Source organism: Thamnophis sirtalis, unplaced genomic scaffold (genome assembly GCF_051295495.1).
Source record: "Thamnophis sirtalis isolate CommonGarterSnake01/CBP01778 unplaced genomic scaffold, rThaSir2_p1.2 scaffold_4, whole genome shotgun sequence".
In the NCBI taxonomy this organism is placed as follows: domain Eukaryota; kingdom Metazoa; phylum Chordata; class Lepidosauria; order Squamata; family Natricidae; genus Thamnophis; species Thamnophis sirtalis.
In genome coordinates, this window is record NW_028261384.1 from 137,687,189 (window position 1) to 137,758,759 (window position 71,571).

Here is a 71,571-nt window from a genome sequence, read left to right on the forward strand (position 1 = left end):
AGCCATCGCCCCAGCTCAGCTCCTGCCAGCCAGCCGGGGCCTCCCACCAGCCAGGTGATTTTTTTTGTCTCTGCCACGCATGCTATGCATTCCTCTAAAAAATTGCCCTATACAGGAGGAGGCGGGAGAACTACGTGCCTCATTGAGTCTGACTTTATGATCCCTCGAGCAGAGTTAAGCAAGGGTTAAAAGCAGAAAAATTCCCTATGTAGATGAGGCACATCGTTCTCCCGCCTCCTCTTGTAGAGGGCGTTTTTTTAAGAGGCTTTTTTAAACAGTTAAGCAGAGTCATCTACTGGGGACTCTGGCAGCAGCTAACCCAGCCTGACCTCAGCAGCTCTTGCCTTTTTCCTTTTACATTTTTACATTTTTACATTTTCATCATGGCAGGCAAGAGCAGAGTTGAAAGCCTCTCTGAAATAGCTGGAAAAGGTATGTGTGGGTCGGAGGGAGGGGAAGGAATTCAAAATTAATGTAAATTGTAAGTAATTGTATTATTGTAAGTAATTTGTGGGTGGGTGGGTGGGTGGGTGGGTGTGTATGTGTGTGTGTGTGTGTTTTACCCGCCTCTGCTGGCGCGCAGACTGGCACTTTTTTTATGTCGGACATGGCGGCAGGGCTTTTGGACGCCCGGCGCTGTGTGTCAGCCTCTGCTTTGCTGCTGCTTCGGCTGCCCTTGAAACGGGGAGGGAGGGCATGGTATTTGGGAGGGGTTACTAATTGTGCTGGAGGAAGATTCTGGAGGTCTGCTGCCTGTCGAACTACGCATGCGGAGGAGGTTCCCGCCAAGGCTAACGGCACCGACATTCCATCTTGGTGATGCCTTTCGAAGTTACCTCACACCTGACACTTGGGAGACACTTGGACTGTAACTGGGATGCCAAGGGGTGGGGAATGGGTTATTTTATATATCAATCGCTTTCGCGCCTAAATAATCAGTCTTCGCTTTGCTACGCTTCTGATCATTTATAATTAGTAAAAGTACACTTGATTTCTACCTATGGAGTCTCCTGGTCTTCTTTCCTAATTACTCAATGAAGAGGTGCTGACACTGTGTCTGCCATAGAGGCGGGATGCTTCTATGTCAGCCATAGTGCCGGGGAGGGGCAGGGCGGCTTTTGCCCCTTGAAAGCGGGCTTTTGCAAAAGCCCGCTTTCATTTCGTTCGTTTCGTTTCGTTTCGTTTATTGGTTTTGTATGCTGCCCACTCCCGAAGGACTCACAATGAAATGGGGGAGGGGAATAAATAAGACAATACAAACAATATTAAAAATACACAACAGTCACAAATGAAGCGGGGCTGGATACTTCAACAGCCCCCAGCCTGCCGGAACAGCCAGGACTTGGTAGCTTTATGGAAGGCCGGGAGGGTAGTAAGGGTCCGGATCTCCACGGGGAGTTCGTTCCAGAGGGCAGCAGAGAAGGCTCTCCCCCGGGGGGTCGCCAGCCAACATTGGCTGGCAGATGGAACCCGGAGAAGGCCGAGCCTGTGTGATCGAATCGGTCTTTGGGAGGCAAAAGCCACACTGCCACCCTGGCGCTATGTCAATTCTTAGCCGTGTGCTCTTAATTACTTAATTACAGAAGAGCCGCCAAGGCGGGCAAAGAAGAGGACGTTCACACGTGCTGCGGCTGCAGGTTCCCGTTGCTGCTGGCTGTGCTGCAGCTGGCGCTGGCCTTCCTGATGGCCGAGTTCAGCCCTTCGCTGCTGCTCTGGGAGACCCCCTATTGGGCTGGAGCGCTGGTAAGCCTTGAAGGCGAGGCAAGGGTCTTACGCTTGCTCTCTGCTCCCACCCCCCAAGCATCTGAAGGCGCTGCTCTTGGCTCCGGGCTCCGCGGGAAAGGGGCGGTGGGCTGATTGGCTGGAGGGAGAAGTGCTTTCTCATTCTCTCCTCTCCCCCGGCATCCCACTGACTAAAGCGCTTTCTTTCACCTGTCAGAGCTCAGGCAGGCGAAAGAAAATGCTTTAGTCAGTGGGGTGTAGGGGGAGAGTACTGCCTCACCAGCCATAAACCTCACCGCACGTCACGGACGCTGACATATAGATGATGACTTCTCAACCATGCTTTTTTTTTGTCCTATTCAGCTGAGGCTTCCAGCCTTTCTCCAGTTTCTCCAGGAATCTCAATATTATCAGTGCCCCGTTTTACAAAGCAAAAAGTAAAACAAAACACCTAGAGGAAATAAAATAGAATAACAGAGTTGGAAGGGACCTTGGAGGTCTTCTAGTTGAACCCCCTGCTTAGGCAGGAAACCCTACACCACTTCAGTCAAATGGTTAAGCAACATCTTCTTAAAAACATTCAGTGTTGGAGCATTCACAAATTCTGGAGGCAAGTCGTTCCACTAATTAATTGTTCTAACTGTTAGGAAATTTCTCCTAAATTCTAAGTTGCTTCTCTCCTTGATTAGTTTCCACCCATTGCTTCTTGTCCTGCCCTTTGGAGAATAGCTTGACTCCCTGTTCCTTGTGGCAACCTCTGAGTTATTGGAAGACTGCTATCATGTCTCCCATAGTCCTTCTTTTCATTAAACTAGACATACCCAGTTCCTGCAACTGTTCTTCCTATGTTTTAGCCTCCGGTCCATATGTTTTAGCTTCCATACTCTAGATAGATCGGCAGATAAAAAGATAAAAAGATAGAAAGATAGAAGGATAGAAAGATAGAAAGATAGAAAGATAGAAAGATAGAAAGATAGAAAGATAGAAAGATAGAAAGATAGAAAGATAGAAAGATAGAAAGATAGAAAGATAGAAAGATAGAAAGATAGAAAGATAGAAAGATAGAAAGATAGAAAGATAGAAAGATAGAAAGATAGAAAGATAGAAAGATAGAAAGATAGAAAGATAGAAAGATAGAAAGATAGAAAGATAGATAGATAGATAGATAGATAGATAGATATTGATAGATTGATTGAGAGAAAGAGAGAGAGAGAGAGAGAAAGAGAGAGCAATAGCAATAGCAGTAGACTTATATACCGCTTCATAGGCCTTTCAGGCCTCTCTAAGCGGTTTTACAGAGAGTCAGCATATTGCCCCCAACAATCTGGGTCCTCATTTTACCCACCTCGGAAGGATGGAAGGCTGAGTCAACCCTGAGCTGGTGAGATTTGAACCGCTGACCTGCTGATCTAGCAGTAGCCTGCAGTGCTGCATTTAACCACTGCGCCACCTTGGCTCTTGGAAACCCTATACCACTTCAGTCAAATGGATAAGCAACATCTTCTTAAAAACATCCAGTGTTGGAGCATTCACAAATTCTGGAGGCAAGTCGTTCCACTAATTAATTGTTCTAACTGTTAGGAAATTTCTCCTAAATTCTAAGTTGCTTCTCTCTTGATTAGTTTCCACCCATTGCTTCTTGTCCTGCCCTTTGGAGAATAGCTTGACTCCCTGTTCCTTGTGGCAACCTCTGAGTTATTGGAAGACTGCTATCATGTCTCCCATAGTCCTTCTTTTCATTAAACTAGACCTACTCAGTTCCTGCAACTGTTCTTCCTATGTTTTAGCCTCCGGTCCATATGTTTTAGCTTCCATACTCTAGATAGATCGGCAGATAAAAAGATAGAAAGATAGAAAGATAGAAGGATAGAAGGATAGAAGGATAGAAGGATAGAAGGATAGAAGGATAGAAGGATAGAAAGATAGAAAGATAGAAAGATAGAAAGATAGAAAGATAGATAGATAGATAGATAGATGATAGATAGATAGATAGATAGAAAGATAGAAAGATAGAAAGATAGAAAGATAGAAAGATAGAAAGATAGAAAGATAGAAAGATAGAAAGATAGATAGATGATAGATAGATAGATAGATAGATAGATAGATAGATAGATAGATAGATAGATATTGATAGATTGATTGAGAGAAAGAGAGAGAGAGATAAAGAGAGAGAGAGAGATGAATGGATGAATGGATGGATGGATGGATGGATGGATGGATGGATGGATGGATGGATGGATAGATAGCTAGTTGGATGGATGGATGGATGGATGGATGGATGGATGGATGGATGGATGGATGTATTTTGAATTATTATGTTATGACTTCTTAGTCATTCAATTTATTTCCGTTCTTCCTTGCACGCCAGGGTAGGAAGAATCAAGAATCTCCATCAATTTATGTAACTTGATATTGGGTGATGAAATCAGGCCTGGGAAAGTTGGCTAGGACTTACGACCTGTGGGTTAGCCACCATTCAAAGTTAGAATGGACCTTCTAAAAGGTACTTATAACCCAATTTAGAAGTTCTCGTAGCTGGTCCTGGTTCTGTTCATCACATGAACAGATTTTGGGGCGAATGGCAAACAGCCCGCATGTACGACCATTTGCAACGTTCCATGATTGTATGATCATGATTTTCAGCAATTTTGGGGGGAGGGGGGAGTCAGAATCTAGGGTTTGCTTCTGGTTTACAGCAAAAAAGGGCCCACTGGGGAAAATTGATTTGTTTAATGACTGCTGCTTTCACTTAATGAATATTGTAAAAAAAAATCATAAAATTGGCTGGCTTAACGATCGCCATGATTTACCACCGTAACTCTATGCTCAATTGCACTTGTAACTCGAGGCGTACATGTTCAGGAAGTCCTTGACCTACGACCACAATTGAGCCCAATGTTTCAGACGCTAAGCGAGAGAGATGTTAAGCAAGTTTTGCAACCATTTTACGACCTTTCCTGCCACAGTTGCTAAGTGAAACACTGCGGGTGTTAAGTTCGCAACACGGTTGTTAAGTGAATCTGGATTCCTCATGGACTTTGCTTGTCCAAAGGTCACCAAAGGGGATGACGTCATCCCAGGACACTGCAGCTGTCGTAAGTATGAACCAGTTGCCAAGCATCCAAATTTTGATCATGTGACCATGGGAATGCTGCAACAGTTGTGTGAAAAACAGTCATACGTCACTTTTTTTCCCAGTGCTGTGATAACTGCGTATGTTACCAAATGGATGGTTGTAAGTTGAGGACTATCTGGACTAGAAGCCTCTTCACCAAAGTCAAACTCCGAAGGCCAAATTTTTTAAAAAAATGTTTGGCAGATGTATCGTAAAGTCTCCACCGTATGTCATTCTTCTTTTTTCTTCTGTGTTTCTCCTTAGCTACCGGTGAGCAGATTGTTAGAAAGATTGGGGAGTGTGATTATTTTACAGAGCTTGACAAAGGTAGATGTTTTTAAATTAATTTGTGATATCTGAGGAGTCTTAATTGTGGGGGCCCGCAAGCAGCCGGCGGAGCTGGTGGCAAACTCGGACAGTGAGGAGGTTGGGGAGGAACATGGGCCAGTCCTGGAGTCTGGGGAAGGCTCTGATGAGGGCTCAGCACCAGAGGCAGAGAGGGGGCTGTCTGACTGTTATCAGCTGCCTTTGGAGTCAGATATCAGTGGAGCAGAAGAACAGCTGGAGCCTGTTCTCGAAGTCCGCATGCACAGAGGTTCTAGGAGAAGGGAACAGCTAAGGAACAAGGGCTTTGGGCGTAAAGGCATAGGTGGATGGTGAATGGCCACTCACCTAGGGAATAAAGAGGGGTGAAAGAGGAGTGGAGTTTGCAGGAGACAATTAGTTCTCTTAATTGGTTTGGGATGCTCAAAGACTCCTTGCCAAGTATAGCTATTGCGTTTTGCAGATCTCGGCCTGGCAGCTCTCCAAGCCAGATAAGGTCTGTGACTATAAATTCACCCTTGAAAGACTTTGCTGGATGTGAATGAGAGGAAACCACAGTAACTGAATAAAAAGGGGTTTTTGTCGGGATGAGGAGTCTGCTTCGTGGTTTGGGGAAGCCTGGCTCAGAACATTAATGTTCGTTTTCCAAAATCACGGGCGTTGGTTATAATGTGCTTAGAAATCAGTTTTGTGGTTTCTTGATTGTGAAGAATAACAATTGAAATGTCAGAAATGTTTGGAGTATTTTTTGATGTTGGTGTAAATAAAGCTTACGGAACTCTTTGAGTCAATTGGTCTTATGGATTTTATTTTATTTTTATTTTGGTTTTTTGGTTTTTTTCCCCTTATGGACTCATGTGAGTTTGGTATTGTTATTATTATGTGGTTAATCTTGGTGAGATTCACAGCCTTTGGGGCTGGTTGGTAGCTCAACAGCTCGAGTCCTAACCAAGGACCTAGGAACTGTTAAGGTAACGTCGGAGGATATAAGCTGTTCCAAGTAGGGTGGTTTTTTGTAGAATCAGAATGTTGAAGTCTAATAAATTTAAAATTTCCAAATAGCAAGGTAGCCCTTTAGGTATTGCTCCAAGGGCTCCAATTACAATCAGGACAACACACGATTTCTTTTTCCACAGTCGCTCAACTTCAATTTGCAAGTCCCGGTACTTTGTGATTTTTGCTTACTGTTTATCTTCAATTCGTACATCTCCAGGTATTGCAATGTCAATGAACCATACTTTTTTCATTATTATTATTGTTGTTGTTGTTGTACAATTGTATCACAGCGGCCAGTTGTTTCGCCGGATTTGGCATTGGTTACTAGTCGGGCCCCACCCAGGGGCCTAGGACGTCGTAACGTATTTTCGTAATATGCGTGCAGATCCAAGCAGTGCGGCTTTTTGCATTTGACTGATGGTGATTTTGTCAATTTTTAACTGTTTTAAATATAATTCCAGTGCTTTTGGAATAGCACCCAGTGTGCCAATTACCACTGGAATTACCACTGCTGGTTTGTGCCATAGTCGTTGAATTTCGATTTTTAAGTCCTGGTATCTTTATTATTATTGTTGTTGTTGTTGTTGTTGTTGTTGTCTTGAGGTCATGGTTAGAATAGGATTCTCAAGCATTTTCCCCCCTCCATCCAATTTATATTATGAAAATAAAGATTTTGATGAGGACAAATGTTTGTGTATTGTGTATGTTATTTTTTCTTGTGGAGGTGTGGAGGTTGGAGGATTTTGATGGGCACAAATCTCCAGAACAAGTATGAAGTTGTGCAGCAACTTTGTGAAGATGTCGTCTGAGTACATGGACCTGAGACTTTGGCTCTCAAATTGATACATATAAGGGGGAGTGAAACCCCCTTTTCTCCCAGATAGAAAGATAGAAAGATAGAAAGATAGAAAGATAGAAAGATAGAAAGATAGAAAGATAGAAAGATAGAAAGATAGAAAGATAGAAAGATAGAAAGATAGAAAGATAGAAAGATAGAAAGATAGAAAGATAGAAAGATAGAAAGATAGAAAGATAGAAAGATAGAAAGATAGAAAGATAGAAAGATAGAAAGATAGAAAGATAGAAAGATAGAAAGATAGAAAGATAGAAAGATAGAAAGATAGATAGAAAGAAAGAAAGAAAGAAAGATAGAAAGATAGAAAGATAGAAAGATAGAAAGATAGAAAGATAGAAAGATAGAAAGATAGAAAGATAGAAAGATAGAAAGATAGATAGATAGAAAGATAGAAAGATAGAAAGATAGAAAGATAGAAAGATAGAAAGATAGAAAGATAGAAAGATAGAAAGATAGAAAGATAGAAAGATAGAAAGATAGAAAGATAGAAAGATAGAAAGATAGAAAGATAGAAAGATAGAAAGATAGAAAGATAGAAAGATAGAAAGATAGAAAGATAGAAAGATAGAAAGATGATAGAAAGATAGAAAGCATCAAGCTTGGGCCTTTGTTCTCACATCCAGAGACATCCCTCACTCCCCAATTTTGATGAAAGAAAAAAAGGGGGGGCATAACCCAAGAGACCTCTGAGTTGATTTGCTTTTATTTAGCCAGGAGACAGACACATAAACACGTAAACTATTTAAAAAGGATTTGGATCCAACACGTTGAGGGACGAACGTAAGAGGACAACACGTGATTGAGTTTTTCAACGTTTACCCGAAATTTTCTGTATGCTCTTCTGGGTGAACTTCATTTCAAGGCCCTCGTGGACAACCTTACAGCTATATACCTCCTCCTGATCCCAAGACGATTGGGAGATTGACAATTTGCTATACATGAAGAAGGAATCGCCACTCCTTTCTTTCACAGCTGGAGTGCTAACATAGTCATTTTCCGGAATGGCTTGGCCATTCTTTAGCCACTGGACATCCACTTCAGCTGGAAAAAAGCCACGAATGAAGCAGTTGACAATAAGCGAATTGCCAGGGATGGGCGGATAGACATGGACGATGGGGGCCTTGCTCTTTTCTTTGTGAACATGGAAAGAAAGAAAAAGATAAAGTCACACATTATTATTTAGTTTAGGATAAAGTAATGGATAAAGATAAAGTCACATATTATTATTTAGTGGGCCAGGGCCGTCTGGGAGTTACGTGCTATCTCAGGAGCCTCCAGAGTCAGACAGCAGTGAGGAAGAGGAACAGGCTCCCCTTGTTCCCAGTGCGCGCATGCGCAGAGCTGCCAGAAGGCAAGAACAGTTAAGACAGAAGGGATGACTTGGGATTAAGCTTTGGAGGTGATTGGCCCCTCCCATAGGACATAAAGGAGGAGCAAAGGCACATGAGCCTTTGCAGGAAGCAACTTAGTTCGTGCTGGTAGTTTACCTTCTAAAACTCCATTTGGACTCTTTGCTGCGTGTAGCCTTGCCAAGCTAATTGCCAATTAAGTCTTTGGCAGCATTTTCAAAGAAGATAAAGGTGGGTGCTTATCAGCCTTACCCCGAAAGACTTTGGTGGCCTACTGTAGATAGGTAGGTGTTTCTGCTGGCACAGCACTTGATCAATGTAATTCTCATCAATCAGTCAAAGAGCTTTCCAAAAGGAAAAAAACAAGTTTTTGCACTCTGCAAACCTCCCCGAAACAGCCTGTTTTTCACAAAAACGCACCCATTTTGTGTCAAACAATTGCATGCATAGCCTTATGGAGGCTTATAAAGTGCTGCTGAGGGCTGGGGGGGCAAAAAATGGCCCTTTTTTGCTCATTTCTGCCCTCCCAAGCGCCCAGGGGCTCTCTGAAAGCCTCCATAAGGGTATGCACGGCCATTTTGGTGAAGGGGCGGGGCTTCAGGAGACAAAAAATGCTGTATTCGGTGTATAAGACGCACCCGTCTACCCTAGACGAGTTCAAATCACCAGGACAGGATGGACCCCAGGGTTCTGAAGGAACTGGCAGACGAGATCTCAGAACCACTGAACTATATCGTTCAGATATCCGGGAGCACCGGGGAACTCCCAGAGGACTCGAAAAGAGCTGGTGTGGTTCCCATTTTCAAAAAAGGAAAAAAAAATAGATCCAGGAAATTACAGATCTATCAGCCTGACCGCAATACCAAGAAAGATTCTGGAAAAGATAATCAAGCAACGAATTAGTGAACACCTAGAAGTAAACAAAGTAATAGCCAAAAGCCAACATGGGTTTGTCAAAAACAGATCATGCCAGACTAATCTTATTGCATTCTTTGACAAAATTAGTGGATCAGAGGAATGCCGTCTATATAGTTTACTTGGACTTCAGTAAGGCATTTGATAAGGTAGACCATAACCTACTACTAGATAAAGTAGAAGAATGTGGGTTGGACAGCATCACCACCAGATGGATTCGTAACTGGCTGACCAACCGCACTCAACGTGTAGTCCTCAATGGAACTGCATCTTCATGGAGGGAAGCATGTAGTGGAGGACCCCAAGGCTCTGTTTTAGGCCCAGTACTCTTCAACCTCTTCATCAATGATTTGGATGAGAGAATAAATGGGGAACTCATCAAATTTGCAGATGACACCAAGCTGGCAGGAATAGCCAAAACTCCAGAAGATAGGCTAAAGATACAGAAGGATCTTGACAAGCTTGAGCATTGGGCACTATCTAATAAAACGAAATTCAAAGGTGAAAAGAGTAAGGTTCTACATTTAGAAAAACGAAATGCACAGGTACAGTACAGGTGGTACCTTGCTCAACAGTAGTAACTGGGAGAGGGATCTTGGAGTCCTAGTGGACAATCATTTAAATAAGAGCCAGCCGTGTGCAGCAGCTGCCAAAAAAGCCAACACAGTTCTAGGCTGCATCAACAGAGGGATAGAATCAAGATCACGTGAAGTGTTAATACCACTTTATAATGCCTTGGTAAGGCCCCACTTGGAATACAGCATTCAGTTTTGGTCACCACGATGTAGAAATTTGTGAGACTTTAGAAAGAGTGCAGAGAAGAGCAACAAAATGATTAGGGGACTGGAAGCTAAAACATAGGAAGAACGGTTGCAGGAACTGGGCATGTCTAGTTTAATGAATAGAAGAACTAGGGGAGACATTATAGCAGTGTTCCAATATCTCGCGCCACAAAGAAGAAGGAGTCAAACTATTTTCCAAGGCACCTGAGGGTAGAACAGGAAGCAATGGGTGGAAACTAATCAAGGATAGAAGCAACTTAGAACTAAGGAAAAATTTCCTAACTGTTAGAACAATTCATCAGTGGAACAGAAGTTGCCTCCAGAAGTTGTGAATGCCCCAACACTGGAAGTCTTTAAGAAGATGTTGGATAGCCATTTGTCTGGAACGGTATAGGGTTTCCTGCCTAGGCAGGGGGTTGGACTAGAAGACCTCCAAGGTCCCTTCCAACTCTGCTATTGTATTGTATTGCATTGCATTGCATTGTTTTGCATTGCATTGTTTTGCATTGCATTGCATTGGAGACAGACAGACAGACAGACAGTGACAGAGAGAGAGATACAGACAGACAGAAAGATAGAAAGATAGTAGGATAGAAAGATAGAAAGATAGAAAGATAGAAAGATAGAAAGATAGAAAGATAGAAAGATAGAAAGATAGAAAGATAGAAAGATAGAAAGATAGAAAGATAGAAAGATAGAAAGATAGAAAGATAGAAAGATAGAAAGATAGAAAGATAGAAAGATAGAAAGATAGAAAGATAGAAAGATAGAAAGATAGAAAGATAGAAAGATAGAAAGATAGAAAGATAGAAAGATAGAAAGATAGAAAGATAGAAAGATAGAAAGATAGAAAGGTGGGAGGGAGGGAGGGAGGGAGGAAGGAAGGAAGGAAGGAAGGAAGGAAGGAAGGAAGGAAGGAAGGAAGGAAGGAAGGAAGGCATCGGATGTGGTGTTTGAACAAGGAGTTGGACTAGAAGACCTCCAATGTCCCTTCCAAGTTTGTTATTTATTAATGCAGTGTATGGTCCTTCCATATTGCATTCGGGTAGGGGGAAACTGTAACTTCTACTACACATTGTTAAATTAAAACCTTTAAATATAAATTGGGCCCAGATGCCACGTTCTCAAGGGAGATAACAAAAGAAATACCCATGATTTGAGAAAGGGGATGAGAACAGAACAATCTATTTCATGCCTTCACCCTTCTGATACACAGTACACATTGTGAATCTTTGTGTTCAAAGCTATAAGGAAATATATTTATTAGTCCCTGGGTTAGAGAACAATTCTGCTTCCTCCTTGGCTCAGATCCTGGAAGTCTTCTTACTCGCAAGATATGGGAGAAAGATTTTGAGATCTGGGCGAAGAGTGTGTCAAAGGAACAGTCAGAGAAGAGATAGCAGAATCTCAGCTACATAGTGGGAGTCGCAAGAGGCTCATAAGAGATACTGAGCTTGTCGATCTGTAAGGTTTGCAGTTTGGTGGTTCGAATCCCTAGTGCCCCGTAACAGAGTGAGCTCGCGTTACTTGTCCCAGCTTCTGCCAACCCAGCAGCTCGAAAGCATGTAAAAAATGCAAGTAGAAAAATAGGGACCACCTTTGGTGGGAAGGGAACAGCATTCCGTGTGACTTCGGCGTTGAGTCATGCCGGCCACATGACCATGGAGACGTCTTCAGACAGCGCTGGATCTATTTTCCTCCTTAGTTCTGTTCTATTTTTCTCCTTAGCTCTAAGTTTTATTTTTCTCCTTACTTCTAAGTTCTATTTTCCTTCTTAGCTCTAAGTTTTATTTTCCTCCTTAGTTCCAAGTTCTATTTTCCTCCTTAGTTCTAAGTTCTATTTTTCTCCTCAGTTCTAAGTTCTAGTTTTCTCCTCAGTTCTAAGTTCTATTTTCCTCCTTTGTTCTAAGTTCTATTTTCCTCCTTAGTTCTAAGTTCTATTTTTCTCCTCAGTTCTAAGTTCTATTTTCCTCCTCAGTTCTAAGTTCTATTTTCCTCCTTTGTTCTAAGTTCTATTTTCCTCCTTTGTTCTAAGTTCTATTTTCCTCCTTAGTTCTAAGTTCTATTTTTCTCCTCAGTTCTAAGTTCTATTTTCCTCCTTTGTTCTAAGTTCTATTTTCCTTCTTATTTCTAAGTTCTATTTTTCTCCTCAGTTCTAAGTTCTATTTTCCTCCTTAGTTCTAAGTTCTATTTTCCTCCTTAGTTCTAAGTTCTATTTTTCTCCTCAGTTTTAAGTTCTATTTTCCTCCTTTGTTCTAAGTTCTATTTTCCTCCTTAGTTTTAAGTTCTATTTTTCTCCTTTGTTCTAAGTTCTATTTTCCTCCTTTGTTCTAAGTTCTATTTTCCTTCTTATTTCTAAGTTCTATTTTTCTCCTCAGTTCTAAGTTCTATTTTCCTCCTCAGTTCTAAGTTCTATTTTCCTCCTTAGTTCTAAGTTCTATTTTTCTCCTCAGTTCTAAGTTCTATTTTCCTCCTTTGTTCTAAGTTCTATTTTCCTCCTTAGTTTTAAGTTCTATTTTTCTCCTCAGTTCTAAGTTCTATTTTCCTCCTTTGTTCTAAGTTATATTTTTCTCCTCAGTTCTAAGTTCTATTTTCCTCCTTTGTTCTAAGTTCTATTTTCCTCCTTAGTTTTAAGTTCTATTTTTCTCCTTTGTTCTAAGTTCCATGTTCCTTCTTATTTCTAAGTTCTATTTCCTCCTCAGTTCTAAGTTCTATTTTCCTCCTCAGTTCTAAGTTCTATTTTTCTCCTCAGTTCTAAGTTCTATTTTCTTCCTTAGTTCTAAGTTCTATTTTTCTCCTCAGTTCTAAGTTCTATTTTCCTCCTCTGTTCTAAGTTCTATTTTCTTCCTTAGTTCTAAGTTCTATTTTCTTCCTTAGTTCTAAGTTTAATGTATTTAGTAGAAAATCAATTAACAGGAGAGAAAAAAGATCGTGTGAAGTATTAATACTACTTTACAACACTTTAGTAAGACCACACTTTAAATATTGTACCCCGTTTCGGTCACCACCATATGGAAGAGATGCTGAGACTCTGGAAAGAGTGCAGAGAAGAGCAACAAAGAGGATTAGGGGACTGGAAGCTAAAACATAGGAAGAACAGTTGCAGGAACTGGGTATGTCTAGTTTAATGAAAAGAAGGACCAGGGGAAACATGATAGCAGTGTTCCAATATCGGAGGGGCTGCGACAAAGAAGAAGGAGTCAAGCTAGAACAATGAACCAGTGGAACAATTTGCCTCCAGAAGTTGTGAATGCGCCTTCTTTTAAGAAAATGTTGGATAAACATTTATCTGAAGTGGTGTAGGGTTTCCTGCCTAAGCAGAGGGTTGGACTAGAAGACCTCCAAGGTCCCTTCCAACTCTGTTATTGTATTCCCTCTGGGTGTTTTTTTTTTTTTTTTTTTACTTTTCGCTTTGGAAAATGGAGCCCTCGTAATATTGAGAGTCCTGGAAAACTGGAGAATGGCTGGAAGCTTCAGCTGAATGGGACAGAAAAAGCACAGTTGAGAAGTTTCTAATCCTACGGGATTAGAATACTCAACTAAAGGAAGAGCAAAAGAAGAGAGGAGGACTCACCTGGGACAGGGTTTGGGGGTCTCAGAGGAAGGCTGTGTCCAGGGAAGACAAACCCAAAAAGAACAAAGAAGATGATGGGCCACATTGTGAAATTCAACTCCCAGCAGGTTTATAATTTCAGCCAGATGAAGGAAATGAGCTTCCAGACCTTTGGGAGTAAGTATTCAAGATGACACAGAGGTGTGGATTTAAACATAATCAGAAGGTAGTTTGGGCATCACATGTTCTTGGTTCTTTTTCCCCATTGGCTCTATTCATTTCGTTCTCCTCCAATCCCATTCGACTCTTATCCTGGAACAATATTGACTTGAGTGGCCACATGATGCCCAGTGTGGCAACGGCTGAGATTCTGATTCCTCTTTGGCCTCAACTGTGGAGCCAAAAATGTTTAATGTGCAATCATGCAACCGTCAACCAGTTGTCATCCAGTAAATTATATAATAAGAGACTCTATTGCATTCGTTGACTCCACACCGATAAAAGGAATTGCAGGGTCATAAAAAACGTATTTGCAAATAATCTGAAAAATGGAAAGCCTTTTTTTTAAAAAAAGGAAAAGTGACAAATCTGCAAGTATTTATTTATTCATTCATAGAATGTATAAGGTAAGGTAAAGGTTCCCCTCACACATATGTGCTAGTCATTCCCGACTCTAGGGGGCGATGCTCATCTCTGTTTCAAAGCCAAAGGACCACTGCTGTCCAAAGATGTCACTGTGGTCATGTGGCTGGCATGACTCAATGCCGAAGGCTTACGGAACGCTGTTCCCTTCCCACCAAAGGTGGTTCCTATTTTTCTACTTGCATTATTTTTACCTGCTTTCGAACTGCTAGGTTGGCACAAGGTGGGACAAGTAACGAGAGCTCACTCCGTTATGCGGTGCTAGAGATTTGAACCGCTGAACTGCCGATCTTTTTGATTGACAAGCTCAGCATCTTAGTGTCAGCGTTCCAAGTATCATGCAGAATTAAATCAGTGTCCAAGGCAAAACAATCCTTAAAATTCCAATTTAATCAGTCAGACATCTTAGCACATCTGTGAAATCCCAATTCTGGAAGTTACATCCGATTCCCACCCAGTTGAAAGTTCATGAACTTGTCCCCACACCCACAAACACATCACGTAGTCCAATCTTCTTCTTCCACGCTGATATCTCCACCCAGCTGCTTCCGGTCAGATGCAGAGGTGCGGAGACAAAAGATGACCTTGGCTTCTAGAAAAGAATGACAACAACACATTCCACAATTCTACTCCTTTCTATTCCCCCCTCCCAACTACTACACTAATGAAACAGCATAATGGAATAAGAAAGAGTGTGGCAGGCCAAAGATCCTAAAAAGGATATAACTATTATATTATTCTCTACCATACCGTAAGCTAAAGGTAAAGGTTCCCCTTGCACATATGTGTTAGTCATTCCTGACTCTAGGGTGCGGTGCTCATCTCTGTTTCAAGGTCGAAGACCTAGCGCTGTCCAAAGACGTCTCCGTGGTCATGTGGCCAGCATGATTAAACGCTGAAGGTGCATGGAACACTGCTCCCTTCCCATCAAAGGTGGTTCCTATTTTTCTACCTGCATTTTTATGTGCTTTCAAACTGCTAGGTTAGCAGAAGCTGGAACAAGTGACGGGAGCTCACTATATTACGTGGCGCTAGGGATTCAAGCCGCTGAACTGCTGACCTTTCTGATCGACAAGCTCAGTGCCTTAGCCATTGAGCCCCCGTGTTCCTCACTACCCTACAGTATAGTACTATAAAGTAAAGGTAACTGACTGGTAGTTGGGGATCCTGCTAGACTTACAACTCCCTTTATCCTCTACATGGGGCTGCCCTTGAAGACTGTACTGGAGCTATGACTGGCACATGATTAAAGATCGCGGGCAGCAATGGAGCAGTTCATATTACATCCAAGGGACCCTACATCTACGTGAGCTTCAATAGTTGCCAGTAGGCATCTGGGTACAATACAAGATAGCGGTCATCCTTTACGAAGCCAAGTAGGTCATCTGAAGGTCATCTATCCAGGAGAGCCCGTAGCAGAAGAAAAGACTTCCAGGGGCCATTTTGTTAAAGGATAAGGAACCCATGAAATAGGGACACGTCAACCGTTCAGTTGTGCCAGCAAAACAAACACACCTTCTCCGTGTCCTGGTTCTCCCTGAAGGCATTCAGCCCCATGGCTTTCGTGACACAACAAAAGTACAGTGTGCAATTCGGAGAGAAGACGTGATGTGCTGGAAGATTCATGTCTGCAAAAATCATTTCTGTTGACAAAGGAATAAATCCCCATTTGCGGACCTGCCCTCTTTTGTCCTTCCTGGAGCAATTCACCTCGACGCACTTGGGACATGAAACAATGGGTTTTCATTGTGAACAGAGGCTTTTCATGGGGAGCAGAGCTGGTGGGAGAAGGAGTGGTGGGAGAAGAAGGCAGTGGGTTTGGCTTTTAAATCACCACCGGTCCTTGATGCCCAGTTCTGCGCAAGTGCAGAACAATTCTTTTTTTCTCCTTAGTTTTAAGTTCTATTTTCCTTCTTAGTTCTAAATTCTATTTTCCTCCTCAGTTCTAAATTCTATTTTCCTCCTTAGTTCTAAGTTCTTTTTTTCTCCTTAGTTTTAAGTTCTATTTTCCTCCTTAGTTCTACATACTACATTGGATTTTTCTCCTTAGTTCTCCATTCCATTTTTCCTCCTTAGCTCTTTCTATTTTTCTCTTTACTTCGAAGTTCTATTTTTCTCCTCAGTTCTCAATTCTATTTTCCTCCTTAGTTCTAAGTTCTTTTTTTCTCCTTAGTTTTAAGTTCTATTTTCCTCCTTAGTTCTACATACTACATTGGATTTTTCTCCTTAGTTCTCCATTCCATTTTTTCTCCTAAGCTCTTTCTATTTTTCTCTTTACTTTGAAGTTCTATTTTTCTCCACAGTTCAAAGTTCTATTTTCCTTCTTAGTTCTAAGTTCTATTTCCCTTCTTTTACATTTTTACATTTTCATCATGGCAGACAAGAGCAGAGTTGAAAGCCTCTCTGAAATAGCTGGAAAAGGTATGTGGGTCAGAGGGAGGGGGAGGAATTCAAAATTAATGTAAATTGTAAGTAATTGTATTATTGTAAGTAATTTGTGTGGGGGGTGGGTGGGTGGGTTTTACTCGCCTCTGCTGGTGCGCAGGCTGGCACATTTTTTATGTCAGACATAGCGGCAGGGCTTTTGGACGCCCGGCGCTGTGTGTCAGCCTCTGCTTTGCTGCTGCTTCGGCTGCCATTGAAACGGGGAGGGAGGGCATGGTATTTGGGAGGGGTTACTAATTGTGCTGGAGGAGGATTCTGGAGTTCTGCTGCCTGTCGGACTACGCATGCGGAGGAGGTTCCCGCCAAGGCTAACGGCACCCACATTCCATCTTGGTGATGCCTTTCGAAGTTGTCTCACACCTGACACTTGCGAGAATTATGATTGGACTGTAACTGGGATGCCAAGGGGTGGGGAATGGGTTATTTTATATATCAATCGCTTTCGCGCCTAAATAATCAGTCTTCGCTTTGCTACGCTTCTGATCATTTATAATTAGTAAAAGTACACTTGATTTCTACCTATGGAGTCTCCTGGTCTTCTTATCTAATTACTCAATGAAGAGGTGCTGACACTGTGTCTGCCATAGAGGCGGGATGCTTCTATGTCAGCCATAGTGCCGGGGAGGCAGGGCGGCTTTTGCCTCTTGAAAGCGGGCTTTTGCAAAAGCCCGCTTTCGTTTCGTTCATTTCGGTTCGTTTCGGTTCGTTTATTGATTTTGTATGCTGCCCACTCCCGAAGGACTCCGGGTGGCTCACAATGAAACAGGAAGGGGAATAAATAAGACAATACAAACAATATTAAAATACACAACAGTCACAAATGAAGCGGGGCTGGATACTTCAACAGCCCCCAGCCTGCCGGAACAGCCAGGACTTGGTAGCTTTACGGAAGGCCGGGAGGGTGGTAAGGGTCCGGATCTCCACGGGGAGCTCGTTCCAGAGGGCCGGAGCAGCAACAGAGAAGGCTCTCCCCCGGGGGGTCGCCAGCCAACATTGGCTGGCAGATGGAACCCGGAGAAGGCCGAGCCTGTGTGATCGAATCGGACTTTGGGAGGCAAAAGCCACACTGCCACCCTTGCGCTATGTCAATTCTTAGCCTTGTGCTCTTAATTACTTAATTACAGAAGAGCCGCCAAGGCGGGCAAGGAAGAGGATGTTCACACGTGCTGCGGCTGCAGGTTCCCACTGCTGCTGGCTGTGCTGCAGCTGGCGCTGGCCTTCCTGATGGCCGAGTTCAGCCCTTCGCTGCTGCTCCGGGAGACCCCCTATTGGGCTGGAGCGTTGGTAAGCCTTGAAGGCGAGGCAAGGGTCTTTACTTTTTTTTTTACTTTTGCCTTTATTTGTATGCCGCCCTTTTCCCTAAGGGGACTCAGGGCGGCTCACAATTCAAAAGGGAGGGGGGGAAAGACAAACAGTAGACAATACAGCATGTTAAAAAAGAAAACACAACAATCGTACAATTTGAGTGGGGCTACAATCTTAACCCCAGGCCAGCCGGGACAGCCAGATCTTTATAGCGGCGCGGAAGGACTGGAGGGTGGTGAGGGTCCGAATCTCCATGGGGAGTTCGTTCCAAAGGGACGGAGCAGCCACAGAGAAGGCTCTCCTCCGGGTAGTTGCCAGTTTGCACTGGCTAGAAGTTTGCCCTCTGCCCCCACCCCCCAAGCATCTGAAGGTGCTGCTCTCGGCTCCGGGCTCCGCAGGTAAGGGGCGGTGGGCTGATGGGCTGGAGGGAGAAGCGCTTTCTCATTCTCTCCTCTCCCCTGGCATCCCACTGACTAAAGTGCTTTCTTTCACCCGCCTGTCAGAGCTCAGGCAGGCGAAAGAAAATGCTTTAGTCAGTGGGGTGTAGGGGGAGAGTACTGCCTCACCAGCCATAAACCTCACTGCACGTCACTGACGCTGACATATAGATGGTAACTTCTCAACCATACTTTTTTTTGTCCTATACAGCTGAGGCTTCCACCCTTTCTCCAGTTTCTCCAGGAAACTCAATATTATGAGTGCCCCGTTTTACAAAGCAAAAAGTAAAACAAAACACCCAGAGGAAATAAAATAGAATAACAGAGTTGGAAGGGACCTTGGAGGACTTCTAGTTGAACCCCCTGCTTAGGCAGGAAACCCTACACCACTTCAGTCAAATGGTTAAGCAACATCTTCTTAAAAACATCCAGTGTTGGAGCATTCACAAATTCTGGAGGCAAGTCGTTCCACTGATTAATTGTTCTAACTGTTAGGAAATTTCTCCTAAATTCTAAGTTGCTTCTCTCCTTGATTAGTTTCCACCCATTGCTTCTTGTCCTGCCCTTTGGAGAATAGCTTGACTCCCTGTTCCTTGTGGCAACCTCTGAGATATTGGAAGACTGCTATCATGTCTCCCCTGGTCCTTCTTTTCATTAAACTAGACATCCCCAGTTCCTGCAACTGTTCTTCCTATGTTTTAGCCTCCGGTCCATATGTTTTAGCTTCCATACTCTAGATAGATTGGCAGATAAAAAGATAGAAAGATAGAAGGATAGAAGGATAGAAGGATATAAGGATAGAAGGATAGAAGGATAGAAGGATAGAAAGATAGAAAGATAGAAAGATAGAAAGATAGAAAGATAGAAAGATAGAAAGATAGAAAGATAGAAAGATAGAAAGATAGAAAGATAGAAAGATAGAAAGATAGAAAGATAGAAAGATAGAAAGATAGAAAGATAGAAAGATAGAAAGATAGAAAGATAGAAAGATAGAAAGATAGAAAGATAGAAAGATAGAAAGATAGAAAGATAGAAAGATAGAAAGATAGAAAGATAGATAGAAAGATAGATAGATAGATAGATAGATAGATAGATAGATAGATAGATAGATAGATAGATAGATAGAAAGATAGAAAGATAGAAAACACTTAATTGTGGGGGCCCGCCAGCGGCCGGCGGAGCTGGTGGCAAACGTGGACAGTGAGGAGGTTGGGGAGGAACATGGGCCAGTCCTGGAGTCTGGGGAAGGCTCTAATGAGGGCTCAGCGTCTGAGGCAGAGAGGGGGCTGTCTGACTGTTATCAGCTGCCTTTGGAGTCGGATATCAGTGGAGCAGAAGAACAGCTGGAGCCTGTTCTCGAAGTCCGCATGCACAGAGGTTCCAGGAGAAGGGAACAGCTAAGGAACAAGGGCTTTGGGCGTAAAGGCATAGGTGGATGGTGAATGGCCACTCACCTAGGAAATAAAGAGGGGTGAAAGGGGAGTGGAGTTTGCAGGAGACAATTAGTTCTCTTAATTGGTTTGGGATGCTCAAAGACTCCTTGCCAAGTAGAGCGATTGAGTTTTGCAGATCTCGGCCTGGCAGCTCTCCAAGCCATATAAGGTCTGTGACTATAAATTCACCCTTGAAAGACTTTGCTGGATGTGAATGAGAGGAAACCACAGTAACTGAATAAAAAAGGGGTTTTGTCGGGATGAGGAGTCTGCTTCGTGGTTTGGGGAAGCCTGGCTCAGAACATTAATGTTCGTTTTCCAAAATCACGGGTGTTGGTTATAATGTGCTTAGAAATCAGTTTTGTGGTCTCTTGATTGTGAAGAATAACATTTGAAATGTCAGAAATGTTTGGAGTATTTTTTGATGTTGGTGTAAATCCCTGCTCTGGAGCTTGTCGGGTGTGAGTACCTGCTAGTGAAGCTGGACCTCAAGGGTCAAGTGGGTTTGCTGCTTACGTACCTGCCTCCCAACTACGTTGCAGCAGCCCTCCCCTCGCTCCTCGAGTCAGTAGCCGAGCTAGCGGTTGAGTTCCCTAGACTTATAGTTCTGGGGGACTTTAACTTGCCTTCGCTCGGTGAACACTCTGATGGAGCGCAGGAGTTCATGGCTTCCATGACAGCCATGGGCTTGACTCAAGTAATTCGAGGCCCAACTCACTCAGCGGGTCACACGCTTGACCTCATATTCCTCTCGGAGCAGTGGAGTTACGATCTTGGTCTGAGGGGTAATGAGATCATACCCCTGTCGTGGTCAGACCACTACCTACTGAGGCTAGACTTCCGGAGGCCAAACCTCCACCGTAGGGAGGAGGAACCGACCAGCTGGTTCCGCCCCAAGCGACTGATGGATCCTGTTAGGTTCCAGACGGAGCTTGGGGTTATTCCTGATACCCTCGCCCACAGTTCGGCGGAGACCCTCGTCGCTGCCTGGCACTCGGCAGCTTCGGAGTCTCTCGACCGGATTGCGCCGCTACGGCCCCTCCGGGTCAGCGGCCCCCGGAGGCCTCCTTGGTTTACTGAGGAGCTCCGGGAGGTAAAGCGCCGGAGGAGACGCCTAGAGCACTCGTGGAGGTCCGATAGGTCCGAGTCGAAACGGGCACTTTTGACAGCATGCACCAAGGAGTATATTCGGACCCTAAGAACAACTAAAAGAACATACATTGCCTCCTTGGTAGCGTCCGCCGAGTCCCGCCCAGCCGCCCTGTTTAGGATAACCCGCTCCCTCCTAAATAGGAGGGAGACGGGGGACTCCTTACAGGGTAAGGCTGAGGAGTATGTCCAGTTCTTGGCGGACAAAGTTGCCCGGTTTCGAGCGGACCTGGACTCCACCCCAGTAGATCCAGCCGAGACACAAGGAGAAAACTTGGCAAACCATCTCTGGGTTGAGTTTCAGGAAGTTGCCTCTGGGGATGTGGACAAGGCTATGCGAGCTGTGAGTGCCTCCACCTGCATACTGGACCCGTGTCCCTCCTGGCTGGTTGCCAACAGCAGTGAGGTGACACGAGGCTGCATCCAGGCGGTTGTTACCGCTTCTCTTCGGAGGGGTACTTTCCCACCGCGCTTAAGACAGCGGTGGTGAGACCCCTCCTGAAGAAGCCGTCTCTGGATCCAGCTGTTCTTAATAACTATCGTCCAGTCTCCAACCTTCCCTTTGTAGGGAAGGTTGTTGAGAAGGTGGTGGCTCTCCAGCTTCAGCGTACCTTGGAGGAAGCTAACTATCTTGACCCCTTCCAGTCTGGCTTCAGACCCGGTTACAGCACAGAAACCGCTTTGGTCGCATTGACTGATGATCTCTGGAGAGCTAGGGATGGAGGCCATGCCTCCATCCTAGTTCTCCTGGACCTCTCAGCGGCTTTCGATACCATCGACCATGGTATCCTTCTGTGACGACTGCGGGAGATAGGGGTGGGCGGCACTGTTTTGCAGTGGTTCTCCTCCTATCTCTCGGACAGGTCGCAGTCGGTGTTAGTGGGGGGGCAGAGATCGTCCCTGAGGCCCCTAACCTATGGGGTGCCGCAGGGGTCGGTCCTATCCCCCCTACTATTTAACATTTACATGAAACCGCTGGGCGAGATCATCCGAAGGCACGGGATAAAATATCACCAATATGCGGACGATACACAGTTGTATCTGTCCGCCCCGTGCCAACTCAATGAAGCGGTGGACGTGATGAACCGAGGACTGGAAGCCGTTAAAGACTGGATGAGAGCGAACAAGCTGGTACTCAACCCAGACAAGACCGAGTGGCTGTTGTGTTTCCCTCCCAAAAATTTGACCACCATACCATCACTCAGGCTGGGGGGACAAAATTTAAACCCCTCAGAAAGGGCCCGCAACTTGGGAGTCCTCCTGGATTCACAGCTAACTTTTGACCACCATCTCTCAGCTGTGACCAGGGGGGCATTTGCCCAGGTTCGCCTGGTGCGCCAGTTGCGGCCCTACCTGAATCGGGAGGCCCTCACAACAGTCACTCGAGCCCTTGTGATCTCTAGGCTGGAATACTGTAATGTGCTCTACATGGGGCTGCCCTTGAAGAGCATCCGAAGACTTCAGCTAGTCCAGAATGCGGCCGCGCAAGTGATCGTGGGCGCACCACGGTTCGCCCACATAACACCGATCCTCCGTGAGCTGCACTGGCTACCTGTTGGTCTCCGGGTGCACTTCAAGGTCCTACTCACCACCTATAAAGCGCTCCATGGTAGTGGATCTGGCTATTTGAGAGACCGCCTTCTGCCAATTACCTCCCTGCGTCCCATCAGATCGCATAGAGTTGGCCTCCTCCGTATTCCATCCGCCAGTCAGTGCCGACTGGCGACTACTCGGAGGAGAGCCTTCTCTGTTGCGGCTCCGACACTATGGAACAATCTCCCCGTGGAGATTCGTACCCTCACCACCGTCCAGGCCTTCCGCACAGCCCTCAAGAACTGGCTAACCCGTCAGGCCTGGGGATAATCTTATTTCGCCCCGCCCGAATGCTGAGTGAATGTTGAGTTTTATTGTCTAATTTACTTTGTGCACATTTCTTTTTTTTGTATTGTCCTACACTCCCCTTCCTTTTTTGATTGTAAGCCGCCCTGAGTCCCCTCAGGGAAAAGGGCGGCCTATAAATAAATAAATCCAAATCCAAATCCAAAGCTTACGGAACTCTTTGAGTCAATTGGTCTTATGGATTTTATTTTATTTTGGGGGGGGGTTGGGTTTTTTCCCCTTATGGACTCATGTGAGTTTGGTATTGTTATTATTATGTGGTTAATCTTTGGTGAGATTCACAGCCTTTGGGGCTGGTTGGTAGCTCAACAGCTCGAGTCCTAACCAAGGACCTAGGAACTGTTAAGGTAACGTCGGAGGATATAAGCTGTTCCAATTAGGGTGGTTTTTTGTAGAATCAGAATGTTCAAGTCTGATAAATTTAAAATTTCCAAATAGCGAGGTAGCCCTTTAGGTATTGCTCCAAGGGCTCCAATTACAATCAGGACAAGACAAGATTTCTTTTTCCACAGTCGCTCAACTTCAATTTGCAAGTCCCGGTACTTTGTGATTTTTGCTTACTGTTTATCTTCAATTCGTACATCTCCAGGTATTGCAATGTCAATGAACCATACTTTTTTCATTGTTATTGTTGTTGTTGTTGTTGTTGTTGTTGTTGTCTTGAGGTCATGGTTAGAATAGGATTCTCAAGCATTTTCCCCCCTCCATCCAATTTATATTATGAAAATAAAGATCTTGATGAGGACAAATGTTTGTGTATTGTGTATGTTATTTTTTCTCGTGGAGGTGTGGAGGTTGGAGGATTTTGATGGGCACAAATCTCCAGAACAAGTATGAAGTTGTGCAGCAACTTTGTGAAGATGTCGTCTGAGTACATGGACCCAAGACTTTGGCTCTCAAATTGATACTTATAAGGAGGAGTGAAACCCCGTTTTCTCCCAGCATCAACCTTGGGCCTTCGTTCTCACGTCCAGAGACGTCCCTCACTCCCCAATTTTGATGAAGGAAAAAAAAGGGGGGTGCATAACCCAAGAGACCTCTGAGTTGATTTGCTTTTATTTAGCCAGGAGACAAACACATAAACACGTAAACTATTTAAAAAGGATTTGGATCCAACACGTTGAGGGACGAACGTAGGAGGACAACACGTGATTGAGTTTTTCAACGTTTACCCGAAGTTTTCTGTATGCTCTTCTGGGTGAACTTCATTTCAAGGCCTTCGTGGCCAACCTTGCAGCTAAATAGGTCCCCCCGATCCCAAGACGATTGGGTGATTGACAATTTGCTATACATGAAGGAGGAATCGCCACTCCTTTCTTTCACAGCTGGAGTGCTAACATAGTCATTTTCCGAAATGGCTTGGCCATTGTTTAGCCACTGGACATCCACTTCAGCTGGAAAAAAGTCACGAATGAAGCAGGTGATAATAAGCGAATTGCCAGGGATGGGCGGATAGACATGGACGATGGGGGCCTTGCTCTTTTCTTTGTGAACATGGAAAGAAAGAAAATGATAAAGTCACACATTATTATTTAGTTTAGGATAAAGTAATGGATAAAAATAAAGTCACATATTATTATTTAGGGGGCCAGGGCCGTCTGGGAGTTACGTGCTACCCTTGTTCCCAGTGCGCGCATGCGCAGAGCTGCCAGAAGGCAAGAACAGTTAAGACAGAAGGGATGACTTGGGATTAAGCTTTGGAGGTGATTGGCCCCTCCCATAGGACATAAAGGAGGAGCAAAGGCACATGAGCCTTTGCAGGAAGCAACTTGGTTCGTGCTGGTAGTTTACCTTCTAAAACTCCATTTGGACTCTTTGCTGCGTGTGTAGCCTTGCCAAGCTAATTGCCAATTAAGTCTTTGGCAGCATTTTCAAAGAAGATAAAGGTGGGTGCTTATCAGCCTTACCCCGAAAGACTTTGGTGGCCTACTGTAGATAGGTAGGTGTTTCTGCTGGCACAGCACTTGATCAATGTAATTCTCATCAATCAGTCAAAGAGCTTTCCAAAAGGAAAAAAACAAGTTTTTGCACTCTGCAAACCTCCCAAAAACAGCCTGTTTTTCACAAAAACGCGCCCGTTTTTTGTCAAACAATTGCATGCATAGCCTTATGGAGGCTTATAAAGTGCTGCTGAGGGCTGAGGGGGCAAAAACGGCCCTTTTTTGCTCATTTCTGCCCTCCCAAGCCCCCAGGAGCTCTCTGAAAGCCTCCATAAGGGTATGCACGGCCATTTTGGTGAAGGTGCGGGGCTTCAGGAGGCAAAAAATGCTGTATTCAGTGTATAAGACGCACCCGTCTACCCTAGATGAGTTCAAATCACCAGGACAGGATGGACCCCAGGATTCTGAAGGAACTGGCAGACGAGATCTCAGAACCACTGAACTATATCGTTCAGATATCCGGGAGCACCGGGGAACTCCCAGAGGACTGGAAAAGAGCTGGTGTGGTTCCCATTTTCAAAAAAGGAAAAAAAATAGATCCAGGAAATTACAGATCTATCAGCCTGACCGCAATACCAAGAAAGATTCTGGAAAAGATAATCAAGCAACGAATTAGTGAACACCTAGAAGTAAATAAAGTAATAGCCAAAAGCCAACATGGGTTTGTCAAAAACAGATCATGCCAGACTAATCTTATTGCATTCTTTGACAAAATTAGTGGATCAGAGGAATGCCGTCGATATAGTTTACTTGGACTTCAGTAAGGCATTTGATAAGGTAGACCATAACCTACTACTAGATAAAGTAGAAGAATGTGGGTTGGACAGCATCACCACCAGATGGATTCGTAACTGGCTGACCAACCGCACTCAACATGTAGTCCTCAATGGAACTGCATCTTCATGGAGGGAAGTATGCAGTGGAGTACCCCAAGGCTCTGTTTTAGGCCCAGTACTATTCAACATCTTCATCAATGATTTGGATGAGAGAAAAAATGTTGAACTCATCAAATTTGCAGATGACACCAAGCTGGCAGGAATAGCCAACACTCCAGAAGATAGGCTTAAGATACAGAAGGATCTTGACAAGCTTGAACATTGGGCACTATCTAATAAAACGAAATTCAAAGGTGAAAAGAGTAAGGTTCTACATTTAGAAAAACGAAATGCACAGGTACAGTATAGGTGGTACCTTGCTCAACAGTAGTAACTGGGAGAGGGATCTTGGAGTCCTAGTGGACAATCATTTAAATAGGAGCCAGCCGCGTGCAGCAGCTGCCAAAAAAGCCAACACAGTTCTAGGCTGCATAAACAGAAGGATAGAATCAAGATCACGTGAAGTGTTAATACCACTTTACAAGGCCTTGGTAAGGCCACACTTAGAATACAGCATTCAGTTTTGGTCGCCACGATGTAGAAATTTGTGAGACTTTAGAACAGTGATGGGCAACCTTTTTGGCGTGCTGTGTCAAAAATCGGCAAAAAATCGAGCATAACTCGCGTTGTGTGTCACTTCGACAAAAACATAAGACTCTCTGTGCCGGCCTGACTGGAGAGAGGCGCGCACTGTTCCCACGCTCCTCTCCTGCGGGTCCTCCCTCGCCACGCTGATGACGTGTGTGCGCACGGCACGCACGCCTTACCAGCAGCCCCTGCGCTCAGAAAGGGGCGGCGGCGATACAGTATGTGAGTGTGGGCGGGGGAGATCACACGTTCCCCCCCCCCGTTCCTCCAGCACAGATTCTTTCATCCTCGGCGGCCGTGCAGGAGCCGAGGATGAATCGCATGAAATCCTGTGCGTGTCACCCCAAATGGCTACGCGTGTCAACACTGACACGCGTGTCATAGGTTCGCCATCACTGCTTTAGAAAGAGTGCAGAGAAGAGCAACAAAATGATTAGGGGACTGGAAGCTAAAACATATGAAGAACGGTTGCAGGAACTGGGCATGTCTAGTTTAATGAATAGAAGAACTAGGGGAGACATGATAGCTGTCTTCCAATATCTCGGGCCACAAAGAAGAAGGAGTCAAACTATTTTCCAAGGCACTTGAGGGTAGAACAGGAAGCAATGGGTGGAAACTAATCAAGGATAGAATTGGAATTTGGAATTTGCTTTATTTGTATGCCGCCCTTTTCCCTGAGGGGACTCAGGGCGGCTCACAATTCAAGGGGAGGGGGATAAACAAACAATTTACAGAACAAAAAAAGCATACACTATTAAAAACACGACAATCATACCATTCGGAGTGGGGCTGCAGGTCTTTAGCCCCAAGTCTGCCGGAACAGCCAGGTTTTAAGGGCTGTGCGGAAGGCCTGGAGGGTGGTGAGGGTACGAATCTCCACGGGGAGTTCGTTCCATAGGGTCGGAGCAGCCACAGAGAAGGCCCTCCTCCGGGTAGTCGCCAGTCGGCACTGGGCGACTGATGGAATTCGGAGGAGGCCTAGTCTGTGGGATCTTATTGGTCTAGTGGAGGTAATTGGCAGCAGGCGGTCTCTCAATTATCCAGATCCAATACCATGAAGGGCTTTGTAGGTGACAACTAGCACCTTGAAGCGAATCCGGAGACCAACAGGCAGCCAGTGCAGCTCGCGGAGGATAGGTGTTACGTGGGTGAAACAAGGGGCACCCACAATCGCTCGCGCGGCCGCATTCTGGACAAGCTGAAGTCGCCGAATACTCTTCAAGGGCAGCCCCATGTAGAGCACATTGCAGTACTCCAGCCTAGAGGTCACAAGGGCACGAGTGACTGTTGTGAGAGCCTCCCGGTTCAGGTAGGGGTGCAACTGGTGATCCAGGCAAACCTGGGCAAATACCCCCCTGGTCACAGCTGATAAATGGTGTTCAAAAGTCAGCTGTAGGTCCAGGAGGACTCCCAAGTTGCAGACCCTATCTGAGGGGCGTACAATTTGACCCCCCCAGCCTGAGAGATGGAACACTTGGCCAATTGGTGGGAGGGAAGCACAGCAGCCACTCGGTCTTATCTGGATTGAGAACAAGCTTGTTAACCCCCATCCAGTCCCTAACAGCCTCCAGGCCCCGGCTCATCACGTCCATCGCTTCATTGAGTTGGCACGGGGCAGACAGATACAGCTGTGTATCGTCTGCATACTGGTGGTATTTTATCCCGTGCTGTCGAATGATCTCACCCAGCGGTTTCATGTAGATATTAAAAAGGAGGGGGGACAGGACCGAACCCTGCGGCACCCCATACGTTAGGGGCCTAGGGGTCGATCTCTGCCCTCTGACTAACACCGACTGCGACCTGTCCGAGAGGTAAGAAGAGAACCACCGTAAGACAGTGCCTCCCACCCCCCACCTCCCGCAGTCGTCGCAGAAGGATACCATGGTCGATGATATCGAAAGCCACAGAGAGGTCAAGGAGTACCAGGATGGAGGCATGACCTCCATCCCTGGCTCTCCAGAGATCATCGGTCAACGCGACCAAAGCGGTTTCCGTGCTGTAGCCAGGCCTGAAGCCGGACTGGAAGGGATCTAGATAACTGGTTTCCTCCAAGGACCGCTGGAGCTGAAAGGCCACCACGTTCTCAACAACCTTCCCCACAAAGGGGGGGTTGGAGACTGGACGATAGTTATTTAGAACGGCTGGATCCAAAGATGGTTTCTTCAGGAGGGGTCTCACCACCGCCGCCTTTAATGCATGGGGAAAGACCCGCTCCCGAAGGGAGGCGGTAACAACCGCCTGGATCCAGCCCCGTGTCACCTCCCTGCTGTTAACAACCAGCCAGGAGGGGCACGGGTCCAGTACACATGTGGAGGCACTTACAGCTCTCATGGCCTTGTCCACGTCCTCAGGGGTAACAGCTTGAAAATCAATCCAGTGATGTTCTACCAGATTATCCCTTGGTGCCTCGGCTGGTACTGCGGGATTGGAGTCCAGGTCCATCCGAAACCGAGCAACTTATCCGCGAGGAATTGGACGTAGTCCTCAGCTCTGCCCTGCAAAGGATCACCCGTATCCCTCTTGTTTAGGAGGGAACGGGTGATCCTGAACAGGGCGGCTGGGAGCGACTCAGCGGAAGCAATCAGAGAGGCAATATGTGTTCTTTTTGTCGTCCTAATTGCCCGGATGTAAGCTCTGATGCTAGATGTTAAAAGTGCTCAGTCCGACTTGGATTTTCTGGATCTCCATCGGTGCTCTAGGCGTCTCTTTTGGCGCTTCATCTCCCAGAGTTCCTCAGTAAACCAAGGAGCCCTCCTGGATCCACTGCCTCGGAGCGGCCGTAAAGGCGCAATCCGGTCAAGAGCCCCTGTCGCTGCTGAATTCCAAGCAGCAACCAGAGTCTCCACCGGACTGCGGGCGAGAGTATCGGGAATGACCCCAAGCTCCATCTGAAAACCCAACGGGTCCATAAGTTGCCTGGGGCGGAACCACCTAGTCGGTTCCTCCTCCCTACAGTGGGGGTTTGGTCTCCGAAAGTCAAGCCTCAGTAGGTAGTGGTCTGACCATGACAGGGGTACGATCTCACTACCCCTCAGACCAAGATCACAAGTCCACTGCTCCGAGAGAAATACGAGGTCGAGCATGTGACCCGCCGAGTGGGTTGGGCCCCGAATTACTTGGGTCAAGCCCATGGCTGTCATGGAAGCCATGAACTCCTGCGCTCCATCAGAGTGTTCACCGAGCGAAGGCAAATTGAAATCCCCCAGAACCATGAGCCTGGGGAACTCAGTTGCCAGCTCGGCTACCGACTCAAGGAGCGAGGGGAGGGCTGCTGCAATGCTGTTGGGAGGCAGGTATGTTAACAGCAAGCCCACTTGACCCTTGAGGTCCAACTTCGCCAGCAGGGACTCACACTCGACAAGCTCCGGAGCAGGGATCCTACGAGGTACTAGAGACTCTCGGATAACAATGGCCACACCCCCACCCCTTTTCTGAGCTCTCGGCTGATGGAGCACCTGAAAACCCTCTGGGCACATCTCTACAAGGGGGACTCCTCCCTCCGGGCCCAGCCAGGTTTCAGTAATACATGCCAGGTCTGCCCTCTCGTCTAAAATTAAGGAGAGGAGCCTTATGAACTACAGACCTGGCATTTAGCGACAACAGCCTGAGACCAGGGTCCTGATTACTCGCGCCATCTGGTCTTGGAGTGCAACTCATAGGGCCAGAAGGAGGGATCTCTGTAACGTAGCGAGCCCTCCTTCCCCGGTAATGGCCAGCCCTAAAGTCCCCGCCATATCTGCCCCTCCCTGTTACAACCGTAATGCTCCGGCCCACTCCGTAATTCCCCCAGCCACCCCAATGACCCCCGCGTTCCTCGGCAGGTCCCCCGAATCAAGCACACTCATTTGTTCACCCAAGCAGTCCCCACGTAGTAATTAAAAAACACAAAATACAATAATAATAGGTTAATAAAAGTGGGATCATTCACTCAATCACATGCATCTCCCATGCATATCCCATAAAAAAGAAAGAAAAAAAGAAAGAGAAAGAAAAGAGGGGAAAAAGGAAGATTGCGCAGCTGTTTTAAAAAGTGCAAGTTCAAGTAGTGCAAATGGCTCTTAACGTTCAAGATGATTAAAGTGACTGAAACCCAGCAATGGTCCAAAGAAGGCGTACAAGGGGGTATCTCGTATCCCCCTCTCCTGTAAGTCTGGGAAGGTCCAAAGAGTCCGGGGCAGTTGAGGGGAGCAGAGGGCCTTCTTACACACTGTGAGCACCCCCACTCGTCCAGGGTCCAAAGCACTGCAAGGAATGGAATTAAACAAGTGCTGTCTGAAACAATATTCCAGAGGCAGTCGCAAATAATGATAGTCAAAGCGACTGAGGCTGAAGCAGCAAGTTCAGAGGCCCTGGAGTTACAGTTAAAAGAGACTGAATGTTCTGAAGCCCAGATGGAAAGAAGCCAGATGGCAAGCAGGGGCGGGGTAGAAAAAGCTCCACAGCAGCGATGATGGACTGAAGGAGAAACTCACCCAAGGATAGAAGCAACTTAGAACTAAGGAAAAATTTCCTAACTGTTAGAACAATTCATCAGTGGAACAGAAGTTGCCTCCAGAAATTGTGAATGCCCCAACACTGGAAGTCTTTAAGAAGATGTTGGATAGCCATTTGTCTGGAACGGTATAGGGTTTCCTGTCTAGGCAGGGGGTTGGACTAGAAGACCTCCAAGGTCCCTTCCAACTCTGCTATTGTATTGTATTGCATTGCATTGTATTGCATTGCATTACATTGGAGACAGACAGACAGACAGACAGTGACAGAGAGACAGACAGACAGACAGAAAGAAAGATAGAAGGATAGAAAGAAAGAAAGATAGAAAGATAGAAAGATAGAAAGATAGAAAGATAGAAAGATAGATAGAAAGATAGAAAGATAGAAAGATAGAAAGATAGAAAGATAGAAAGATAGAAAGATAGAAAGATAGAAAGATAGAAAGATAGAAAGATAGAAAGAGAAAGATAGAAAGATAGAAAGATAGAAAGATAGAAAGATAGAAAGATAGAAAGATAGAAAGATAGAAAGATAGAAAGATAGAAAATAGAAAGATAGAAAGATAGAAAGATAGAAAGATAGAAAGATAGAAAGATAGAAAGATAGAAAGATAGAAAGATAGAAAGATAGAAAGATAGAAAGATAGAAAGATAGAAAGATAGAAAGATAGAAAGATAGAAAGATAGAAAGATAGAAAGATAGAAAGATAGGAAGGAGGGAGGGAGGAAGGAAGGAAGGAAGGAAGGAAAGAAGGAAGGAAGGAAGGAAGGAAGGCATCAGATGTGGTGTTTGAACAAGGAGTTGGATTAGAAGACCTCCAAAGTCCCTTCCAAGTTTGTTATTTATTAATGCAGTGTATGGTCCTTGCATATTGCATTTGGGTAGGGAGAAACTGTCACTTCTACTACACATTGTTAAATTAAAAACCTTTAAATATAAATTGGGCCCAGATGCCACATTCTCAAGGGAGATAACAAAAGAAATACCCATGATTTGAGAAAGGGGATGAGAACGGAACAATCTATTTCATGCCAAGAACCAAGGTGGCGCAGTGGTTAAATGCAGCACTGCAGGCTACTGCTAGATCAGCAGGTCAGCGGTTCAAATGTCACCGGCTCAGGGTTGACTCAGCCTTCCATCCTTCCGAGGTGGGTAAAATGAGGACCCAGATTGTTGGGGGCAATATGCTGACTCTCTGTAAACCGCTTAGAGAGGCCTGAAAGGCCTATGAAGCGGTATATAAGTCTACTGCTATTGCTATATGCCATCACCCTTCTGATACACAGTACACATTGTGAATATTTGTGTTCAAAGCTATCAGGAAATATATTCATTAGTCCCGGGGTTAGAGAACAATTCTGCTTCCTCCTTGGCTCAGATCCTAGAAGTCTTCTTACTCGCAAGATATGGGAGAAAGATTTTGAGATCTGGGCGAAGAGACTGTGTCAAAGGAACAGTCAGAGAAGAGATAGCAGAGTCTCAGCTACATAGTGGGAGTCGCAAGAGGCTCATAAGAGATACTCAGCTTGTCGATCTGTAAGGTTGGCAGTTTGGTGGTTCGAATCCCTAGTGCCCCGTAACAGAGTGAGCTCGCGTTACTTGTCCCAGCTTCTGCCAACCCAGCAGCTCGAAAGCATGTAAAAAATGCAAGTAGAAAAATAGGGACCACCTTTGGTGGGAAGGGAACAGCATTTCATGTTACTTCGGCGTTGAGTAATGCCGGCCACATGACCACGGAGACGTCTTCGGACAGCGCTGGATCTATTTTCCTCCTTAGTTCTGTTCTATTTTTCTCCTTAGCTCTAAGTTTTATTTTTCTCCTTACTTCTAAGTTCTATTTTCCTTCTTAGCTCTAAGTTTTATTTTCCTCCTTAGTTCCAAGTTCTATTTTCCTCCTTAGTTCTAAGTTCTATTTTTCTCCTTTGTTCTAAGTTCTATTTTTCTCCTCAGTTCTAAGTTCTATTTTCCTCCTTAGTTCTAAGTTCTATTTTCCTCCTTTGTTCTAAGTTCTATTTTCCTCCTTAGTTCTAAGTTCTATTTTCCTACTTAGTTCTAAGTTCTATTTTCCTACTTAGTTCTAAGTTCTATTTTCCTCCTTTGTTCTAAGTTCTTATTAAGAGCCAAGTTAACTTATTAAGAGCCAAGGTGGCGCAGTGGTTAAATGCAGCACTGCAGGCTACTGCTAGATCAGCAGGTCAGCGGTTCAAATCTCACCGGCTCAGGGTTGACTCAGCCTTCCATCCTTCCGAGGTGGGTAAAATGAGGACCCAGATTGTTGGGGGCAATATGCTGACTCTCTGTAAACCGCTTAGAGAGGCCTGAAAGGCCTATGAAGCGGTATATAAGTCTACTGCTATTGCTATAAAAAAAAGTCTACTGCTATTGTTCTATTTTTCTCCTCAGTTCTAAGTTCTATTTTCCTCCTCAGTTCTAAGTTCTATTTTTCTCCTCAGTTCTAAGTTCTATTTTCCTCCTTAGTTCTAAGTTCTATTTTCCTCCTTTGTTCTAAGTTCTATTTTCCTCCTTAGATCTAAGTTCTATTTTCCTCCTTTGTTCTAAGTTCTATTTTCCTCCTTACTTCTAAGTTCTATTTTCCTTCTTAGCTCTAAGTTTTATTTTCCTCCTTAGTTCCAAGTTCTATTTTCCTCCTTAGTTCTAAGTTCTATTTTTCTCCTTAGTTCTAAGTTCTATTTTTCTCCTTTGTTCTAAGTTCTATTTTTCTCCTCAGTTCTGTTCTATTTTCCTCCTTAGTTCTAAGTTCTATTTTCCTCCTTTGTTCTAAGTTCTATTTTTCTCCTCAGTTCTAAGTTCTATTTTCCTCCTTAGTTCTAAGTTCTATTTTCCTCCTTAGTTCTAAGTTCTATTTTCCTCCTTAGTTCTAAGTTCTATTTTTCTCCTCACTTCTAAGTTCTATTTTCCTCCTTAGTTCTATGTTCAATTTTCCTCCTTTGTTCTAAGTTCTATTTTCCTCCTTAGTTCTAAGTTCTATTTTCCTACTTAGTTCTAAGTTCTATTTTTCTCCTCAGTTCTAAGTTCTATTTTCCTCCTTAGTTCTAAGTTCTATTTTCCTCCTTAGTTCTAAGTTCTATTTTTCTCCTCACTTCTAAGTTCTATTTTCCTCCTTAGTTCTATGTTCAATTTTCCTCCTTTGTTCTAAGTTCTATTTTCCTCCTCAGTTCTAAGTTCTATTTTCCTCCTTAGTTCTAAGTTCTATTTTCCTCCTTAGTTCTAAGTTCTATTTTCCTCCTTAGTTCTAAGTTCTATTTTTCTCCTCAGTTCTAAGTTCTATTTTCCTCCTTAGTTCTAGGTTCTATTTTCCTCCTTAGTTCTAAGTTCTATTTTTCTCCTCAGTTCTAAGTTCTATTTTCCTCCTCAGTTCTATTTTTCTCCTTAGTTCTAAGTTCTATTTTTCTCCTCAGTTCTAAGTTCTATTTTCCTCCTTTGTTCTAAGTTCTATTTTCCTCCTTAGTTCTAAGTTCTATTTTCCTCAGTTCTAAGTTCTATTTTCCTCCTTAGTTCTAAGTTCTATTTTTCTCCTCAGTTCTAAGTTCTATTTTCCTCCTTAGTTCTATGTTCAATTTTCCTCCTTTGTTCTAAGTTCTATTTTCCTCCTTAGTTCTAAGTTCTATTTTCCTCCTTAGTTCTAAGTTCTATTTTCCTAAGTTCTAAGTTCTATTTTTCTCCTCAGTTCTAAGTTCTATTTTCCTCCTTAGTTCTAAGTTCTATTTTTCTCCTTTGGTCTAAGTTCTATTTTTCTCCTCAGTTCTAAGTTCTATTTTCCTCCTTTGTTCTAAGTTCTATTTTTCTTTTCAGTTCTAAGTTCTATTTTCCTCCTTAGTTCTATGTTCAATTTTCCTCCTTTGTTCTAAGTTCTATTTTCCTCCTTAGTTCTAAGTTCTATTTTCCTCCTTAGTTCTAAGTTCTATTTTCCTAAGTTCTAAGTTCTATTTTTCTCCTCAGTTCTACGTTCTATTTTCCTCCTTAGTTCTAAGTTCTATTTTTCTCCTTTGGTCTAAGTTCTATTTTCCTCCTTAGTTCTAAGTTCTATTTTCCTCCTTAGTTCTAAGTTCTATTTTTCTCCTCAGTTCTAAGTTCTATTTTCCTCCTTAGTTCTATGTTCAATTTTCCTCCTTTGTTCTAAGTTCTATTTTCCTCCTTAGTTCTAGGTTCTATTTTCCTCCTTAGTTCTAAGTTCTATTTTTCTCCTCAGTTCTAAGTTCTATTTTCCTCCTCAGTTCTATTTTCCTCCTTAGTTCTAAGTTCTATTTTTCTCCTCAGTTCTAAGTTCTATTTTCCTCCTTTGTTCTAAGTTCTATTTTCCTTCTTATTTCTAAGTTCTATTTTTCTCCTCAGTTCTAACTTCTATTTTCTTCCTTAGTTCTAAGTTTAATGTATTTAGTAGAAAATCAATTAACAGCAGAGAAAAAAGATCATGTAAAGTATTAATACTACTTTACAACATTTTAGTAAGACCACACTTTAAATATTGTACCCTGTTTGGGTCACCACCATATGGAAGAGATGCTGAGACTCTAGAAAGAGTGCAGAGAAGAGCAACAAAGAGGATTAGGGGACTGGAAGCTAAAACATAGGAAGAACAGTTGCAGGAACTGGGTATGTCTAGTTTAATGGAAAGAAGGACCAGGGGAAACATGATAGCAGTGTTCCAATATCGGAGGGGCTGCGACAAAGAAGAAGGAGAAAAGCTACAACAATTAACCAGTGGAACAATTTGCCTCCAGAAGTTGTGAATGCGCCATCTTTTAAGAAAATGTTGGATAACCATTTGACTGAAGTGGTGTAGGGTTTCCTGCCTAAGCAGAGGGTTGGACTAGAAGACCTCCAAGGTCCCTTCCAACTCTGTTATTCTATTCCCTCTGGGAATTCCCTCGTAATATTGAGAGTCCTGGAAAACTGGAGAATGGCTGGAAGCTTCAGCTGAATGGGACAGAAAAAGCACAGTTGAGAAGCTTCTAATCCTACGGGGTTAGAATACTCAACCAAAGGAAGAGCAAAAGAAGAGAGGAGAACTCACCTGGGACAGGGTTTGGGGGTCTCAGAGGAAGGCTGTGTCCAGGGAAGACAAACCCAAAAAGAACAAAGAAGATGATGGGCCACATTGTGAAATTCAACTCCCAGGAGGTATATAATTTCAGCCAGATGAAGGAAATGAGCTTCCAGATCTTTGGGAGTAAATATTCAAGATGATACAGAGGTGTGAATTTAAACATAATCAGAAGGTAGTTTGGGCATCACATGTTCTTGGTTCTTTTTCCCCATTGGCTCTATTCATTTCATTCTCCTCCAATCCCATTCGACTCTTATCCTGGAACAATATTGACTTGAGTGGCCACATGATGCCCAGTGTGGCAACGGCTGAGATTCTGATTCCTCTTTGGCCTCAACTGTGGAGCCAAAAATGTTTAATGTGCAATCATGCAACCGTCAACCAGTTGTCATCCAGTAAATTATATAATAAGAGACTCTATTTGCATTCGTTGACTCCACACCGATAAAAGGAATTGCAGGGTCATAAAAAACGTATTTGCAAATAATCTGAAAAATGGAAAGCCTTTTTTTTAAAAAAAGGAAAAGTGACAAATCTGCAAGTATTTATTTATTCATTCATAGAATGTATAAGGTAAGGTAAAGGTTCCCCTCACACATATGTGCTAGTCATTCCCGACTCTAGGGGGCGGTGCTCATCTCTGTTTCAATGCCAAAGAACCACTGCTGTCCAAAGATGTCACTGTGGTCATGTGGCTGGCATGACTCAATGCCGAAGGCTTACGGAACGCTGTTCCCTTCCCACCAAAGGTGGTTCCTATTTTTCTACTTGCATTATTTTTACCTGCTTTCGAACTGCTAGGTTGGCACAAGGTGGGACAAGTAACGAGAGCTCACTCCGTTATGCGGTGCTAGAGATTTGAACCGCTGAGCTGCCGATCTTTTTGATCAACAAGCTCAGCATCTTAGTGTCAGCTTTCCAAGTATGATGCAGAATTAAATCAGAGTCCAAGGCAAAACAATCCTTAAAATTCCAATTTAATAAGTCAGACATCTTAGCACATCTGTGAAATCCTAATTCTGGATGTTACATCCGATTCCCACCCAGTTGAAAGTTCATGAACTTGTCCCCACAAACCCATCACGTAGTCCAATCTTCTTCTTCCACGCTGACATCTCCACCCAGCTGCTTCCGGTCAGATGCAGAGGTGCGGAGACAAAAGATGACCTTGGCTTCTAAAAAAGAATGACAACAAGACATTCCACAATTCTACTCCTTTCTATTCCCCCCTCCCAACTACTACACTAATGAAACAGCATAATGGAATAAGAAAGAGTGTGGCAGGCCAAAGATCCTAAAAAGGATATAACTATTATATTATTCTCTACCATACCGTAAGCTAAAGGTAAAGGTTCCCCTTGCACATATGTGTTAGTCATTCCTGACTCTAGGGGGCGGTGCTCATCTCTGTTTCAAGGTCGAAGACCTAGCGCTATCCAAAGACGTCTCCGTGGTCATGTGGCCGGCATGATTAAACGCTGAAGGTGCACGGAACGCTGCTCCCTTCCCACCAAAGGTGGTTCCTATTTTTCTACCTGCATTTTTATGTGCTTTCAAACTGCTAGGTTGGCAGAAGATGGAACAAGTGACGGGAGCTCACTCCATTACGCGGCGGTAGGGATTCAAGCCACTGAACTGGTGACCTTTCTGATCGACAAGCTCAGTGCCTTAGCCGTTGAACCCCCGTGTTTCTCACTACCCTACAGTACAGTATTATAAAGTAAAAGTAACTGACTGGTAGTTGGGGATCCTGCTAGACTTACAACTCCCTTTATCCTCTACATGGGGCTGCCCTTGAAGACTCTACTGGAGCTATGACTGGCACACGATTAAACATCACGGGCAGCAATGGAGCAGTTTATATTACATCCAAGGGACCCTACATCTACCTGAGCTTCAATAGTTGCCAGTAGGCATCTGGGTACAATACAAGATAGCGGTCATCCTTTACGAAGCCAAGTAGGTCTCATCTGAAGGTCATCTATCCAGGAGAGCCCGTAGCAGAAGAGAAGACTTCCAGGGGCCATTTTGTTAAAAGATAAGGAACCCATGAAATAGGGACACGTCAACCGTTCAGTTGTACCAGTTAAACAAACACACCTTCTCCGTGTCCTGGTTCTCCCTGAAGGCATTTAGCCCCATGGCTTTGGTGACGCAACAAAAGTACAGTGTGCGATTTGGAGAGAAGACGTGATGTGCTGGAAGATTCATGTCTGCAAATATCATTTCTGTTGACAAAGGAATAAATCCCCTTTTGCAGACCTGCCCTCTTTTGTGCTTCCTGGAGCAATTCACCTCGACTCACTTGGGACATGAAACAATGGGTTTTCATTGTGAACAGAGGCTTTTGATGGGGAGCAGAGCTGGTGGGAGAAGGAGTGGTGGGAGAAGAAGGCAGTGGGTTCGGCTTTTAAATGACCACCGGTCATTGATGCCCAGTTCTGTGCAAGTGCAGAACAATTGTAATTGCAGAAATGTATTTGCATTTCTTTCTTTTTTTAACGTTTTGCACATACGGATACGTATTTTCTCCCTAGCTCTAAGTTCTTTTTTTCTCCTTAGTTTTAAGTTCTATTTTCCTTCTTAGTTCTAAGTTCTATTTTCCTCCTCAGTTCTAAATTCTATTTTCCTCCTTAGTTCTAAGTTCTTTTTTTCTCCTTAGTTTTAAGTTCTATTTTCCTTCTTAGTTCTAAGTTCTAATTTCCTCCTCAGTTCTAAATTCTATTTTCCTCCTTAGTTCTAAGTTCTTTTTTTCTCCTTAGTTTTAAGTTCTATTTTCCTCCTTAGTTCTACATACTACATTGGATTTTTCTCCTTAGTTCTCCATTCCATTTTTCCTCCTTAGCTCTTTCTATTTTTCTCTTTACTTCGAAGTTCTATTTTTCTCCTCAGTTCTCAATTCTATTTTCCTCCTTAGTTCTAAGTTCTTTTTTTCTCCTTAGTTTTAAGTTCTATTTTCCTCCTTAGTTCTACATACTACATTGGATTTTTCTCCTTAGTTCTCCATTCCATTTTTTCTCCTAAGCTCTTTCTATTTTTCTCTTTACTTCGAAGTTCTATTTTTCTCCACAGTTCAAAGTTCTATTTTCCTTCTTAGTTCTAAGTTATATTTCCCTTCTTAGTTCTAATTTCTATTTTCCTCCTTTGTTCTAAGTTCTATTTTCCTCAGTTCTAAGTTCTATTTTCCTTCTTACTTCTAAATTCTATTTTCCTCCTCAGTTCTAAGTTCTATTTTTCTCCTTAGTTCTAAGTTCTATTTTCCTCCTCAGTTCTAAGTTCTATTTTTCTCCTTAGTTCTAAATTCTATTTTCCTCCTCAGTTCTAAGTTCTATTTTCCTCCTTTGTTCTAAGTTCTATTTTCCTCCTCAGTTCTAAGTTCTATTTTCCTCCTCAGTTCTAAGTTCTATTTTCCTTCTTACTTCTAAGTTCTATTTTCCTCCTCAGTTCTAAGTTCTATTTTTCTCCTTAGTTCTAAATTCTATTTTCCTCCTCAGTTCTAAGTTCTATTTTTCTCCTTAGTTCTAAATTCTATTTTCCTCCTCAGTTCTAGGTTCTATTTTTCTCCTTAGTTCTAAATTCTATTTTCCTCCTCAGTTCTAAGTTCTATTTTTCTCCTTAGTTCTAAATTCTATTTTCCTCCTCAGTTCTAAGTTCTATTTTCCTCCTTTGTTCTAAGTTCTATTTTCCTCCTCAGTTCTAAGTTCTATTTTCCTCCTCAGTTCTAAGTTCTATTTTCCTTCTTACTTCGAAGTTCTATTTTTCTCCACAGTTCTAAGTTCTATTTTCCTTCTTACTTCTAAGTTCTATTTTCCTCCTCAGTTCTAAGTTCTATTTTTCTCCTTAGTTCTAAATTCTATTTTCCTCCTTAGTTCTAAATTCTATTTTCCTCCTCAGTTCTAAGTTCTATTTTTCTCCTTAGTTCTAAATTCTATTTTCCTCCTCAGTTCTAAGTTCTATTTTCCTCCTTTGTTCTAAGTTCTATTTTCCTCCTCAGTTCTAAGTTCTATTTTCCTCCTCAGTTCTAAGTTCTATTTTCCTTCTTACTTCTAAGTTCTATTTTCCTCCTCAGTTCTAAGTTCTATTTTTCTCCTTAGTTCTAAATTCTATTTTCCTCCTCAGTTCTAAGTTCTATTTTCCTCCTTTGTTCTAAGTTCTATTTTCCTCCTCAGTTCTAAGTTCTATTTTCCTCCTCAGTTCTAAGTTCTATTTTCCTTCTTACTTCTAAGTTCTATTTTCCTCCTCAGTTCTAAGTTCTATTTTTCTCCTTAGTTCTAAATTCTATTTTCCTCCTCAGTTCTAAGTTCTATTTTTCTCCTTAGTTCTAAATTCTATTTTCCTCCTCAGTTCTAAGTTCTATTTTTCTCCTTAGTTCTAAATTCTATTTTCCTCCTCAGTTCTAAGTTCTATTTTTCTCCTTAGTTCTAAGTTCTATTTTCCTCCATAGTTCTAAATTCTATTTTCCTCCTCAGTTCTAAGTTCTATTTTTCTCCTTTGTTCTATTTTTCTGCTCAGTTCTAAGTTCTATTTTCTTCCTTAGTTCTAAGTTCTATTTTCCTCCTTAGTTCTGTTCTATTTTCCTCCTTAGTTCTAAGTTCTATTTTCCTCCTTTGTTCTAAGTTCTATTTCCCTTCTTAGTTCTTCATGTTAGGCTCCTGAAGTCTCCTGAGGGCTCTGGAGGGCGAAAAACAGACTTACAGGGAACTCAGAAGTTCAGGAATGAAGACTTCTGGTTTGTCTGCAGGGCTGATTTTCGACCTCCAGGGCCTTCAGGAAGCCTCCTGAAGGCTCTGGAGGGCGAAAAATGGACTTACAGGGAACCCAGAAGTTCGGGAATGGTGACTTCTGGTTTGTCTGTAGGGCCGATTTTCGACCTCCAGAGTCTTCAGGAGGCTTCCCTGAAGGCTCCGGAGGGCGAAAAATGGACCTATGAGCAAACCGGAAGTCCCTTCCCAAACTTTGGGTTTGTTCATAGATCCGGTTTTTCGGGCTCCGGAGGCTTCAGGAGGCTTTCCTAAAGGCTCCGGAGGGTGAAAAATGGCCTCAGAAGAAGGCCAAAGTCATCTGGCCAACGCACGCATGTGCGCTGGAGCTGACAGGACAATACCTCTGTGTGCCACCCGACACATGACATAGATTCGACAACCCAGCCTTAGTGCTTTGTTGGTGAGCTTGTGCCGGAGGAGATAAACTGCATTTTCAAACCGTCTCTGTCTGTGGTTGATTTCCTTAACCCTTCGGAACCTGACAGAACAAACAAAAGAAACTTAGAAGGAATGCCTGTCGGCGTCAGGGAGGATGATGGAGAGGTCAACTATAGATGGTGTTACCGGTTTCTACTTCACAGTCTTCTGGATTACAGGGAAAGGCAAGGTTTCGTGGCCCATTTGGCAATAGTAGATACTTTCGTCATTCCATTCCTGCTTGCCGATGGCCAACCTGTGGAAAAGGAAATACTGTTCGGGGGTCTTGGACTGTAGATCAGCTTGGCCAGTGGAGTACGCCGATTCCCTCACCGGTTGCCTATTCTGGAGCCATTGCACCAAGAAGTCGCTGGGATAAATAGATTCTATTAGGCATGAGAAGAAGAGTGTTTCTCGCAAAGGCCGTTGTTCCGCTGGAGTTGGAAAGATGGAGCAAGACGGAGCGCTTGGCTTTCCATCTGAACCATGGGAAAGAAAAGGAAAAAGAGTGAGCAGGATATTTAGTGCTCATTCTTTATCAGTTTAACAGTAGCTGCTGCTTAAATGTTGAAAACATTTCTCTTTGTCATAGATCTGTGAGGCAGAGAGGGGGCTGTCTGACTGTTATCAGCTGCCTTTGGAGTTGGATATCAGTGGAGCAGAAGAACAGCTGGAGCCTGTTCTCGAAGTCTGCATGCACAGAGGTTCCAGGAGAAGGGAACAGCTAAGGAACAAGGGCTTTGGGCGTAAAGGCATATGGATGGTGAATGGCCACTCACCTAGGGAATAAAGAGGGGTGAAAGGGGAGTGGAGTTTGCAGGAGACAATTAGTTCTCTTAATTGGTTTGGGATGCTCAAAGACTCCTTGCCAAGTAGAGCGATTGAGTTTTGCAGATCTCGGCCTGGCAGCTCTCCATGCCAGATAAGGTCTGTGACTATAAATTCACCCTTGAAAGACTTTGCTGGATGTGAATGAGAGGAAACCACAGTAACTGAATAAAAAAGGGGTTTTGTCGGGATGAGGAGTCTGCTTCGTGGTTTGGGGAAGCCTGGCATAGAACATTAATGTTTGATTTCCAAAATAACGGGCGTTGGTTATAATGTGCTTAGAAATCAGTTTTGTGGTCTCTTGATTGTGAAGAATAACAATTGAAATGTCAGAAATGTTTGGAGTATTTTTTGATGTTGGTGTAAATAAAGCTTACGGAACTCTTTGAGTCAATTGGTCTTATGGATTTTATTTTATTTTTATTTTGGTTTTTTGGTTTTTTTCCCCTTATGGACTCATGTGAGTTTGGTATTGTTATTATTATGTGGTTAATCTTTGGTGAGATTCACAGCCTTTGCGGCTCATTGGTAGCTCAACAGCTCGAGTCCTAACCAAGGACCTAGGAACTGTTAAGGTAACGTCGGAGGATATAAGCTGTTCCAAGTAGGGAGGTTTTTTGTAGAATCAGAATGTTGAAGTCTAATAAATTTAAAATTTCCAAATAGCCAGGTAGCTCTTTAGGTATTGCTCCAAGGTCTCCAATTACAATCAGGACAACACACAATTTCTTTTTCCACAGTCGCTCAACTTCAATTTGCAAATCCCGGTACTTTGTGATTTTTGCTTACTGTTTATCTTCAATTCGTACATCTCCAGGTATTGCAATGTCAATGAACCATACTTTTTTCATTATTATTGTTGTTGTTGTTGTTGTTGTTGTCTTGAGGTCATGGTTAGAATAGGATTCTCAAGCATTTTCCCCCCTCCATCCAATTTATATTATGAAAATAAAGATCTTGATGAGGACAAATGTTTGTGTATTATGTATGTTATTTTTTCTCGTGGAGGTGTGGAGGTTGGAGGATTTTGATGGGCACAAATCTCCAGAACAAGTATGAAGTTGTGCAGCAACTTTGTGAAGATGTCGTCTGAGTACATGGACCCGAGACTTTGGCTCTCAAATTGATACTTGTAAGGGGGAGTGAAACCCCCTTTTCTCCCAGCATCAACCTTGGGCCTTCGTTCTCACATCCAGAGACATCCCTCACTCCCCAATTTTGATGAAGGGAAAAAAAGGGGGGTGCATAACCCAAGAGACCTCTGAGTTGATTTGCTTTTATTTAGCCAGGAGACAAACACATAAACACGTAAACTATTTAAAAAGGATTTGGATCCAACACGTTGAGGGACGAACGTAGGAGGACAACACGTGATTGAGTTTTTCAACGTTTACCCGAAGTTTTCTGTATGCTCTTCTGGGTGAACTTCATTTCAAGGCCCTCGTGGACAACCTTACAGCTATATACCTCCTCCTGATCCCAAGACGATTGGGAGATTGACAATTTGCTATACATGAAGAAGGAATCGCCACTCCTTTCCTTCACAGCTGGAGTGCTAACATAGTCATTTTCCGAAATGGCTTGGCCATTGTTTAGCCACTGGACATCCACTTCAGCTGGAAAAAAGCCACGAACGAAGCAGGTGACAATAAGCGAATTGCCAGGGATGGGCGGATAGACATGGACGATGGGGGCCTTGCTCTTTTCTTTGTGAACATGGAAAGAAAGAAAAAGATAACGTCACACATTATTATTTAGTTTAGGATAAAGTAATGGTTAAAGATAAAGTCACATATTATTATTTAGGGGGCCAGGGCCGTCTGGGAGTTACGTGCTATCTCAGGAGCCTCCAGAGTCGGACAGCAGTGAGGCAGAGGAACAGGCTCCCCTTGTTCCCAGTGCACGCATGCGCAGAGCTGCCAGAAGGCAAGAACAGTTAAGACAGAAGGGATGACTTGGGATTAAGCTTTGGAGGTGATTGGCCCCTCCCATAGGACATAAAGGAGGAGCAAAGGCACATGAGCCTTTGCAGGAAGCAACTTGGTTCGTGCTGGTAGTTTACCTTCTAAAACTCCGTGTGGACTCTTTGCTGCGTGTAGCCTTGCCAAGCTAATTGCCAATTAAGTCTTTGGCAGCATTTTCAAAGAAGATAAAGGTGGGTGCTTATCAGCCTTACCCCGAAAGACTTTGGTGGCCTACTGTAGATAGGTAGGTGTTTCTGCTGGCACAGCACTTGATCAATGTAATTCTCATCAATCAGTCAAACAGCTTTCCAAAAGGAAAAAAACAAGTTTTTGCACTCTGCAAACCTCCCAAAAACAGCCTGTTTTTCACAAAAACGCGCCCGTTTTTTGTCAAACAATTGCATGCATAGCCTTATGGAGGCTTATAAAGTGCTGCTGAGGGCTGAGGGGGCAAAAACGGCCCTTTTTTGCTCATTTCTGCCCTCCCAAGCCCCCAGGAGCTCTCTGAAAGCCTCCATAAGGGTATGCAGAGCCATTTTGGTGAAGGTGCGGGGCTTCAGGAGGCAAAAAATGCTGTATTCAGTGTATAAGACGCACCCGTCTACCCTAGACGAGTTCAAATCACCAGGACAGGATGGACCCCAGGGTTCTGAAGGAACTGGCAGACGAGATCTCAGAACCACTGAACTATATCGTTCAGATATCCGGGAGCACCGGGGAACTCCCAGAGGACTGGAAAAGAGCTGGTGTGGTTCCCATTTTCAAAAAAGGAAAACAAAATAGATCCAGGAAATTACAGATCTATCAGCCTGACCGCAATACCAGGAAAGATTCTGGAAAAGATAATCAAGCAACGAATTAATGAACACCTAGAAGTAAACAAAGTAATAGCCAAAAGCCAACATGGGTTTGTCAAAAACAGATCATGCCAGACTAATCTTATTGCATTCTTTTACAAAATTAGTGGATCAGAGGAATGCCGTCTATATAGTTTACTTGGACTTCAGTAAGGCATTTGATAAGGTAGACCATAACCTACTACTAGATAAAATAGAAGAATGTGGGTTGGACAGCATCACCACCAGATGGATTCGTAACTGGCTGACCAACCGCACTCAACGTGTAGTCCTCAATGGAACTGCATCTTCATGGAGGGAAGCATGTAGTGGAGGACCCCAAGGCTCTGTTTTAGGCCCAGTACTCTTCAACCTCTTCATCAATGATTTGGATGAGAGAATAAATGGGGAACTCATCAAATTTGCAGATGACACCAAGCTGGCAGGAATAGCCAAAACTCCAGAAGATAGGCTAAAGATACAGAAGGATCTTGACAAGCTTGAGCATTGGGCACTATCTAATAAAACGAAATTCAAAGGTGAAAAGAGTAAGGTTCTACATTTAGAAAAACGAAATGCACAGGTACAGTACAGGTGGTACCTTGCTCAACAGTAGTAACTGGGAGAGGGATCTTGGAGTCCTAGTGGACAATCATTTAAATAAGAGCCAGCCGTGTGCAGCAGCTGCCAAAAAAGCCAACACAGTTCTAGGCTGCATAAACAGAAGGATAGAATCAAGATCACGTGAAGTGTTAATACCACTTTATAATGCCTTGGTAAGGCTACACTTAGAATACAGCATTCAGTTTTGGTCGCCACGATGTAGAAATTTGTGAGACTTTAGAAAGAGTGCAGAGAAGAGCAACAAAATGATTAGGGGACTGGAAGCTAAAACATAGGAAGAACGGTTGCAGGAACTGGGCATGTCTAGTTTAATGAATAGAAGAACTAGGGGAGACATTATAGCAGTGTTCCAATATCTCGCGCCACAAAGAAGAAGGAGTCAAACTATTTTCCAAGGCACCTGAGGGTAGAACAGGAAGCAATGGGTGGAAACTAATCAAGGATAGAAGCAACTTAGAACTAAGGAAAAATTTCCTAACTGTTAGAACAATTCATCAGTGGAACAGAAGTTGCCTCCAGAAGTTGTGAATGCCCCAACACTGGAAGTCTTTAAGAAGATGTTGGATAGCCATTTGTCTGGAACGGTATAGGGTTTCCTGCCTAGGCAGGGGGTTGGACTAGAAGACCTCCAAGGTCCCTTCCAACTCTGCTATTGTATTGTATTGCATTGCATTGCATTGTTTTGCATTGCATTGTTTTGCATTGCATTGCATTGGAGACAGACAGACAGACAGACAGTGACAGAGAGAGAGATACAGACAGACAGACAGACAGAAAGATAGTAGGATAGAAAGATAGAAAGATAGAAAGATAGAAAGATAGAAAGATAGAAAGATAGAAAGATAGAAAGATAGAAAGATAGAAAGATAGAAAGATAGAAAGATAGAAAGATAGAAAGATAGAAAGATAGAAAGATAGAAAGATAGAAAGATAGAAAGATAGAAAGATAGAAAGATAGAAAGAGAAAGATAGAAAGATAGAAAGATAGAAAGATAGAAAGATAGAAAGATAGAAAGATAGAAAGATAGAAAGATAGAAAGATAGAAAGGAGGGAGGGAGGGAGGAAGGAAGGAAGGAAGGAAGGAAGGAAGGAAGGAAGGAAGGAAGGAAGGAAGGAAGGAAGGAAGGAAGGAAGAAAGAAAGGCAGGCATCGGATGTGGTGTTTGAACAAGGAGTTGGACTAGAAGACCTCCAAGGTCCCTTCCAAGTTTGTTATTTATTAATGCAGTGTATGGTCCTTGCATATTGCATTGGGGTAGGGGGAAACTGTCACTTCTACTACACATTGTTAAATTAAAAACCTTTAAATATAAATTGGGCCCAGATGCCACGTTCTCAAGGGAGATAACAAAAGAAATACCCATGATTTGAGAAAGGGGATGAGAACGGAACAATCTATTTCATGCCTTCATCCTTCTGATACAGAGTACACATTGTGAATCTTTGTGTTCAAAGCTATCAGGAAATATATTTATTAGTCCCGGGGTTAGAGAACAATTCTGCTTCCTCCTTGGCTCAGATCCTGGAAGTCTTCTTACTCGCAAGATATGGGAGAAAGATTTTGAGATCTGGGCGAAGAGACTGTGTCAAAGGAACAGTCAGAGAAGAGATAGCAGAATCTCAGCTACATAGTGGGAGTCGCAAGAGGCTCATAAGAGATGCTGAGCTTGTCGATCTGTAAGGTTTGCAGTTTGGTGGTTCGAATCCCTAGTGCCCCGTAACAGAGTGAGCTCGCGTTACTTGTCCCAGCTTCTGCCAACCCAGCAGCTCGAAAGCATGTAAAAAATGCAAGTAGAAAAATAGGGACCACCTTTGGTGGGAAGGGAACAGCATTTCATGTTACTTCGGCGTTGAGTCATGCCGGCCACATGACCACGGAGACGTCTTCAGACAGCGCTGGATCTATTTTCCTCCTTAGTTCTGTTCTATTTTTCTCCTTAGCTCTAAGTTTTATTTTTCTCCTTACTTCTAAGTTCTATTTTCCTTCTTAGCTCTAAGTTTTATTTTCCTCCTTAGTTCCAAGTTCTATTTTCCTCCTTAGTTCTAAGTTCTATTTTTCTCCTCAGTTCTAAGTTCTATTTTTCTCCTCAGTTCTAAGTTCTATTTTCCTCCTTTGTTCTAAGTTCTATTTTCCTCCTTAGTTCTAATTTCTATTTTTCTCCTCAGTTCTAAGTTCTATTTTCCTCCTTAGTTCTAAGTTCTATTTTCCTCCTTAGTTCTAAGTTCTATTTTCCTCCTTAGTTCTAAGTTCTATTTTTCTCCTCAGTTCTAAGTTCTATTTTCCTCCTTTGTTCTAAGTTCTATTTTCCTTCTTATTTCTAAGTTCTATTTTCCTCCTTAGTTCCAAGTTCTATTTTCCTCCTTAGTTCTAAGTTCTATTTTTCTCCTCAGTTCTAAGTTCTATTTTTCTCCTCAGTTCTAAGTTCTATTTTCCTCCTTTGTTCTAAGTTCTATTTTCCTCCTTAGTTCTAAGTTCTATTTTTCTCCTCAGTTCTAAGTTCTATTTTCCTCCTTTGTTCTAAGTTCTATTTTCCTCCTTAGTTCTAAGTTCTATTTTCCTCCTTAGTTCTAAGTTCTATTTTTCTCCTCAGTTCTAAGTTCTATTTTCCTCCTTTGTTCTAAGTTCTATTTTCCTTCTTATTTCTAAGTTCTATTTTTCTCCTCAGTTCTAAGTTCTATTTTCCTCCTTAGTTCTAAGTTCTATTTTCCTCCTTAGTTCTAAGTTCTATTTTTCTCCTCAGTTCTAAGTTCTATTTTCCTCCTTTGTTCTAAGTTCTATTTTCCTCCTTAGTTTTAAGTTCTATTTTTCTCCTTTGTTCTAAGTTCCATGTTCCTTCTTATTTCTAAGTTCTATTTCCTCCTCAGTTCTAAGTTCTATTTTCCTCCTCAGTTCTAAGTTCTATTTTCTTCCTTAGTTCTAAGTTCTATTTTTCTCCTCGGTTCTAAGTTCTATTTTTCTCCTTACTTCTAAGTTCTATTTTTCTCCTCAGTTCTAAGTTCTATTTTTCTCCTCAGTTCTAAGTTCTATTTTCCTCCTTTGTTCTAATTTATATTTTCCTCCTTAGTTCTAAGTGATATTTTTCTCCTCAGTTCTAAGTTCTATTTTCCTCCTTAGTTCTATGTTCTATTTTCCTCCTTTGTTCTAAGTTCTATTTTCCTCCTTAGTTCTAAGTTCTATTTTTCTCCTTAGTTCTAAGTTCTATTTTCCTCCTTTGTTCTAAGTTCTATTTTCCTTCTTATTTCTAAGTTCTATTTTTCTCCTCAGTTCTAAGTTCTATTTTCCTCCTTAGTTCTAAGTTCTATTTTCCTCCTTAGTTCTAAGTTCTATTTTTCTCCTCAGTTCTAAGTTCTATTTTCCTCCTTTGTTCTAAGTTCTATTTTCCTCCTTAGTTTTAAGTTCTATTTTTCTCCTTTGTTCTAAGTTCCATGTTCCTTCTTATTTCTAAGTTCTATTTCCTCCTCAGTTCTAAGTTCTATTTTCCTCCTCAGTTCTAAGTTCTATTTTTCTCCTCAGTTCTAAGTTCTATTTTCTTCCTTAGTTCTAAGTTCTATTTTTCTCCTCAGTTCTAAGTTCTATTTTCCTCCTCTGTTCTAAGTTCTATTTTCTTCCTTAGTTCTAGGTTCTATTTTTCTCCTCAGTTCTAAGTTCTATTTTTCTCCTTACTTCTAAGTTCTATTTTTCTCCTCAGTTCTAAGTTCTATTTTCCTCCTTAGTTCTAAGTTCTATTTTTCTCCTCAGTTCTAAGTTCTATTTTCCTCCTTAGTTCTATGTTCTATTTTCCTCCTTTGTTCTAAGTTCTATTTTCCTCCTTAGTTCTAAGTTCTATTTTCCTCCTTAGTTCTAAGTTCTATTTTTCTCCTCAGTTCTAAGTTCTATTTTCCTCCTTTGTTCTAAGTTCTATTTTCCTTCTTATTTCTAAGTTCTATTTTTCACCTCAGTTCTAAGTTCTATTTTCCTCCTTAGTTCTAAGTTCTATTTTCCTCCTTAGTTCTAAGTTCTATTTTTCTCCTCAGTTCTAAGTTCTATTTTCCTCCTTTGTTCTAAGTTCTATTTTCCTCCTTAGTTTTAAGTTCTATTTTTCTCCTCAGTTCTAAGTTCTATTTTCCTCCTTTGTTCTAAGTTCTATTTTCCTTCTTATTTCTAAGTTCTATTTTTCACCTCAGTTCTAAGTTCTATTTTCCTCCTTAGTTCTAAGTTCTATTTTCCTCCTTAGTTCTAAGTTCTATTTTCCTCCTCTGTTCTAAGTTCTATTTTCTTCCTTAGTTCTAAGTTCTATTTTCTTCCTTAGTTCTAAGTTTAATGTATTTAGTAGAAAATCAATTAACAGGAGAGAAAAAAGATCGTGTGAAGTATTAATACTACTTTACAACACTTTAGTAAGACCACACTTTAAATATTGTACCCCGTTTCGGTCACCACCATATGGAAGAGATGCTGAGACTCTGGAAAGAGTGCAGAGAAGAGCAACAAAGAGGATTAGGGGACTGGAAGCTAAAACATAGGAAGAACAGTTGCAGGAACTGGGTATGTCTAGTTTAATGAAAAGAAGGACCAGGGGAAACATGATAGCAGTGTTCCAATATCGGAGGGGCTGCGACAAAGAAGAAGGAGTCAAGCTAGAACAATGAACCAGTGGAACAATTTGCCTCCAGAAGTTGTGAATGCGCCTTCTTTTAAGAAAATGTTGGATAAACATTTATCTGAAGTGGTGTAGGGTTTCCTGCCTAAGCAGAGGGTTGGACTAGAAGACCTCCAAGGTCCCTTCCAACTCTGTTATTGTATTCCCTCTGGGTGTTTTTTTTTTTTTTTTTTTTTTACTTTTCGCTTTGGAAAATGGAGCCCTCGTAATATTGAGAGTCCTGGAAAACTGGAGAATGGCTGGAAGCTTCAGCTGAATGGGACAGAAAAAGCACAGTTGAGAAGTTTCTAATCCTACGGGATTAGAATACTCAACTAAAGGAAGAGCAAAAGAAGAGAGGAGGACTCACCTGGGACAGGGTTTGGGGGTCTCAGAGGAAGGCTGTGTCCAGGGAAGACAAACCCAAAAAGAACAAAGAAGATGATGGGCCACATTGTGAAATTCAACTCCCAGCAGGTTTATAATTTCAGCCAGATGAAGGAAATGAGCTTCCAGACCTTTGGGAGTAAGTATTCAAGATGACACAGAGGTGTGAATTTAAACATAATCAGAAGGTAGTTTGGGCATCACATGTTCTTGGTTCTTTTTCCCCATTGGCTCTATTCATTTCGTTCTCCTCCAATCCCATTCGACTCTTATCCTGGAACAATATTGACTTGAGTGGCCACATGATGCCCAGTGTGGCAACGGCTGAGATTCTGATTCCTCTTTGGCCTCAACTGTGGAGCCAAAAATGTTTAATGTGCAATCATGCAACCGTCAACCAGTTGTCATCCAGTAAATTATATAATAAGAGACTCTATTTGCATTCGTTGACTCCACACCGATAAAAGGAATTGCAGGGTCATAAAAAACGTATTTGCAAATAATCTGAAAAATGGAAAGCCTTTTTTTTAAAAAAAGGAAAAGTGACAAATCTGCAAGTATTTATTTATTCATTCATAGAATGTATAAGGTAAGGTAAAGGTTCCCCTCACACATATGTGCTAGTCATTCCCGACTCTAGGGGGCAATGCTCATCTCTGTTTCAAAGCCAAAGCACCACTGCTGTCCAAAGATGTCACTGTGGTCATGTGGCTGGCATGACTCAATGCCGAAGGCTTACGGAACGCTGTTCCCTTCCCACCAAAGGTGGTCCCTATTTTTCTACTTGCATTATTTTTACCTGCTTTCGAACTGCTAGGTTGGCACAAGGTGGGACAAGTAACGAGAGCTCACTCCGTTATGCGGTGCTAGAGATTTGAACCGCTGAGCTGCCGATCTTTTTGATCAACAAACTCAGCATCTTAGTGTCAGCTTTCCAAGTATGATGCAGAATTAAATCAGAGTCCAAGGCAAAACAATCCTTAAAATTCCAATTTAATAAGTCAGACATCTTAGCACATCTGTGAAATCCTAATTCTGGCAGTTACATTGGATTCCCACCCAGTTGAAAGTTCATGAACTTGTCCCCACAAACCCATCACGTAGTCCAATCTTCTTCTTCCACGCTGACATCTCCACCCAGCTGCTTCCGGTCAGATGCAGAGGTGCGGAGACAAAAGATGACCTTGGCTTCTAAAAAAGAATGACAACAAGACATTCCACAATTCTACTCCTTTCTATTCCCCCCTCCCAACTACTACACTAATGAAACAGCATAATGGAATAAGAAAGAGTGTGGCAGGCCAAAGATCCTAAAAAGGATATAACTATTATATTATTCTCCACCATACCGTAAGCTAAAGGTAAAGGTTCCCCTTGCACATATGTGTTAGTCATTCCTGACTCTAGGGGGCAGTGCTCATCTCTGTTTCAAGGTCGAAGACCTAGCGCTGTCCAAAGACGTCTCCATGGTCATGTGGCCGGCATGATTAAACGCTGAAGGTGCACGGAACGCTGCTCCCTTCCCACCAAAGGTGGTTCCTATTTTTCTACCTGCATTTTTATGTGCTTTCAAACTGCTAGGTTGGCAGAAGCTGGGACAAGTGACGGGAGCTCACGCCATTACGTGGCGCTTGGGATTCAAGCCGCTGAACTGCTGACCTTTCTGATCGACAAGCTCAGTGCCTTAGCCATTGAGCCCCCGTGTTCCTCACTACCCTACAGTACAGTATTATAAAGTAAAAGTAACTGACTGGTAGTTGGGGATCCTGCTAGACTTACAACTCCCTTTATCCTCTACATGGGGCTGCCCTTGAAGACTGTACTGGAGCTATGACTGGCACACGATTAAACATCGCGGGCAGCTATGGAGCAGTTCATATTACATCCAAGGGACCCTACATCTACCTGAGCTTCAATAGTTGCCAGTAGGCATCTGGGTACAATACAAGATAGCGGTCATCCTTTACGAAGCCAAGTAGGTCTCATCTGAAGGTCATCTATCCAGGAGAGCCCGTAGCAGAAGAGAAGACTTCCAGGGGCCATTTTGTTAAAAGATAAGGAACCCATGAAATAGGGACACGTCAACCGTTCAGTTGTACCAGTTAAACAAACACACCTTCTCCGTGTCCTGGTTCTCCCTGAAGGCATTCAGCCCCATGGCTTTGGTGACGCAACAAAAGTACAGTGTGCGATTTGGAGAGAAGACGTGATGTGCTGGAAGATTCATGTCTGCAAATATCATTTCTGTTGACAAAGGAATAAATCCCCTTTTGCAGACCTGCCCTCTTTTGTGCTTCCTGGAGCAATTCACCTCGACTCACTTGGGACATGAAACAATGGGTTTTCATTGTGAACAGAGGCTTTTGATGGGGAGCAGAGCTGGTGGGAGAAGGAGTGGTGGGAGAAGAAGGCAGTGGGTTCGGCTTTTAAATGACCACAGGTCATTGATGTCCAGTTCTGTGCAAGTGCAGAACAATTGTAATTGATGAAATGTATTTGCATTTCTTTCTTTTTTTAACATTTTGCACATACGCATACGTATTTTCCCCCTAGCTCTAAGTTCTTTTTTTCTCCTTAGTTTTAAGTTCTATTTTCCTTCTTAGTTCTAAGTTCTATTTTCCTCCTCAGTTCTAAATTCTATTTTCCTCCTTAGTTCTAAGTTCTTTTTTTCTCCTTAGTTTTAAGTTCTATTTTCCTCCTTAGTTCTACATACTACATTGGATTTTTCTCCTTAGTTCTCCATTCCATTTTTTCTCCTTAGCTCTTTCTATTTTTCTCTTTACTTCGAAGTTCTATTTTTCTCCTCAGTTCTAAGTTCTATTTTCCTTCTTAGTTCTAAGTTCTATTTTCCTCCTTAGTTCTAAGTTCTATTTTCCTCCTTAGTTCTAAATTCTATTTTCCTCCTCAGTTCTAAGTTCTATTTTTCTCCTTAGTTCTAAATTCTATTTTCCTCCTCAGTTCTACGTTCTTTTTTCCTCCTTTGTTCTAAGTTCTATTTTCCTCCTCAGGTCTAAGTTCTATTTTCCTCCTTAGTTCTAAGTTCTATTTTCCTCCTTAGTTCTAAGTTCTATTTTCCTCCTTAGTTCTAAATTCTATTTCCCTTCTTAGTTCTAAGTTCTATTTTCCTCCTTAGTTCTAAATTCTATTTCCCTTCTTAGTTCTTAGTTCTTCATGTTAGGCTCCTGAAGTCTCCTGAGGGCTCTGAAGGGCGAAAAACAGACTTACAGGGAACTCAGAAGTTCGGGAATGAAGACTTCTGGTTTGTCTGCAGGGCTGATTTTCGACCTCCAGGGCCTTCAGGGAAGCCTCCTGAAGGCTCTGGAGTGCGAAAAATGGACTTACAGGGAACCCGGAAGTTTGGGAATGGTGACTTCTGGTTTGTCTGTAGGGCCGATTTTCGACCTCCAGGGCCTTCAGGGAAGCCTCCTGAAGGCTCTGGAGTGCGAAAAATGGACTTACAGGGAACCCGGAAGTTTGGGAATGGTGACTTCTGGTTTGTCTGTAGGGCCGATTTTCGACCTCCAGGGCCTTCAGGGAAGCCTCCTGAAGGCTCTGGAGGGCGAAAAATGGACTTACAGGGAACCCGGAAGTTTGGGAATGGTGACTTCTGGTTTGTCTGTAGGGCCGATTTTCGACCTCCAGAGTCTTCAGGAGGCTTCCCTGAAGGTTTCGGAGGGCGAAAAATGGACCTATGAGCAAACCGGAAGACCCTTCCCAAACTTTGGGTTTGTTCATAGATCCGGTTTTTTGGGCTCCGGAGGCTTCAAAGAAGCCTCCGGAGGGTGAAAAATGGCCTCAGAAGAAGGCCAAAGTCATCTGGCCAACGCATGCATGTGCGCTGGAGCTGACAGGACAATGCCTCACGTGCCCTAACAAATGGCTCTGTGTGCCACCCGACACATGACATAGATTCGCCAACCCGGCCTTAGTGCTTTGTTGGTGAGTTTGTGCCAGAGGAGATAAACTGCATTTTCAAACCGTCTCTGTGTGTGGCTGATTTCCTTAACCCTTCGGAACCTGACAGAACAAACAAAAGAAACTTAGAAGGAATGCCTGTCGGCGTCAGGGAGGATGATGGAAAGGTTAACTATAGATGGTGTTACCGGGTTCTACTTCACAGTCTTCTGGATTACAGGGAAGGCAAGGTTTCGTGGCCCACATGGCAAAAGTAGATATCATCATTCCATTCCTGCTTGCCGATGGCCAACCTGCGGAACAGGAAATACTGTTCGGGGGACTGTAGATCAGCTTGGCCAGTGGAGTATGCCGATTCCCTCACCGGTTGCCTATTCTGGAGCCATTGCACCAAGAAGTCACTGAGATAAACAGATTCTATTAGGCATGAAAGGAAGACCGTTTCTGGCAAACGCCGTTGTTCCGCTGGAGGTGGAAAGACGTAGAGAGACGGAGCACTTGGCTTTCCATCTGAACCATGGGGAAAAAAGGAAAAAGAGTGAGCAGGATATTTAGTGCTCATTCATTATCATGTTTAACAGTAGCTGCTGCTTAAATGTTGAAAACATTTCTCTTTGTCATAGATCTGTGAGGGTGAACCTATGAAATGCATGCCACAGATGATGCACAGAGTCCTCTCTGCGGGCACGCAAGCCATTGCCCCAGCTCAGCTCCTGCCATCCAGCCAGGGCCTCCCACCAGCCAGGTGATTTTTTTTTGTCTCTGCCACGCATGCTATGCATTCCTCTAAAAAAAATGCCCTCTACAGGAGGAGGCCGGAGAACTACGTGCCTCATTGAGTCTGACTTTATGATCCCTCGAGCAGAGTTAAGCAAGGGTTAAAAGCAGAAAAATTCCCTATGTAGATGAGGCACGTCGTTCTCCCGCCTCCTCCTGTAGAGGGCGTTTTTTTAAGAGGCTTTTTTAAACAGTTAAGCAGAGTCATCCACTGGGGACTCTGGCAGCAGCTAATCCAGCCTGACCTCAGCAGCTCGGTTCCACCACAAATCCGTGAAGCCCTTATCCGCGGAGACATAAGCGTGAAGACTAATTTGCACCGTTCGAAGCGCTAAGGAAAAACGCGACCCTACCGCGATGACATAATCGCGGAGGGCAAATCCGCGCATTCCCAAGCACTCAGTACCCTAAACCTAACCCTAAACCTAACCCTAAACCTAACCCTAACCCTAAACCTAAACCTAACCCTAAACCTAACCCTAAACCTAACCCTAAAACAAACCCCTAAACCTAATCCTAACCCTTACCTTAATTGAAATCGGCTTTCTGCCGCGGCGCCATCTTAAAGCGCCCTTCTGTTGCCGCGCTGTTGTCGCGGCGGTGATGACGCGCGGTGATGACGTCGCAGCTTTAGCGACGCGATTTTATCACCGCTATTTTGACGAGCGCGGTTTTGTTGTGCCACGCAGCAGCTCTTGCCTTTTTCCTTTTACATTTTTACATTTTCATCATGGCAGACAAGAGCAGAGTTGAAATCCTCTCTGAAATAGCTGGAAAAGGTATGTGTGGGTCGGAGGGAGGGGGAGGAATTCAAAATTAATGATAATAAATTGTAAGTAATTGTATTATTGTAAGTAATGTGTGTTTGTGTGTGTGTGTGTGTGTGTGTGTGTGTGTGTGTGTGTGTGTGTGTGTGTGTTTTACCTGCATCTGCTGGCCCGCAGGATGGCACTTTTTTTATGTCGGACATAGCGGCAGGGCTTTTGGACGCCCGGCGCTGTGTGTCAGCCTCTGCTTTGCTGCTGCTTCGGCTGCCATTGAAACGGGGAGGGAGGGCATGGTATTTGGGAGGGGTTACTAATTGTGCTGGAGGAGGATTCTGGAGTTCCGCTGCCTGTCGGACTACGCATGCGGAGGAGGCTCCCGCCAAGGCTAACGGCACCGACATTCCATCTTGGTCATGCCTTTCAAAGTTATCTCACACCTGACACTTGGGAGAATTATGATTGGACTGTAACTGGGATGCCAAGGGGTGGAGAATGGGTTATTTTATATATCAATCTCTTTTGCACCTAAATAATCAGTCTTCGCTTTGCTACGCTTCTAATCATTTATAATTAGTAAAAGTACACTTGATTTCTACCTATGGAGTCTCCTGGTCTTCTTATCTAATTACTCAATGAAGAGGTGCTGACACTGTGTCTGCCATAGAGGCGGGATGCTTCTATGTCAGCCATAGTGCCGGGGAGGCAGGGCGGCTTTTGCCTCTTGAAAGCGGGCTTTTGCAAAAGCCCGCTTTCGTTTCGTTCATTTCGGTTCGTTTCGGTTCGTTTATTGATTTTGTATGCTGCCCACTCCCGAAGGACTCCGGGTGGCTCACAATGAAACGGGAAGGGGAATAAATAAGACAATACAAACAATATTAAAATACACAACAGTCACAAATGAAGCGGGGCTGGATACTTCAACAGCCCCCAGCCTGCCGGAACAGCCAGGACTTGGTAGCTTTACGGAAGGCCGGGAGGGCGGTAAGGGTCCGGATCTCCACGGGGAGCTCGTTCCAGAGGGCCGGAGCAGCAACAGAGAAGGCTCTCCCCCGGGGGGTCGCCAGCCAACATTGGCTGGCAGATGGAACCCGGAGAAGGCCGAGCCTGTGTGATCGAATCGGACTTTGGGAGGCAAAAGCCACACTGCCACCCTTGCGCTATGTCAATTCTTAGCCTTGTGCTCTTAATTACTTAATTACAGAAGAGCCGCCAAGGCGGGCAAGGAAGAGGATGTTCACACGTGCTGCAGCTGCAGGTTCCCGTTGCTGCTGGCTGTGCTGCAGCTGGCGCTGGCCTTCCTGATGGCCGAGTTCAGCCCTTCGCTGCTGCTCTGGGAGACCCCCTATTGGGCTGGAGCGTGGGTAAGCCTTGAAGGCGAGGCAAGGGTCTTTACTTTTTTTTTTACTTTTGCCTTTATTTGTATGCCGCCCTTTTCCCTAAGGGGACTCAGGGCGGCTCACAATTCAAAAGGGAGGGGGGGAAAGACAAACAGTAGACAATACAGCATGTTAAAAAAGAAAACACAACAATCGTACAATTTGAGTGGGGCTACAATCTTAACCCCAGGCCAGCCGGGACAGCCAGATCTTTATAGCGGCGCGGAAGGACTGGAGGGTGGTGAGGGTCCGAATCTCCATGGGGAGTTCGTTCCAAAGGGACGGAGCAGCCACAGAGAAGGCTCTCCTCCGGGTAGTTGCCAGTTTGCACTGGCTAGAAGTTTGCCCTCTGCCCCCACCCCCCAAGCATCTGAAGGTGCTGCTCTCGGCTCCGGGCTCCGCAGGTAAGGGGCGGTGGGCTGATGGGCTGGAGGGAGAAGCGCTTTCTCATTCTCTCCTCTTCCCTGGCATCCCACTGACTAAAGTGCTTTCTTTCACCCGCCTGTCAGAGCTCAGGCAGGCGAAAGAAAATGCTTTAGTCAGTGGGGTGTAGGGGGAGAGTACTGCCTCACCAGCCATAAACCTCACTGCACGTCACTGACGCTGACATATAGATGGTAACTTCTCAACCATACTTTTTTTTGTCCTATACAGCTGAGGCTTCCACCCTTTCTCCAGTTTCTCCAGGAAACTCAATATTATGAGTGCCCCGTTTTACAAAGCAAAAAGTAAAACAAAACACCCAGAGGAAATAAAATAGAATAACAGAGTTGGAAGGGACCTTGGAGGACTTCTAGTTGAACCCCCTGCTTAGGCAGGAAACCCTACACCACTTCAGTAAAATGGTTAAGCAACATCTTCTTAAAAACATCCAGTGTTGGAGCATTCACAAATTCTGGAGGCAAGTCGTTCCACTGATTAATTGGTCTAACTGTTAGGAAATTTCTCCTAAATTCTAAGTTGCTTCTCTCCTTGATTAGTTTCCACCCATTGCTTCTTGTCCTGCCCTTTGGAGAATAGCTTGACTCCCTGTTCCTTGTGGCAACCTCTGAGATATTGGAAGACTGCTATCATGTCTCCCCTGGTCCTTCTTTTCATTAAACTAGACATCCCCAGTTCCTGCAACTGTTCTTCCTATGTTTTAGCCTCCGGTCCATATGTTTTAGCTTCCATACTCTAGATAGATTGGCAGATAAAAAGATAGAAAGATAGAAGGATAGAAGGATAGAAGGATAGAAGGATAGAAGGATAGAAAGATAGAAAGATAGAAAGATAGAAAGATAGAAAGATAGAAAGATAGAAAGATAGAAAGATAGAAAGATAGAAGGATAGAAAGATAGAAAGATAGAAAGATAGAAAGATAGAAAGATAGAAAGATAGAAAGATAGAAAGATAGAAAGATAGAAAGATAGATAGAAAGATAGATAGATAGATAGATAGATAGAAAGATAGAAAGATAGAAAGATAGAAAGATAGAAATAGAAAGATAGAAAGATAGATAGAAAGATAGATAGATGATAGATAGATAGATAGATAGATAGATAGATAGATAGATAGATGATAGATAGATAGATAGATAGATAGATAGATAGATAGATAGATAGATAGATAGATAGATAGATAGATATTGATAGATTGATTGAGAGAAAGAGATTGAGAGAGAGATAAAGAGAGAGAGAGATGGATGGATGGATGAATGGATGGATGGATGGATGGATAGATAGCTAGATGGATGGATGGATGGATGGATGTATTTTGAATTATTATGTTATGACTTCTTAGTCATTCAATTTATTTCCGTTCTTCCTTGCACGCCAGGGTGGGAAGAATCAAGAATCTCCATCAATTTATGTAACTTGATATTGGGCGATGAAATCAGGCCTGGGAAAGTTGGCTAGGACTTACGATCTGTGGGTAGCCACCATTCAAAGTTAGAATGGACCTTCTAAAAGGTACTTATAACCCAATTTAGAAGTTCTCGTAGCTGGTCCTGGTTCTGTTCATCACATGAACAGTTTTTGGGGCGAATGGCAAACAGCCCGCATGTACGACCATTTGCAATGTTCCATGATTGTATGATCATGATTTTCAGCAATTTTGGGGGGAGGGGGAGTCAGAATCTAGGGTTTGCTTCTGGTTTACAGCAAAAAAAAAAGGCCCACTGGGGAAAATGGATTTGCTTAATGACTGCTGCTTTCACTTAATGAATATTGTAAAAAAAAATCATAAAATTGGCTGGCTTAACAATCACCATGATTTACCACCGTAACTCTATGCTCAATTGCACTTGTAACTCGAGGCGTACATGTTCAGGAAGTCCTTGACCTACGACCACAATTGAGCCCAATATTTCAGACGCTAAGCGAGAGAGAGGTTAAGGAAGTTTTGCAACCATTTTACGACCTTTCCTGCCACAGTTGCTAAGCGAAACACCGCGGGTGTTAAGTTCGTAACACGGTTGTTAAGTGAATCTGGATTCCTCATGGACTTTGCTTGTCCAAAGGTCACCAAAGGGGATGACGTCATCCCAGGACACTGTGGACGTCGTAAGTATGAACCAGTTGCCAAGCATCCAAATTTTGATCATGAGACCATGGGAATGCTGCAACGGTTGTGTGAAAAACAGTCATACGTCACTTTTTTTCTGTGCTGTGATAACTGTGTATGTTACCAAATGGATGGTTGTAAGTTGAGGACTATCTGGACTAGAAGCCTCTTCACCAAAGTCAAAATCCGAAGGCCAAATTTTTTTAAAAATTGTTTGGCAGATGTATCGTAAAGGCTCCACCGTATGTCATTCTTCTTTTTTCTTCTGTGCTTCTCCTCAGCTACCGGAGAGCAGATTGTTAGAAAGATTGGGGAGTGTGATTATTTTACAGAGCTTGACAAAGGTAGATGTTTTTAAATTAATTTGTGATATCTGAGGAGTCTTAATTGTGGTGGCCTGCCAGCGGCCGGCGGAGCTGGTGGCAAACTCGGACAGTGAGGAGGTTGGGGAGGAACATGGGCCAGTCCTGGAGTCTGGGGAAGGCTCTGATGAGGGCTCAGAGTCTGAGGCAGAGAGGGGGCTGTCTGACTGTTATCAGCTGCCTTTGGAGTCAGATATCAGTGGAGCAGAAGAACAGCTGGAGCTTGTTCTCGAAGTCCGCATGCACAGAGGTTCCAGAAGAAGGGAACAGCTAAGGAACAAGGGCTTTGGGCGTAAAGGCATAGGTGGATGGTGAATGGCCACTCACCTAGGGAATAAAGAGGGGTGAAAGGGGAGTGGAGTTTGCAGGAGACAATTAGTTCTCTTAATTGGTTCGGGATGCTCAAAGACCCCTTGCCAAGTACAGCGATTGAGTTTTGCAAATCTCAGCCTGGCAGCTCTCCAAGCCAGATAAGGTCTGTGACTATAAATTCACCCTTGAAAGACTTTGCTGGATGTGAATGAGAGGAAACCACAGTAACTGAATAAAAAGGGGGTTTTGTCGGGATGAGGAGTCTGCTTCGTGGTTTGGGGAAGCCTGGCTAAGAACATTAATGTTCGTTTTCCAAAATCACGGGCGTTGGTTATAATGTGCTTAGAAATCAGTTTTGTGGTCTCTTGATTGTGAAGAATAACATTTGAAATGTCAGAAATGTTTGGAGTATTTTTTGATGTTGGTGTAAATAAAGCTTACGGAACTCTTTGAGTCAATTGGTCTTATGGATTTTATTTTATTTTTATTTTGGGTTTTTGGGCTTTTTTCCCCTTATGGACTCATGTGAGTTTGGTATTGTTATTATTATGTGGTTAATCTTTGGTGAGATTCACAGCCTTTGGGGCTGGTTGGTAGCTCAACAGCTCGAGTCCTAACCAAGGACCTAGGAACTGTTAAGGTAATGTCGGAAGATATAAGCTGTTCCAAGTAGGGTGGTTTTTTGTAGAATCAAAATGTTCAAGTCTGATAAATTTAGAATTTCCAAATAGCGAGGTAGCCCTTTAGGTATTGCTCCAAGGGCTCCAATTACAATCAGGACAACACACAATTTCTTTTTCCACAGTCGCTCAACTTCAATTTGCAAGTCCCGGTACTTTGTGATTTTTGCTTACCGTTTATCTTCAATTTGTACATCTCCAGGTATTGCAATGTCAATGAACCATACTTTTTTCTTCTTCTTCATCATCATCATCATCATCATCATCATCATCATTATTATTATTATTATTATTATTGTCTTGAGGTCATGGTTAGAATAGGATTCTCAAGCACTTTCCCCCCTCCATCCAATTTATATTATGAAAATAAAGATCTTGATGAGGACAAATGTTTGTGTATTGTGTATGTTATTTTTTCTCATGGAGGTTTGGAGGTTGGAGGATTTTGATGGGCACAAATCTCCAGAACAAGTATGAAGTTGTGCAGCAACTTTGTGAAGATGTCGTCTGAGTACATGGACCCGAGACTTTGGCTCTCAAATTGATACTTATAAGGAGGAGTGAAACCCTGTTTTCTCCCAGCATCAAACTTCGGCCTTCGTTCTCACATCCAGAGATGTCCCTCACTCCCCAATTATAATGAAGGAAAAAAAAAGGGGGTGTATAACCCAAGAGACCTCTGAGTTGATTTGCTTTTATTTAGCCAGGAGACAGACACATAAACACGTAAACTATTTAAAAAGGATTTGGATCCAACACATTGAGGGACGAACGTAGGAGGACAACACATGATTGAGTTTTTCAACGTTTACCCGAAGTTTTCTGTATGCTCTTCTGGGTGAACTTCATTTCAAGGCCCTCGTGGCCAACCTTACAGCTAAATACGTCCCCCCGATCCCAAGACAATTGGGTGATTGACAATTTGCTATACATGAAGGAGGAATCGCCACTCCTTTCCTTCACAGCTGGAGTGCTAACATAGTCATTTTCCGAAATGGCTTGGCCATTCTTTAGCCACTGGACATCCTCTTGAGCTGCATAAAAGTTACGAACGAGGCAGGTGACAATAAGCGAATTGCCAGGAATGGGCGGATAGACATGGACGATGGGGGCCTTGCTCTTTTCTTTGTGAACATGGAAAGAAAGAAAAAGATAAAGTCACACATTATTATTTAGTTTAGGATAAAGTAATGGATAAAGATAAAGTCACATATTATTATTTAGTGGGCCAGGGCCGTCTGGGAGTTACGTGCTACCCTTGTTCCCAGTGCGCGCATGCGCAGAGCTGCCAGAAGGCAAGAACAGTTAAGACAGAAGGGATGACTTGGGAATAAGCTTTGGAGGTGATTGGCCCCTCCCATAGGACATAAAGGAGGAGCAAAGGCACATGAGCCTTTGCAGGAAGCAACTTGGTTCGTGCTGGTCAGTTTACCTTCTAAAACTCCGTTTGGACTCTTTGCTGCGTGTAGCCTTGCCAAGCTAATTGCCAATTAAGTCTTTGGCAGCATTTTCAAAGAAGATAAAGGTGGGTGCTTATCAGCCTTACCCCGAAAGACTTTGGCGGCCTACTGTAGATAGGTAGGTGTTTCTGCTGGCACAGCACTTGATCAATGTAATTCTCATCAATCAGTCAAAGAGCTTTCCAAAAGGAAAAAAAACAAGTTTTTGCACTCTGCAAACCTCCCAAAAACAGCCTGTTTTTCACAAAAACGCACCCGTTTTTTGTCAAACAATTGCATGCATAGCCTTATGGAGGCTTATAAAGTGCTGCTGAGGGCTGGGGGGGCAAAAAAACGGCCCTTTTTTGCTCCTTTCTGCCCTCCCAAGCCCCCAGGAGCTCTCTGAAAGCCCCCATAAGGGTATGCACAGCCATTTTGGTGAAGGGGCGGGGCTTCAGGAGGCAAAAAATGCTGTATTCGGTGTATAAGATGCACCCGTCTACCCTAGACAAGTTCTAATCACCAGGACAGGATGGACCCCAGGGTTCTGAAGGAACTGGCAGACGAGATCTCAGAACCACTGAACTATATCTTTCAGATATCTGGGAGCCAACACTCCAGAAGACAGGCTTAAAATACAGAAGCATCTTGACTAACTTGAACATTGGGCACTATCTAACAAAATGAAATTCAAGGGTGAAAAGAGTAAGGTTCTACATTTAGGCAAGAAAAACAAAATGTACAGGTACAGTATAGGTGGCACCTTGCTCAATAGTAGCAACTGTGAGAGGGATCTTGGCGTCCTAGTGGACAACCATTTAAATAAGAGCCAGCCGTGTGCAGCAGCTGCCAAAAAAGCCAACACAGTTCTAGGCTGCATCAAGAGAGGGATAGAATCAAGATCACGTGAAGTGTTAACTCTACTTTATAATGCCTTGGTAAGGCCACACTTGGAATACGGCATCCAGTTTTGGTCCCCACGATGTAGAAAAGATGTGGGGACTCTAGAAAGAGTGCAGAGAAGAGCAACAAAGAGGATTGGTGGGGCTGGAGGCTAAAACATACGAAGAACAGTTGCAGGAACTGGGTATGTCTAGTTTAATGAAAAGAAGGACTAGGGGAGACATGATAGCAGTCTTCCAATGTCTCAGGAGCTGCCACAAAGAAGAGGGAGTCAAGCTATTCTCCAAAGCATCTGAGGGCAGGAAAAACAAGCAATGGGTGGAAACCAGTGGTGAAATTCAAATTTTTTTACTACAGGTTCTGTGGTCGTGGTTTGGTGGGCATGGCAGGGGAAGGATACTGCAAAATCCCCATTCCTACCCCACTCTGGGGCCAACAAGAGGCAATCTGTGCTGGTTCTCCGAACTACTCAAAATTTTCGCTACGGGTTCTCCAGAACCTGTCAGAACCTGCTGAATTTCACCCCTGGTGGTACCTCATCAAAGAGGGAAGCAACTTAGGACTAAGGAGAAATTTCCTGACAGTTAGAACAATGAATCAGTGGAACAACTTGCCTCCAGAAGTTGTGAATGCCCCAACACTGGGAGTTTTTAAGATGTTGGATAGCCATTTGTCTGAAGTGCGGTAGGATTTCCTGCCTAAGCAGGGGTTGGACTAGAAGACCTCCAAGGTCCCTTCCAACTCTGTGATTCTATTCCGTTCCGTTCCGTTATTTGCGCATGCAAAGTAAAACGAGTACACCACCATTTCTAACCCCCAAGTTTATTTCATATGTGTTGCGGTGCGCAGCGCAGTTATTAAAAGCTAAAGTACCCCTGCCATTTTTTGAAAGCTATAAACCCACCAGGAAGCAGGGAACAGATGCTGGGATAGGTAAAACGTATGGGAGAAAGGAATGCAATCCAGCTGCCATCAAGACGCGAAAAACGGTCAAATCTACTCGGAGGACGCAGAATCCGAACAGTCCTCCTCGTTGTCTTCGAATTTCCACGTGGTCTGCATAGGTTGTGCGAAGATGGTTCGGTTACATGGATTGACGTTCACGTTCATGGTGGTGAGCAGGAGGTAGCGAGGACCGGCTTTCACCTGCAATGCGTCGATTGAAAAGTGCAGCGCATACTCATCGGTACACTTCCCCTTCGTGGTGTGGCGTATAGAGACTTCCTTCGTGGTCACGCTTTCCAAGAGAGGCGGGACTTGTAGTGCTTCATCTGGAGGGCGAACAGAAAGCAGCGGAGGAATTCAAGGGGCCCTTGGGCCATGGGGGCCCAAGGGCAGACTGAACTTCGAACAACCAGTGAACTCAAATTCTTCCTAACAAGAGGTTCTTCCTAACTGAAGTTCTCCTTAACTTCTCAAGGAGGTGCTCCTCACTTCTTTGGGGGGAAGGGTTGAGTGAGGAAACCATAGAGAAGGAGTTGGATTTAGTCAAAGGAACTAAAGTTGAGTGGTAGGAAGAGAGGAGAAAGTTTGTAGCTCGGGGGTTGGGCATGTGGGGTCCTTGATGCTCTCTGAGCTTAGTGGTTTCCTTGCAGATGTTTCATGGCCCAACCAGGGGACACCATCAGTGGTAGAAGAGAGTGGGGCTTGGGAGGAAGAGGAGAAGGAGGAGGAGGAGGAGGAGGAGGAGGAGGAGGAGGAGGAGGAGGAGGAGGGATGGAGGAGGACTGTGAGGTCCTTGGTGTTCTCTGAGCTTGGTGGTTTCCTTGCAGATGTTTCGTGACTTAACTAGGGGACATATCAGTCCAAGAAGGGAGTGGGGTTTATGGAGAGGAGAAGGAGAAAAGGAGAAGGGGAAGGGGAAAGGGAAGATGAAGGAGGAGGAGGAGGAGAAGGAGAAAAGGAGAAAGATAAGGGGTAGTGGAAGTGGAAGGGAAAGGGAATGGGGAAAGGGAAGGGAAAGGAGGAGGGGGAGAAAGAGGAGGAGAAGGAGAAACGGAGAAGGATAAGGGGAAGTGGAAGGGAAAGGGAATGGGGAAAGGGGAAAGAGAAGGGGGGAGGAGGAGGAGGAGGAGAAAAGGAGAAGGGGAAGGGGAAGGGGAAGGGGAAAGGTAAGGGGAAGGAGGAGGAGGAAGAGGGGGAGGAGGAGGGAAGGAGAGGGGGAAGGGGAAAGGTAAGGGGAAGGAGGAGAAAGAGGAAGAGGAAGAAGAGGAGAAGGAGAAGGGGATAAGAAAGAGGAGGAGAAAGAGAAGGAGAAAAGGAGAAGAGGAAGGGGAAAGGGGAAGGTAAGGGGAAGGAGGAGGAAGAGGAGGAAGAGGAGGAGGAAGAGGGGAAGGAGGAGGAGGAGGAGAAAGATGAAAAGAAGAAGGGGAAGGGGAAGGAGGAGGAGGAGAAGGAGGAGAAGGAAAGCTGTGGGGTCCTTCATGCTCTCTCAGCTTGGTGCATTTCTTGCAGATGTTTCATGACCCAATTAGGGAACATCATCAGTGCTAGAAGGGAGTAGGGTTTGTGGAGAGGAGGAGGAGAAGGAGAAGGGGAAGGGGAAGGGGAAGGAGAAGGAGAAGGAGAAGGAGAAGGAGAAGGAGAAGGAGAAGGAGAAGGAGAAGGAGAAGGAGAAGGAGAAGGAGAAGGAGAAGGAGAGCTGTGAGGTCCTTCATGCTCTCTGAGCTTGCTTGTTTTCTTGCAGATGTTTCATAACCTAACTAGGGAACATCATCACTGCTAGAAGGGAGTGGGATTTGTGAAGAGGAGGAGGAGGTGAGAAGAAGACAACCGTGGGGCCCTCGGTGCTCTCTGACCTTGGTTGATTTCTTCTTGCAAGAAAAACAACCAAGCTCCGAGAAGGCCAAGGATGCCCCCACAAGACGGGAGGACTTGCGAATTCTACCAAGGAAAGACCCAAACAGAAGACTCACCTGAAGATTCCTTCTGGTAGGTCATCGGGATGCTGAGTCCAGAGACAAGGAACGCCCAGAGGAGAAAGACGATGCTGGACTGCATGGTGGAATCGCTGTGAAGACCTGTCAGCAGCCGTGAGGGTTATATAGTCTTCCCAAGGACGATGGGAGTGGATGTCCTCGGAACAACTCCAGGCTTCCCCGTAAAAAAATGTACAGGAGGGGACATATCGCCTTGGGGGGAGGAATTCTGAGCATTCTTCTCATATTTTTCATCAGTGGAAGGGTTAATCATCACCGCCCCCCCCCTTTTAATTTGGCTGGGACAAACTTCTTCTGTGCAAGCGAAGTAGGAAAAGGCAGTCCTCGCGTAACTAATAAGATGAAAATGTTTAGGTTTTCCAGTCACTCATGCCCTAAAGCAGACCAGGAAAATTCCAGATGTCTTCCTAAGCAAATAAATAAAAAGTCATTTTATTTTATTTTGTCTTTTTTCTTTTCTTTTTAACTGGCCAATAACCCGGCATTGCCTGGGTATATCTTTATGGGGGGGGGGGGATAGCCGGATAAAATGTAACCAATTTGGTTGTATTTATTTTGTACAATGACAATAAAGACTATACTATACTATGTAATTTCTAGTGTGGGATTTTCCCCCTTACCAGAGGGAGCCCCCTTGTGGAGTACTGTGAAGCCGTTACCACAGCAACTCCATTGTGCTGTACAGTAGAAGCCATTTTAAGGCTGTACAGTAGAAGCCATTTTAAGACACAACAGGATGTATCTTAACTGACTTGATGAAATGGGAAAACCTACAACTATCAATGATAGGAAGAATCTCTACAATTAAAATGAACATCTTACCCAGAATCTTATACCTGTTCCAGACAATCCCAATCAGATTGGGCAAGGACTTTTTTGAAGATCTAAATAAAATAGTTTTGAAGTTTATTTGGCAGGGGAAAAACAGCAAGAATAAAACTCAAATTGTTACAAGATGCTAGAACAAGAGGAGGATTGGGCTCACCTGACTGGGAGATTTTATTTACTGGGAATCATACCAGAAATTTATAACAAAGACTTAAAATATTTGATTGTAAACGTTTTAACAGCAGCTAGAATCGTATTTGCACAAAACTGGAAAAATGAAACTATACCAAAACAGGAAGAAGTTATTCGAAAGATAATGGAGTGTGCTGAAATGAGCAAGTTGACATTTGAAATTAGAGAACAAGAAGACGATCAATTTTATAAGATATGGGATTTGTTTTATCAGTGGCTGGAAAAAAAACCCTGGAAATGAAAAATGTTTTACTTATGTTTTAATTGAAAGAGATAAATGATAATACAATTATGTTGTTAAATAGATTATTAACGATACAATGAAAGACTGACATATATATGAATTGAATAATTTAGAATTTTTTGTTTTAAAATGAAGGATAAGGATAATAATGAATCTATGTACATTTGATAGAGGATTGGTGATATAATGTATAACCCTAAGTGTATATTATAAAGATATCCTGTTGTTGATAAATAATTTTAATAAGGAAATAATCAAAAACTGGTGTATATATATGAAGTGAATATTTAGAATACCTTGTGGAAAAAGGAAGGAATAACATTTTGGCTTGAATGTATGATGTACAAGAACAATAACGAACATAAGCATACTCGATGGATGATTGGCGGGATTATACATAATTGAAAATAGTAATATATAAACATAAATAGTTGGTAAATTCTTTTATACTGTAAAAATATTCAGAATGAGATAAGCGATTACATAAAGGTATATTGTTATTAAACAGACAATCAAGAATGTAAGGGAATTAGGTTTATTGAAAAGAAAGAAATATTAATCGTAATTGAACATATGTTGTACAATGAAAGTGAGGTATCTAGTTATATTAGACGGAAAATTGGTGATTGCGTATGTAATTGAGAATATGAATGCAAAAACACGTTGTATGTAATGGATGAGAATATTTTATGTTGTTTTTTATGTTTAAAAATAAAAAAAATGCAAAAAAAGAAAGAAATTATGTTTGATCCAGACATTTCCCCCCGTAAATAAATACCCGAACAACGCCAGGTTATCAGCTAGTTGCAAATAACGTTCGGGCCCTCGAGGGGAGAAGATTTTTATTAAAGAAACAATTAACGTGTTTCTCGTCCATCATTCTGGAGATGTTGCGTCCTGATTTTCCGGGAGAGGATTGTTTTGAAAGTAGCACAAGGGTATCCTTTACATTCTTGAATCATCGCACGGTATGTGGTGGGGTGTTCTCCTAACCCCCAGGACACCAGGAAATAAAAGGGTTCTTTAGGAGGGAAAAAAATGACAAATCTGTTTGTCCCTTAGGGGTGATATGATATCTAAGGGACTCCCATATCTCAGGGGCTGGCCCCAAAGAAGAGGGAGTCAACCTCTTCTGCAAAGCACCTGAAGGCAAGACAAGAAACAATAGATGGAAACTAATCAAGGATAGAAGCAACTTAGAACTACGGAGAAATTTCCGGACAGTGAGAACAATTAACCAGTGAAGTGTAAACTTGTAAATGCTCCAACACTGGAAGTTTTAAAGACGAGATTTGTCTGAAATGCTGTAAGGTTGGCGAACCTTTTCAGTACCAAGTATTGAAACGGGAGCGCACGCGCGCGGGGGAGCACCACAAAAATGAAAGCTCAGCTTCTCGGCATACACATCCGTGCCAGGGAGCTATCCTTCTGGTTTCCTGCACTCCCCCGCGCAAAGACCAGCTGGGCGGTACCCATGTGCAGGGCGGAACCCCGAAGAGCAATGGGGGATGGCTGGTGAGCCCAGAGAGATGACTCTGTGTGTCACTTCCAGCGTGCGTGCCACTGGTTCGCCATCACGGGTGTAGGGTTTCCTGCTTGAGAAGAAGGGGGTTGGACTAGAAGACCTCCAAGGTCCCTTCCAACTCTGTTATTCTGATATTCCATTCCTTTTCCTACTAGGAATTCACGTTCTGCATCTTTTCCCCACATTCTCACTTGGTCTCCATCCATCTCTCAGATTTTATTTCCTTCTTTCTGAAAACATCTCGTCTCCTTTAACTACCAGTAAGAGGAGGAGGATTGGGGGGGGGGGGAGGATTTGGGAAATAAGCTAAATGTAAAGGTTCCCCTTGTACATATGTGCTAGTCATTCCCGACTCATCAGGAGGCAGTGTTCATCTCCGTCTCAAAGCCGAAGAGCCAGCGCTGTGCGAAGACGTCTCCGTGGTCATGTGGCCGGCATGACTAAACGCCGAAGGCGCACGGAACGCTGTTCCCTTCCCACCAAAAGGGTCCCTATTTTCCTACATGCATTTTTACATACTTTCGAACTGCTAGGTTGGCAGAAGCTGGGACAAGTCACGGGAGCTCACTCTGTTACTTAACGCTCGGGATTCGAACCGCCACACTGCCGACCTTTCTGATTGACAAGCTCAGTGTCTCAGCCACGGAGCCACCGCATCCTTCTCAATTGGGAAATAGGCACTGTCTGACTCTGATTGTAGGAAATAAAGCCCGTCACACAGTCATTTATGGCCTGGTCGCTCGATGCCTTGACTACTGCAATGTGTTCCACATGGGGCCGCCCTCGAAGGCTACCGGAAGCTTCAATGGATCCAGAATGCAGCAGGAGGGGCCATGTTGGGCCTCCCTCCATACGTCCATGTGACGTCTTCCCTTTGCACAAAGTTCATCTGACGTACATTAAAAAGGAGCCGGACTTTGGTTCAGCTCAGTTCCTGTAAGGCAGGGGTGTCAAACTCAAACTCAAGGGCCGCGACAAGGTTGTGTTTACCTCGGGAGGGGAGGGGGCATGGCCAGGAGGACATGGCCTTAGCCAGCTCGACTTCACTCATGTCGGTGGCACCTATGGTGGACCAGGCGAGGGTGGGGTGTGGAGGGATCCACAAAAGAGCCAAGGTGGCGCAGTGGTTAGGGTGCAGTACTGCAGGCCACTTCAGCTGACTGTTTTATATTCAAAAGTTTTATTTCTTTTAAAAAACACAAATATTTCAACATTCCTCAATCAGTAAAACATCGAAGTACAATTTTTTTGAATGCCCCTCCCTCCCTCCACCCCCCAACCCCCTTCCTCCTTCCCCCCCCCCGACTTCCCAGAACCCGTACACGGTATGGATTTTTAACAAACACAGTCTAAAATCTATTGAGAAAAAAGAAACAAAGAAATTAATGACATTCTGCATTGACCTTAGCTTCTTCTTGCTGAGCTAACTTTAAACAATTTAAATCATTTCTGATCTTAAGCATAGGCTAACTGGAATTTCTTGGTCCCGTATTTATTTTGTATATAGTCAATCCATTTTTTCCAGTCTCGTTTATATCTCTCATTTGAATGATCTTTAAGATATGCGGATATTTTAGCCATCTCGGCTAAGTTTGTGACTTTCAATGTCCATTCTTGAGTTGTAAGCAAGTCTTCCTTCTTCCAGTATTGCGCCACCAACAGTCTTGCTGCCGTTATTAGGTGCAGAATCAAGTTAGTCTCTACCACTGTAAAGTCAGTACATATACCTAATAAAAATAACTGAGGAACTGAGGCCAGGTGGAAAATAGATCAAAAAATTGGTTTTATTCAAGCTGAAGATAATTTGTTTAAACAAATAAGAGATCAAGGCTTAATGCATATAAAGAGGATATACAATGTATTAATACAGATGGATTCAGAAACAGAATTAGTTAAAGATTGTATAATAAAGTGGGCTCAAAATATTGAAGAACCAATAATGTTGGACACATGGGAAAGAATATGGGTAACAAATGTGAAATTCACACAAGCTCAAAACCTGAGAGAAAATTTTTATAAGATGTTTTATAGATGGCATTTAGATCCTAAAAAGTTGGCTTCTATGTATCCGAATGTACAACCTAAATGTTGGAGGTGTGGTTCTCTCGATGCTACATATTTTCATATATGGTGGACTTGTCGAAAGGTTAAGGCATTCTGGATAAAAATATGGTGGATTATGCAAAATATCTTTAAAAGAAGGATAAAGTTCACTTCAGCTGACTGTTATCTGCAGTTCGGCTGTTCAAATCTCACCGGCTCAAGGTTGACTCAGCCTTCCATCCTTCCGAGGCGGGTGAAATGAGGACCCAGACTGTGGGGGCGATATGCTGACTCTGTAAACCGCTTAGAGCGGACTGAAAGCCCTATGAAGCGGTATATAAGTCTAACTGCTATTGCTATTGCTATTTTGCTAGTAGTTTGTTTTGCTAGCACTCTGCCA

General features: G+C 43.5%; 1 gene segment (V, D, J or C); it reads right to left on the minus strand.

Moving 5' to 3' along the window:
• Positions 1–23,962: 23,962 nt before the first annotated feature.
• Positions 23,963–50,632, minus strand: LOC148046871 (Ig mu chain C region-like). The segment is given in 4 exon segments: positions 23,963–24,406; positions 41,212–41,543; positions 43,287–43,598; positions 50,306–50,632. Coding segments are annotated over 3 exon segments (723 nt in total).
• Positions 50,633–71,571: the final 20,939 nt, after the last annotated feature.